The 53,617-nt window shown below is 32.6% G+C and overlaps 2 protein-coding genes and 2 long non-coding RNA genes across 4 annotated transcripts; 1 reads left to right on the top strand and 3 right to left on the bottom strand.

Moving 5' to 3' along the window:
• Positions 1-16,034: 16,034 nt before the first annotated feature.
• LOC132735086 (uncharacterized) lies at positions 16,035-20,197 on the bottom strand (the record flags this gene model as incomplete). Its single annotated transcript, XM_060721987.1, has 3 exons — positions 16,035-16,380; positions 17,167-17,296; positions 20,087-20,197. Coding segments are annotated over 3 exons (363 nt in total), but the record flags the coding sequence as incomplete, so codon positions are not given.
• Positions 20,198-21,131: 934 nt separating this feature from the next.
• LOC132735083 (uncharacterized) lies at positions 21,132-24,915 on the bottom strand. Its single transcript, XM_060721986.1, has one exon. The coding sequence runs from the start codon at positions 24,618-24,620 to the stop codon at positions 21,837-21,839; it is 2,784 nt and encodes a 927-aa protein (XP_060577969.1). The 5' UTR covers positions 24,621-24,915; the 3' UTR covers positions 21,132-21,836.
• Positions 24,916-44,978: 20,063 nt separating this feature from the next.
• On the top strand, positions 44,979-46,811 carry LOC132735085 (uncharacterized). Its single transcript, XR_009626403.1, has 2 exons — positions 44,979-45,951; positions 46,568-46,811. It is a non-coding gene; the product is annotated as an uncharacterized LOC132735085 (long non-coding RNA).
• A 1,055-nt stretch (positions 46,812-47,866) lies between these two features.
• Positions 47,867-48,765, bottom strand: LOC132735084 (uncharacterized). Its single transcript, XR_009626402.1, has 2 exons — positions 48,417-48,765; positions 47,867-48,117 (listed from the first exon to the last, which is right to left on the bottom strand). It is a non-coding gene; the product is annotated as an uncharacterized LOC132735084 (long non-coding RNA).
• Between the last annotated feature and the right edge of the window lie 4,852 nt (positions 48,766-53,617).

Below are 53,617 nucleotides of genomic sequence, written 5' to 3'. Positions count from 1 at the left end.
CTTAAAAAAGCAAAAATACGGTTTCCGATCAATAACTAAAGAAACCTTAAGGCCTAGGAACTTCAAACTTGGTATGGTGATTGGTCCATGATCAGTAGAAATGACCCCTATTGATTTTGGGGTCAAATGGGTCAAAGGTCAATGTCACATTGACCTTGTAGGTTAGGTAAAAACGTTTCCAATCAATAACTAAAGAACTTAAAGGGCCTAGGAACTTCAAACTTGGTATGGTGATTGGTTATGACCAATCAGATGAAACCCCTATTGATTTTGGGGTTAAGGGTATTAGTCAAAGTTTAAGGTCACATTACCTTGTAGGTAAAAACGGTTTCCGATCAATAATGAAAAACCCTTAGGGCCTAGGATCTCAAACTTGAGATGGTGATTGTTATGATCAGTAGATGACCCCCTATTGATTTTTGGGGTCAAGGGGTCAAAGGTCAAGGGTCACATTGACCTTGTAGGTAAAAACGGTTTTTTCTGATCAATTTACTAAAAACGCCTAGGCCTAGGAACTTCAAACTTTGTATGATATTGGTCGTGCCAGAGCAGATGACCCCTATTGAGTTTTTGGGTCAAGGGGTCAAAGTTCAATGGACCAGTAGATTTTACTTTTATAACCCTTATTAATTGTTTGATCACCTGGGTCCAGAAGTCATGCATAATAACCTTATCACATGACTAATTTTGGCTGCTGATAGGGGGGCATATACATGTTTTCAAAACATAAATCTTGTTTATATTATTGTTTTAATGTCGATTTAATAACTGTACTGGAAATAAAACAATTTCAAATGTCATAGATGCAATATGGTCTACGAAATAAATGTGGTCTCAAAGACTACTAAACAATGGATAATTAGCCGAGAACATTTTTGGCAGCCTTTCTGTTTTATGTGACATAAATCAATTCAACTTAAAAGATGATTCTGATTTCGTTATTTTTCGTTTGTATAACATTTTAAATTGTGTCTTAGTTACGAAAATTATCTTGACATTTTACCACGTAAATTTAGAATGTATTTTTGTCGATTAAGACTATCTGTTCATCCTCTCAAAATACAAACAGGAAGGTATGCCACTAATAACATTTCCTCGTGAACAAAGATACTGTCAGTGCTGTAATGTTTTGGATATAGAGGATGAGTATCATTTCATATGTGTGTGTTCAAGTTTTGGAGATTTACGTAAAAAATATATAAAAAGTTACTATTATAACAGACCATCTATGTTTCAAAATTTACTGAATTATTGTGTATTAAAAATAAAAAAAAGTATTAATAAATGTTTGCAAATATATCAAAGAAGCTTTAAAGCTAAGAAATACAATTTTGAACTCTCAATTGTAGTTTATCCTCTCATGAATTTGATGCTTGTAATTGTTATGTTTATATTTATTATAATGACTCGCCATACATATATTTATGTGATTATGTTGTATATATTATTCAATTCATGTTAACAAGACGATGTACTTTGTATAAGTCTACAAAAATAAAATTTCTGTTCTGTTCTGTTCTGTTCTGTATACTATTTTATGTATGTGTTTAAGCTTTTAAACCCTCTTAATCGGCATATATCGGCTCGCTCAAATTAATTTGTAAACAAACATAAGCTTAATTGCCGCATTGTTTTGAAATCTGAATACATTGTCAGATAATTAAAGGATTATTTCGGCGTCAATTAAATATTTCTACAACAATCCTAAGGTGATGGTCTTGTTTAAATTAAAGGTAATACAAATGTTTTACATATGCGTTCTTTAATCAATTATTGTAAATCAATTTTCGTATGAACACATGTTTTTGCAATACTTTGTTTAAATATTTGACATATATCATAATATATGAACTATATATTTATATATAAATATTAATTGACATATAATTATGTTTATGAGTAATTCAATAATTATTTCAACATATAAATTTTACTTTCTTGTTAATGTACTCCTGTAATAATGTTACTTTGATAAATTAAAAATCCGCGATGGGGGCCTTAACTTCATATTACTTGTATTAAGAAACATTATTAAATTATTGTCATTGTCAAATTATTAAAACAAAAGGAAAAAGTTTGTAAAAATGATTACTAAAAAATCATCGTTATAATCATACTGTGGCGAATCGTTATTACTCTGTGGCGAATCGTTATGTGGCGAATCGTTAGTGTGGCGAATCGTTACTAATTCTTGATTAGTCCCCTACTGGCATTAGGTTTACCGTCTGATCGTGTGTCTGCCCGTCCAATATTGCAATATGGATAGATGCCAGTATTGGGATATGCTCATCATTTCAAGCTCAAATATATACAGGGAGTTATGATGTTGAGAGCTGTAATAATTCCACCCTGCGTTGTTGACTGCATCAAGATTTCTGATTTAAATAAAAGTTTTGGCAAAGGAAAATCTTTTTCAGTATTACTCTTTTTATCTTTTAAGGTTTTTATTTCAAACTTTAAATATATGTTTGTGATCATCAACCACATGTGTGACAAGGTTCACAATTCTAACACCATTTTTATCAGAATTACCCCTTGAACTTTTTTCATGAAAAATGTTGTTTTTTTTTAGAACTTCTTTATTTCTTATTTTACCTACTTCAAACTTGAAATATATGTTTCTTACCATCACCAACATCATATGTGGCAAGTGTTCATCATTCTAGCCTACTTTTCTGTAGGCGACCCCACCCTCGCCCGGTGTGCCTAAAATACGTAAAGTGGCGTAAAGCGGCGAAAAATAATTGTGATTTTGTGCCATATATGAAAACTCAGGGCTGGGAATCAAAACTGCGTCGTATCCTACAAAATGTAAACAAACGCCGCCATCTTGGAACGAAAAACGTATGTTTTTGTTTATAACTCTTTTTGTTGGAAAATGACTGAAAAAAGATATATGTATTAAACACGCTACACTATTTTCCGCTTCGTTCGGTATATATTGCTTGCACAACTATTTTGTAAAACAAAAGTTATAGCGAACTTGCAACTCGAAGCGAGGCTGAATGTTTATGAAAATGTGTGGATACGACGCAGTTCATATTGCTTTATCTATCGTTTTTTTCCTTCAAATCAATTATATATTTGTTTTCAGAGTTCACCATAAAACTTCGAAATATAATTTGCATCATTTACTAAATTTTTATTAAAAAGAGATGTTTTTTTTAAGAAAATAATGATTTTTACGAAATGATACGACGCATTTGAAAAATAAAATATGAACGACGCAGTTGTATTTTTTGCAAGTCTTTTCAAACAGGGGATAATTTTGGCAATATATTTCTATTTTATGGAATAATCACTTGCGCTAGATAAAAACCCAGGATCATTTGCGTTGTAAAGCAACTGTTCTGTTGATTAATTTAGAATACAATGTGTCATGTCCAATATAACATTTAATTTGAAAGTTTACATTGCGGAAGCTACCTTTCTGTTAAATATGAACATGTTACCTTATTGATCATACTATCGTGAAATAATTTTCTTATATTTCCTGTATGTTCAATATTATCCTTAATTTTTTTTTCGCAAAAAAAATGTAAAAGAAATCTATTAACTTAAATTCATTTTGGCTAGCTACGCTCTAAGTTAACTGTGGTTCTGCATGTTCTGGGTAATGGACTGCTTTTTTGTTGGTTTCTTTTCAACTTTCACTCTACACATTAGCTTTACTAGGGCGAGGACCTCAGGTGCGCCTTTGTGGATAATTTCGAGGCAAAATGTTGTACCTGCAGAGAACCGTCGACATTTTGAAACTAGCTTTGATAGGTTTTCCACACAAAAGAATAAAAAGTCCCCTGGTGGTTTTTCGAATTCATAGCAGTTCAGTTCAAAGTGATTTGAATTCAGTAAACATAAACAGCTCGCCTCGGTCGGACACATCTGTCTGATTTGTTTTTTCAACAAAATTTGTTAACGTCAGCTGTACAATAAGCAGCTTTTTTTTATTAACTTCTGACGTGAAGTTTTAAGATTATAAATATTTGAAATAATTATAAAGAGAATAAAATTTAAATTTCTTATTTCGGTATTAATAGCAGAGAAATTTTTTCAATGTAAACAAGGGGATATCCTCTGTGAAGTCGGTTCTTTCTGAAAAACTTTTGTTTCAGTTTTCAGGCAATTCATTATCAAAATAAAAATCACACTTTCGTATGAAGGTATGTTAAGATGTCATGTCTCTAGTCTGTTGAATATTCGATACGATAATCTGACATTTTCTGTTCAATATTGTGAAAAACTTAATAATTCTTCAAATACTGTTGAAAGATCATGTCTGCTATACAGGGCTGGGAATTCAAAACTGCGTCGTATCCTACAAAATGTAAACATGTTTTTGTTTATAACTCTTTTTTGTTGGAATGAACTGAAAACAAGATATATGTATTAACACGCTACACTATTTTCCGCTTCGTTCCGGTATATGTTTGCTTGCACAAACTATTTTGTAAAACAAAAGTTATAGCGAACTTGCAACTCGAAAGCGAGGGCAGAATTTTTATGGAAAAAATGTGTGGATACGACGCAGTTCATATTGCTTTATCTGTCGTTTTTTCCTTCAAAAATCAATTATATATTTGTTTCAGAGTTCACCATAAATTTAAAATATAATTTTTGCATCATTTACTAAAATTTTATTAAAAGAGATGTTTATTTTCTAAGAAAATAATGATTTTTTTTTTACGAAATGATATCGACGCAGTTGAAAAAAAATATGATACGACGCAGTTGTATTTTTGGGGCAGTCTTTTCAACAGGATAATTTGGCAATAATTTCTATTTTATGGAATAATCACTTGCGCTAGATAAAACCCAGATCATTTGCGGTGTGTAAAGCAATGTTCTTTTGTTTTTGATTATTTAGAATACAATGTGTCATGTCCAATATAACATTTAATTTGAAAGTTTACATTGCGGAAGCTACTGTTGTATTTTCATTGCTTGTTCATGCCACATTTGAACATATTGGTCAATAATTTATAATAAATAATTTATATGAGTTCTGAGAGAATTATCAGCTATAAGTCTATATTTATTCATTTTTTTTGTTGTCAAAAAATTAAATACCATAAGACATTGATTAATTAAAATATGTTTTTATATTAATAAGAACAATTAGAAGTGTGAAAGAATTTGTTAAACACTGCTTAATTAATCAGTTAATAAGCACCTTTGTAAGTGTGTTACTTATACTTCACTGTTTGTGCGATCATTTTCTTATAGTTTGATGTTGTTTTTTCTTATATGGATATGGATAAATAAATTGTGTCTAGTGCCTGTGAACTAGTGATGGTGCATGTTTATATTTTTTTTTCTGGTGCACAGAGGGGGCTATATCCTGGATTAGACCCCGGGGTCTAAACCAGGAGTATATATATGGTTCATTCCGTTTTCTTTAGTGTTTTATGTACAAGTTTTAGACCTGAAAAATACCACAGGAGCTTGAAATTCTATCAATAATCGCTCAAAAGTCCGATCTAAAAAAAAATCCATACCTATATATAAAAAAACACTTATACGGGGAAGTCAAAGACCGGGCCCGCGAAGCGGGTCCGGGCTTTGGCTTGCCCGGCTATAGACTACACGTGAATATTTAAAAGAAAATCAAATAAAAAACAATTAAAAAATATATAGAATTCTATACCTATCAATGAAATTTTCAGTGTCAGTTCTAGTCGGGCGCCGCCATTTACAATGTATGTCAATGATAATAGGCGGGGTATTCCGATAACGGAACAAATCTCAACTTTTCGGATTAGTAATAATCGTCGAGTGTTCCGAGTGAAAACGGAAGCGGTGTATGTAATATCGAATGACACCTTTAAAACGGAAAGAATGAAAGGATTTTTTTAACGACTTCCCGTTCATAGGCTTTGCCTAATTTCATATTACGGGGAAGTCAAAGACCGGGCCCCGCGAAGCGGGTCCGGGCTTTGGCTTGCCCGGCTATAGACTACACGTGTATATTTAAAAGAAAATCAAACTAAAAAACATTTCAAAAATATATAGAATTCTATACCTATCAATGAAATTTTCAGTGTCAGTTCTACTCGGGCGCTGCCATTTACAATGTAACTCAATGAAAAAGGCGTGGTATTCCGATAACGGAACAAATCTCAACTTTTCGGATAAATAATAAACGTCGAGTGTTCCGAGTGAAAACGGAAGCGGTGCATGTAATACCGAATGACAATTTTAAAACGGAAAGAATGAAAGGAATTTTTTAACGACTTCCCCGTTCATAGGCTTTGCCTAATTTCATATTATATAGGTATGGATTTTTTTTTTAGATCGGACTTTTGAGCGATTATTGATAGAATTTCAAGCTCCTGTGAAAATACATAGGAGTCTAATCCAGGAGATTGCCCACAGAGGAGCATCCGAGTTCTCGAATGAATACTCATATAGATCTATATCTATTGTATAATTGATGTATAATTCATGTTAAAGACCTGCTTTTAATACCGGACTCATGTTTTCTTGCGCTTTTTCTTGTTCATGATTTAAATTTAAATCTTTTTTTGGCTTGCAGCCACGGCTGCAAGCCATTTCATTTGGAAAACCTGTTCCGGTTAGGTGGTTTTCTGCTTACATTTATAAGTGCATAATTGAACGGGAAACCAGCTGAAATCGTGCCAATCGCAACTTTTCGGCCTTTTCCGTCACTCTTCGGATTAATGATAATAGCCGATGTACTTCCGATGGCAATCGTGACAATTCGGGCGATTCCGTCATACTGCGGAATCAGACGAAGTAATATTACGGAAATCTAAGCTATTTTAGTTTCTTCGGTAATCCCAGTTTGTTTATATAAATAGGATTCGTATTTTTACTTGATTTATTGATTTAAACCGTAATAAATTATAAACGAAATTGTTCCGTTTCAATTCTTTTTCAAGACGCAAAAGTTAGTTTCTTTTATAATTGTTTTTTGTCTGTATTAGTTTTACACAATAGAGGATGTTGACTGTAGTAGTATTCCGTCTTCAAAGGGTGGTCCAAATCACACAGTGCATGATCGAGTTATATTTAGATCTACTGAACTTGGTGAGGTAATCTAAAAATAGCCCATGCATATCATTAACCTTACCACGTGATGATTTATAGATAGCGCATCGTATCTGGGAACATGCTTATTAATTAAATGAAATGTGCACACTTGTTTCCTTTCAGTATGATAGATCTTCACGTTAGTATTTTTACGATTGATTATTTTCTTTATTAGTTTTATACAATAGAGAATAGATTTCAAATCGTTTTGACAAAAATATTCGTTTTTACAAAAATAAAAACAAATAAATATGTTGGGATGAAGGCACAACTGTGCAAGCCTTTCCTTTTAAAAGGAAACTTTATTTCATTTCTTTCAACGCATATAACAAACAGCTGAGAGAACTCCGCCATCTTTGTTTACATCAATAATTTAAATCGGTGCTTCGCCGGGCCGTATAACAATTTGGTGTATTCCTACACTTACATACGAGGTCAATCTCCGAACTTGACGGAGATTGCCGAGTTGTTACGATTGGCTTTACTGGTGAAGGAAGACCACAGCGGTGAGGGGCAAGTGGTTTGAAGTCGATTAAATATATTTAATTAATTGATTGTATTGTGTAAGACGATGTATTTTATACAAGTCTGAAAATAAAGTTTCTGTTCTGTTCTGTTAGTGCGGAAATAAAAAACTTTTTCAAATAAATACAGAATCTTTCATGAACATAAATACAACAATTTACAATAAATTACACATATAATATGGATATGCACATGTGATACAAAAATTCTCATATTTTTTTTATCATAACGATTTTCTTAACGCAAACTTGGTAATATGACTTCTCATCAAGTGCAATTACGATTACTCAAAATATAAGATAATACTATGTTCAAATGTGATATTAGAAAATATTGATAATTGATACACAGTCTCTTTGAATATATAAAATAAACATGTAGGTATGTGGTGTTTAAAACTCTACACACTATAGATAGTCAAACTACGAATATATAGTGACCAAACGTACTTGACCTGCAAAAGGGAATGCAGCTTCTCATACATTTTGCATTCATTCTTTTTTCAAACTAGACATATTAAGCAAGAATTTCATAGATTTCAATTAATTTTTGCTATTAAAATATTTTACTTAATGATGAGCATAGTATATCTTTAATATAGCTATAATTCTATGAATTGAAAGAATGTTGTCAAAAATGCTCATTAAATTAATTATTATTTCCTTTACTTTGTTTACCTTTTATAATTTTAAACATCCATTTTCAGAATACCATTCATATGCCAATAAGATGTTCAGTTACATTGTTTATGTTATATTGATATGATACATATGCGTATTAGCTTCACTTGTGTATTTGTTTTATGTGGTCATTTCCTTGTTCAATGTTCTATTTTCAAAGATGCTAACAATTTTTGTTTCCCTATTAGTTATATTGGAAATACTCAATTGTCGGGATAATGTTAATTATTCTATAAACATCTATATAACACTTTTCCGTTAGACATTCCAGAATACATTAGAAAAATACAGTAGAATCCCTACTAAAGACCACCTCGGAATTAAGACCACCCCGCTTTTAAGACCAGTTTTTAAAAGAACGGAATTTTCTGTTCTTTATGTCAATGGTTACATGATCCAGAATTAAGACCACCTCACTTATCCACTTTTAAGACCACCAAATTCAGTCCCAATTCATTATTTTGTTCTTTATTTGACCTCACTATTGAGACCACTGATATTAAAATAAACACCTTCCTAGATCTTAGATGTGTTGTTATGTTATTATTATCTGCTTGATTGCTCTTAGGCATGACCCTTGATTACACAAGGTGTCAAAAAACTGTTATTTATGGATATTTCATGAAAAAGGTGAGAAAGTTAATTTCAGAGTGGTTTAATGTTGCTTAATGCACATTTATTTGTGAAGAAATAATGTCTCACATGATATATGAATTATGTATCATACATAATTAATATTGAAATCAGAGCAAAGAAAATTTGATATTAAAAAATTTCTTCAGAAATATGTTTTCTTCTCATCAGATGTAACATTATAACATACTTTCATATTGTATTTGCAGGTTAAGATACATATTGTTTGTTCATACAAAATGACTAAAATAGGCCCTAGTCATAACGTGTGTAAGCAATGATAACAATATCCACAATTAAGACCACCCCGTAATTATGACCACTTTGGTCCAGTCCCGATGGTGGTCTTAATTGAGGGTTTTTACTGTAGTCATTTTTTGAAATTATCTACAAGTATATCACGAATCAATATTATACAGTTTATGGTATTGGTAAATAACCTTTTTTAACCTTCCCTTTTTATTCCTATTTGGTTTGAAGATTCTTAAAAAAATTGTGATAATTTTATGCTGATATGACAATAATTTTAATTTCGAAATTAACAAATAAACCATACAAACACGAACATTGCAAAAAATATAGCACACTTTTTATTTTGTGCATTTAAAGAGCGTCTTTGTAAAATTTATTGTATTATCTAAAGATATATACTTATATTACTTATTTGTGACATGCTTTGAATTTGTGTTATGTTGTACACTGTAATTGTATCTTACATGCCTTATAATAAATGTTACTATTAAACATGCATACATATTTTTGTATGTGACTTAATCTTATGTAGTGAAACATGTGACAAGCTAGTTGTAATCTTAGCAATAAGCTGTTAATATATAGTAACATGTTGAATCACCATAGGTCTATATTGTCGGTCTTTAGTTTCGAAATTTTCGGAAGGCTGAGCGATTACGTCAAAATACAGTCATGTTTCATAATTATCTTGAAAGACTTTAACTTTCGATCTGTTTTCGTCAACATGCCCCAGAATAAATCATTATATGAATTTAAGTCCTTACATACGCTCTGCATGGCTTTAGATAATGTTATTAAATAAAAAAATTGTAATAGCTGCACATAATATTTCCCGATACTAGTTGGGCAGACGTTTCACGCATAGATATTCAATTTTGCCAGGGAAGGGAAACGATTTGTACAAAAATAGTATATTCACACTTGCAGAGTTCTCTCCCTAAATACATTTCTGATTATTATGCACACTGATTTTGTTATATATATATATAGTATAAATGCTATCAAATATATATTATTCTAATGTGATTGGCATTCCTCAGGCAGAGAACTTCTCAGTTCAAAATATATATGTATAAATGTATGTACTTCTAGGTTATGAAATCCTGTGTCTCACTTTGCACTGTAAATCGACTATGAATTTGTTGATACTATTTTATTGTTGAATAAAAGTTATGTTATGTCAAGTTATATTATGTTATGTTATGTATAACTGAGATAAAAATGAAAACATTTCCCCTTTTGTTCCCTTCTTTTTTTTTATTTATTTATACATTTTAGGAACATAGCATGATACAAAATATAAAATCATACAGTTAAGAGATAACATATATAAATCATATATATAAAATGAGATCATAAAACAGCATGAAAGAGCACACTTTTGTCATAAAAAATAAAATAAAAGGTACTGTGCACCTATGGATAGCCCATTAAGCTAAATGCTTATTTCCAATGGGGTCCATAGAAATAAATAAAAAACGTAATTTTAACCCTCACCCCCCCCCCCCCCCCCCCCTAAAATGAAACAAACAAAAACAACAAGATAAAAAACTAACCTAACTAACTTTGGTCAAAATTCTGGTTGAAAAAGGAAATATATTTATAAAAGTATGCCCTTTTTAAAATAAGCCTAGTATTACTATCACAGAAATATTTGATCACAGTGCCTAACACATTAGTTGTACACAATATTTCTTCTGAAAGACTTTTATAACTTTCTAGTAGGTACTTTTTAACAGATTTTTTGTATTGCACAAAATTATTAATGGATTTTATATATTCTGGCAGATCATTCCAGTCTTTAATTCCATTATAATAAAAGGTCTGTTTCATCACAGAATTACACTGGGGGACAATAAAATTAAAATTGCTTGATCTAGTATTGTAAAATCTTGCATCAGCACAACATCTAAAGTCGGCTCTAAGGTATGATGGACTCTTTTTGTAAAAAATTTTATACATATGATTGAGTCTTAACTGTTTGACTCTGTTTTCTACATTTAACCAATTTAATTTTTCAAACTCACACACTGTTACAGAAGTTCTGTGCGTTAAGTTTTGGACAAATCTTAATACCTTATTCTGAGTAATTTGTAACTTTCTTTTCAAATGTTTTGATAAACCTTCATACCAAGAGGAACAAGAGTAGTCAAAATGACACTGAATCAGGGCTGAACATAAAAGCTGTTTTGTTTTAGTATCTAAAAGTCTGCTCTGCCTGTATAAAAATTTGAGCTTGGCATTCACTTTAGAAATAATGTTATTAACAATAGTTTCCCCAGATAAATCACTATTGATATATAGACCAAGATACTTGACTAAATTAGTACCCTTTATGCTATGACCATTACATGTAACAGTAAATTGTTCTTGCTTTCGTAATTTTCTTTTAGGGCCAAACAGCATACATTCTGTCTTACCAAGGTGGAGTGACAGCTTATTGTCTACGAGCCATTCTGAACAGCTTTCTAGGGCTGTCCCAAGTTTTTCTGAGATGAAATTCGGGTCTTTATGTGAGAATAAAATAGTGCTGTCATCTGCATACAGTATTAACTTGCAATCATTATCAATACTTAAAATCATATCATTTACGTAGCACAGAAAAAAGCAACGGCCTAGAATACTACCTTGGGGGACGCCACACGTCACACTGTTTGATTTAGAGTAAGTATTTCCTATATTAACAATTTGTGAACGTTCTGAAAGATATGATCTGAACCAGGAAATAGACTGAACACCCATTAATTCTAACTTTCTACTAAGAATATCATGGTCTACGGTGTCAAACGCCTTTTGCAAGTCAAGCATCACCATACCTGTGTATAGCCCTTTACTAGTATTAATTCTTATAACATCTTGTAAGTGAATAAGACAGATATCTGTAGAATAACACCTTCTAAAACCAGACTGGTGTTCATACAGTAAATTATTGGAAACCAAAAATGTTTCAAGTTGAACATAAGCAGCTTTCTCTAAAAAATTTGAAACTACACTTAAAACACTGACAGGCCTATAATTACCAACTTCTAGAACACTATTCTTCTTGTAAAGTGGTTTTACTCTAGCCAACTTCATCTTTACCTTCAGAAAAAGATAGATTAACAATGTAAGTAATTGGTATTTTCAAAACACTAGAACCATCCTTCAAAAATCGGGCAGGAATACCATCTAATCCTGTCCTTTTACTAACATTTAAGTTGCATAGTTCCTTAAAAACAAAATTAAACCTTCAATGCCGTGTCCTGGAATATCCCTGTCTCCCCTACTTTTTATTGTTTTTGATGAGAGTTCAGTATGTAAAAAGATTCCTTTAATCCAAGTGATTACCCATTATTATTTATTTTTAATAATTAAACGTTTCTTTTACCGAAATAAACACTTTATATTTACTTTACGCCACTTTACGCCACTTTACTCCCCTTTACGCCACTTTACATATTTTAGGCACACGACCCCCACCTTTGATTAATGGTACAAGCGTCTAGCGACCACGAAGACACAACCTTCACCTTCACCTGTTCACATCTGACAGTAAGTTTGTTACAACAAAATTGATACTTTTCTGTTCAAGAATTTAGTAGAACACAATATAAATACCACTTAATATAAATACCACTTAAGGAATATATATCCCAGTGAATTTTTTTTTCCAAGATGTGCAGGGATCTCGAATCATAATGAAACGAAATGTTCGGCCACGCACTGCCGCAGACACTGACTTTGCCTTTGGGTGTGGAGCTCAAAACGCCTTTAAAATCGAAATTAAATGTATATTTGTCAATCACAGGTATTTTGACTTATCTGTCCATATCCCAGCCGTCAAAGGGTTTATCAATTTACTAATTTAACTGAAAGTGGGTGGGGTACATGATATTAAGTTTTTATGCAACAATGCCTTAATTTCTACAGTAAAACATTATTCACTACAATAAACAATAATAACTATACAATTGGTAGTAAAATTGAAGAAATAAATCAATGAAAACACTATGAAAACATAAAAATTCTAACCTTCAACAGTTCAAAACATTTGTTTGTTGTGATATCAAAGTTTCTGTTTGCAAATAATTCCTTATTTATTTTTTACAAAAGATAAAGTCCACTGCTTGTTTTATGAAGTCTTGAAAAAATTTCAAAATAAATCCATTGCAAAAGATGACAAGAGCACCGCTAGGCGGAGCATTATATGCCCGAAAGTGTTTTTTTTTTTTAGTAAAGATGAAGCATTTGTAAGACAGGGGACTAAAATAAAGTATTACCTCCTTCAAATAACAATCCTCCTTTGAAGTTTCAATATTGTGGTCCAAATGGAACTTAAAGTTATGCCCCAGAAACTGTTTTCAATTCTAAGGTAACCTTGACCTTTGACCTTGTGACCCTAAAATCATTAGGGGTCTTTTACCCAATATGGACAATCATACTATGAAGTTTAAACACAGTAGGCCAAATGATACTTAAGTTATATTCCGAAAACTGTTTTCAGTTTTAAGGTAATAGTGACCTTGACCTTGTGACCCAAAAATCAATAGGGGTCTTCTACCCAATATGGACAATCATCCTATAAAGTTTGAATATTGTGGGCCAAATGGAACTAAAGTTATGCTCAAGAAACTGTTCTCAATTTCTAAGTTAAAGTGACCTTGACCTTTGACCTTGTGACCCCAAAATCAATAGGTGTCTTCTACCCAATATGGACAATCATCCTATGAAGTTTGAACACTGTGGGCCAAATAGAACTTAAGTTATGCTCCGGAAACTGTTTTCAGTTCTAAGGTCATAGTGACCTTGACCCTTGACCCCAAAATCTATAGGGGTCTTCTACCAAATATGGACAATCATCCTATGAAGTTTGAACACTGTAGGACAAATGGAACTTAAATTATGCTCCGGAAACTGTTTTCAGTTTTAAGGTCATAGTGACCTTGACCTTTGACCTTGTGACCCCAAAATCAATAGGGGTCTTCTACCCAATATGGACAATCATCCTATGAAGTTTGAACACTGTAGGCCAAATGGAACTTAAGTTATGCTCCGGAAACTGTTTTCAGTTTTAAGGTCATCTTGACCTTTGACCTTATGACCCCAAAATCAATAGGGGTCTTCTACCCAATATGGACAATCATCCTGTGAAGTTTGAATATTGTGGGCCAAATGGAACTTAAGTTATGCTCTGGAAACCAAATTGCTAACGGACGGACGGACAGACGGACGGACGGACGCCAGGGGGTATAACATAATATGTCCGAAATTCTTTCGGGCATATAATAAAATGATATTTTTTTCCATCAATTAAATGACATTTCTTATAAAAAACATTTGTTTACAAAGTAGTTCTCATTCAAAGTATGGTGTACAAGCTATGCCATAATTAAGTTTGATCAAAGTTACCTCCCTTTTTTAATTTCAATAACTGGCAATTTCAATTAATCTTATTGTCTTGAACACTAATGACTATAAAATCTTAAGAACTTTAAAATAAAAAATATATATGTAACTTTCATACAGTTAAATAAAGAAAATAAGGAATATTAGACCGATTGATATTGTTTACATGTTTAATTAATCTTTAATAAGAATATTTTTTTAAACATTTTCATACAAATGTTAAAGAAATTGTTATCCTATGCAAACTGATACTTTAATCAAGAAAGAGTGAAAATATATACATGTGCATTTAACATTTCCTTGTACATATTAATCATAAATATAAATCAATATATTTTGGTACCTGTCTTGTAACTATAACTGCTGTACTGAAATTCTCAAATGTAGCAAATTGATCTGGACAGAAAGAAACTGCCTGCTATCAGTCAAAGGTGCTTTCTTCTTTTCACAGGATATAACTCAATTCTGCTCTGAAGTATGTCTTGCACACATTTCAATCCTCTTTAATTTTTAAAACAATGATGTATGTATAACACTTCTTAACTGGTTATAACACTTACACAATGACTTTTTAGCACTTTGATATTAATATCACTACATTAATCTTCTTGAAAGCACAACATTTCATGAATTTGAATTCAATGAATACACAGCCTGTTCCCTTTGATCCTAAATAACAATCTCCTCATCAGTAGGCAACAGTCAACTTGATGTAATATTGAACTTTCACAATTTCTTCAACATCAAACAATTTTTTGATATCTGTCATACTTTGAAGTTAAATATCAAATAACATAATGTTATAAAAAATGACAAATGTTGAGACACAAATATGTGGCCAACCTGTAAAAAGAAGAAAAAAATTTCTTTACTATTTACTGTCATGCATACATAATATATGTAATTAAATTTATAACATAATGACATAAATATGAATTTGTTTATTTACTGGGCAGTGTTGAATTCATATGACAAATTTCTAGCTTTAATGATGGACGAAGACAAAAAGTGCCCATTTGTATATTCATTCATGGTGAACATGGCACCTGAAAACAACGTCTATCCCCTTAGTTATTGAATTGCTTTCTTTAACATAAAATAATTTAGTCCATGTCAGAATAAAACTCAAAGCTTTTATTTTATTGTAATGGAAGGTTTTAAAGGTTATAGAAGCACTCATTAATTTCATTACAATGCCAATCACATATTTGTGAATGTTAAAAAGTTTAAAAATGGCTATATATTCACAATGTTAAAATGTAACATTCAACCTTATCATATACATAATTGCTAACATTGCTATCATATATAAATATATTAATATATAACATACAAACAGATACAATATGGACAATATATGATAGATGCTTTTAATCATGATCAACGGAATTTTATCATAATTTATCAATATGTGAAGATTTTCATGAATTATGAAAGTTAAATATTATTTTAATTTAAAAAATAACATAGTTAACATGTAATTAATTTTACTTTTAATGGCACATTTATCATAAAGAACCTTAAGTTGACAAGAATTTGGTGTTTAATCATTTAGTTAAATAACAATATGTTTTCAATGTCATGGTTTATCAACAAATAGTATGTGCCACTAGATCAGCACTTACTTGTTAACAAACTATTTCCTTATTAATACAACATTTTTATGCCTAAAGTTAAATGGGGCTACAACTACCAGTGTGTTTGATTATAAAAACAAGCAACTGATACTCACTCTATATGTCTAAAAACTTTAATGAACCTTCCTGCAAATCAGCAGTCAAACCATCCACTTCGTGGGCAGTTTCTTCACCATTATACAACACCTCATATACAGCTGTCGGATCTCCATCTTTACCTATTTAAAAATTTACCATAATCATCATTTTAAGAGCATTGGTAAACAATGGATTATTTTCTATGAATGCTTAAAATATTGACAAAAAATATATAGAAATGAAAAAATTGGCATTTTGAAATATTTATGTAAGATGGGCCTTTATCCCTTTTATAATAAGGACATTTAAAGGCCATATTCCAAAAGAGAATTGTTTGCCCCCCCCCCCCCCCAAAAAAAAAATATTAAAAAATTACATGAATTTTTGTCTTGCCAAATTGAAAAATAACTGAATAATAATGCCAAAAATTTTGTACGTGGTAAAGTATAATCAACCTTTATAACAAAATATGTTATTAAAGAAAAAATTGAATTGTTATTGACTACAATTAGTATCTACATTTATATAATCATTTAATTCTATTTAATATATAATGAAATATCAAATCATTTATCTCACAGTTTCAAACAACATCCATTTTAAATTATTTCATTCTTTTTTTGTTATGTATGAAACTAAATACTCTCAACATAATAATTTATTGAAATACCTTCAATAACATACATATTTACTTTAAAATATTTCATTTTATCAAATAATGTTGATTGTTTTCAATGTAATATACATGTATAACAATCATGATTTTTACTCATACTTTTCATAAAAAATATGCATTTACAATTATGCATAAAAAACGAAACATGCCTATTGTTTTCATTTCAATGTACTCAATCAATTGAATGTTGGATTTAAAAAATATGAAAAGAATGAACACAAATCACCTCAAGTGAGAATGAATAAATTACCTGATAATACATCTAAAACTGTACCACGGTACCACTTTTCTTTCTTCTTCTTATCATCAACAATCCATTTATGAAGGATTTCTCTTCCCAGGAATTTGGTTCGGCTTGACCTTTTTTTCAAAGGCGGAGGCTAATGAAAATGTAATATTGGTAATTATGACAGTTGAACACATAAGAGGAAATATCAATAATTAACAAGCATTTGATAGTATTGCGGGCAATACAGTAGTCCCCTACCGGTCCCTCAAAAAGTTCTTTAATTGTCATACACTCCTGTGTATTGCCATTTATAATGAATTTGACGATGAAGTCTGTATTTGAAAATATCGACCACAAAACATAATAAAATAAGTTTGTCTATATCACAGTAATGTGTTAAGTTTCCATGCTTAGTAAGGAAATTAAGTTTATACAACCTTGTCATATTATTACGATGTGGGATTTTAAAGTAAATCCTATAAGGAATGAAGAAGTTGGAGTGAAAAAACCAGTTTCTCGAAAAAAATCTAAGTTCAAGGGGGACATAATTCTGGAAATAGTCTTGCTAGAGTATTTAACCTTCTCAAAAATGTCGAGTGATAATAAGAAACATATATATGAAGTTTGAAGTAGATACATTAGGAAATAAAGAAGTTATTTAAAAAAGACAACATTTTTTCCCCTAAAAAATCTAAGTTCAAGGGAGGTAATATTGATATTTTTTGTGCTAGAGTTATAAACCTTGTCACATATGATGTGGTTGATGACCAGGAACTTATATTTAAAGTTTGAAGTAAACACCTTAAGAAATAAAGAACATATAGTGAAAAAGCTGAAAATTTAAATCAGAAATCTTGAAATTCAGGCTATTTGTTGCCATAGCAACCAGAATTTTCAACATAGGAAGAAAAGAAAAAGACGTGCATAATCTCCAGACTGCCATCTACCCATATTTCAAGTTTCATAAAAATATTTTCAGTACTTTTTGAGTTATCACTGGATCCAGTTTATGTGTTAAATTTGCCATATTTTCAGACTATTTGTTGCCATAGCAACCAGAATTTTCAACATAGGAAGAAAAAAAAAAGACGTGCATAATCTCCATACTGCCATCTATCCATATATCAAGTTTCATAAAAATATTTTCAGTACTTTTTGCGTTATCGCGGGATCCAGTTTTGTGGACGGACGGACTGACGGACGGACAGACAGACGGACAGACGGACGGAGGGTAAACCTAAAGTCCCCTCCGGTTAAACCGGTAGGGGACTAACAAGCAATTATCATAGTATTGCAAGCAATCCATAAGTCCCCTACCGGTAAGAGCCAAAGCAACATTCTGAAGGGCCATTCACTTAGGTTCCTATTTTAAGTAAATTTGTTGAAAAGTTCTTTAAAAGTGATCGCAGGAAACAGTTTTTATGTACAGACAGACGGACTGAAGGACACTCTAAAGTTATTTTTTAAACATCCCTGTTATCAAAATATAACATTTTTAAAATCCTATCATGATTGAAGAAGTTGGAGTAAAAATTACCAATTTCTCAAAAAAAAGTCTAAGTTCAAAAGGGGCATAATTCTGGAAATAGTCTTGCTAGAGTATTGAACACTCACAAATGTTGAGTGACAATAAGAAACATTTATATGAAGTTTGAAGTAGATACATTCAGAAAAAGAAGTTATTAAAAAAAACAATGTTTTTTTCATGAAAATTTTAAGTTCAAGGGAGGTAATTCTGATAAATTTTGTACTAGAGTTGTAAACCTTGTCACATATGATGTGGTTGATGACAAGCAACTTATATTTAAAGTTTGAAGAAAATACCTTAAGAAATAAAGAACTTAAAGTGAAAAAACTTAAAAACTAGAATAAGAAATCTTGAAATTCAGTCTATATGTTGCCATAGCAACCAGAATTTTCAACATAGGAAGATAAGAAAAGGATGTGCATAATTTCCATACTGCCATCTACCCATATGTCAAGTTTCATAAACATATTTTCAGTACTTTTTGTGTTATCACTGGATCCAGGTTATGTGTAAAATTTGCCATATTTTCAGTCTATTTGTTGCCATAGCAACCGGAATTTTCAACATAGGAAGAAAAGAAAAAGACGTGCATAATCTCCATACTGCCATCTATCCATATATCAAGTTTCATAAAAATATTTTCAGTACTTTTTGCGTTATCGCGGGATCCAGTTAATGTGTAAAATTTGTCATATTTTCAGTCTATTTGTTGCCATAGCAACCAGAATTTGCAACATAGGAAGAAAAGAAAAAGACGTGCATAATCTCCATACTGCCATCTATCCATATACCAAGTTTCATAAAAATATTTTCAGTACTTTTTGCGTTATCGCGGGATCCAGTTTTGTGGACGGACAGACGGAAGGACAGACTGACGGACGGACGGACAGACAGACGGACAGAGGGTAAACCTAAAGTCCCCTCCGGTAAACCGGTAGGGGACTAATTACAGCTTCCAACTATATAAATTGTTTTACTGCTCTCACAGCTTATTATTTAAAGAAAGGCTGAATAATGATAGATTTTGGAAATGGAATGCATTAATATAAATTTATTTTTATGACATAAATATTGTTGAAGTTTGAAAATATTAAATATGAAGTTGGCTCCTTCCTCATAAAGATTCATCATATGTTGACTTATAGAACTGAAACACCTCAATGATCAAGCAACGTTATAATGACAGTCTGTCAGAAATCTCCCATATGTTTAAACTTTACACATGATGGCTTGAAAAACATACTGTGCTCATCCATAATATCTAAAATATGTTTTAATTTCAATTAAAAAAAGTATAATAAATATTTTTTCAGATTGAAAAAAATGAACAACATTTAAAGATCTCTGTTAAGAGAGTACAACATCATGTTGCAATACAATACTTTATTTTGGTTTTAAACAACAACAAATTACCTGTGTAACTTTCTGCTTCTGTTGACCTGATGGCCCTGCAGTATCTTGGGAAAATGTTGAATAATTTGTCACACAAGACTGAGTATCACATTGAACTGAACAACTACTTAAATTTGGCAGTGATTCTGTTAGAATTTTTTCTGGTGCTTTCAAGGACTGATCTGTGTACTGAAATACATGTATATAAATTAAGTTTTATGTTATAATGTTTCACACTTCTCACTTCCCCTCGGAGCGTGCACGTCGCTGAGGCACAGGGCATCGGCAGAAGATTTACAACTTGGCTGGTAGACAACTTAAATTTTGCCTTCAACCGTGGGCGGTAACTACGGAACTCCTACTTCGTCACTTCTGCGGACCAGCTGCCGATGTCCTGACTAATGCCGAGGGGAGTGGCCCTACAAAGTAGGCTGAGACGCCGAGGATGGTGTACTAGGGTGCGTGAGCCCCTAGTACAGATAGACGGCTTGTAAGGCAGGCCTATAGCTGGCACCAACAGCCCTTTTCAGGGCTAAACACCTTTCCTATTGTCACAGGTTACTGTACATTTAGGTTCTCATTGACCACCGTACAGTGACCTACTTTTCGGCTCAAAATTCATATCTTTGGCTAATACTCCGTGGAAATTGCATGGAGGTAAATTATCACCATTTTGTGCTTCAAAATTAACTCTTTAAGGACATGACTGGTGACATGTCCGGGGTCCGTACTCGACAGGGCAAGCTGCATTTTGTGCCCGAAAGGGCGGATGGACCCTCATTAAGCTTTAACTACATACACATAATGTTTCACATTGGTTCATATATTTAAATTAGAAACCTAATATATATATTTGTATGTTATGAATTGTAACATACGTTCATAAAATTAATGAATAATAGTATGCTCAATTTTATTGTAAAATTTAAATGACAATATACATTTAAATGACAATATTCAACCTTTCACCTTAAGGTATTAGGACCCTAATGGGCACTATCAAGAACTAAAGAATTGACATCATAGGTCAGATGTATACCTTAAAGTACACCTGTATATAAAAATTTAAACAAAGTTTACCGTACGGAAATCAAGTTATGTCCACTTTTCTGAACTCAAGCTAGGATGTTATGAGGGCCCTTTTTTAGAAATGAGGAACCTTTAAATAATCTGCAATAACATTCTAATGAAAAATGTTTTCCCCTTAATTTTTGGTAAGAAACAAATAGTACCATTCAGCTAACAATCCACATAAGCAAAATTATGGTTCCTACTTAAAATTTATGAAATCTGTATAAAAATGTTACCCTACCCCACCCATTTTTACCACATGTCTTACCATTTTTCTACTTAGGGAGCCTAATTAAAAAAAATCTTAAAATTTACCCAAATGAGCGCCTGTTTTCAAAGTTTCCCTAAATTTTTAAAAAAGTATATTGGTTGATCTTGTAAAATATTAAATACTTTTACCGTCTAGTTTTGATTATATTACACTTTGAAAATATCAGGTACCATATTTATCACTAGATTTAGCATAATTTAGCCAATAAATACCTATATAAATTAAAAATTCAATATTAAACACTTTTTTCTTTCCATATGGGACATGAGAGATACATAAATAATGTTAAAAGAAAAAAAAGAAAGAAAAAAAAAAGTTGAACCTTCTGGGGATTGAACCCATGGCCCTCATTTTCAATGTAGTTAACAGTAATTCTAGCCTATTTGAATACTCTTCAAAGCGGAGGTAATGCATTAGGGTGCTAATACCTTAATTAATATTACAGTATGACAATTTAATTTTTTTATTTATTTTTTTTAAACATTTGGAACATCTTATGAATCTTACTGGTATTAAACCTACCCATGGTTTTTCAGGTTGCCTAATGCCAGTGTATGTTCCATATCTTGGAAGTGATAATTCCGGAAGAATAAATTTCATGTAAAAACATTTTAATTTTGGAACCATTTTCAATGTCCATAAGTTTTTATCTCTTTTAATCCTTTCAATATATAAATCATATGGGTTGGTCCTCCTTATAACAAAATCACACCATTCAATTTCAAATATGTTCAGTTGGCCTTGAATTTGAAAGTAATACTCATGTTCTCTTTTTAGTTGTACCTTGTTGTTTGACTGTTGAAGGCAAAAATTTTGTACTTTCCCTATGGCCTGTTTTATCATGTATGAATTTGTCTGTAGCAAATTTTTAATTTCTAAAAGTCCAGTGTCACTTTTGGTTTGAACAATTCCATCTGTTGATGCTGCTAAATATGGATGACTCTTACATATTTTTAATCCAGTTTTACTAACTTCTACATTTCCCTTTTGGTTTTTGTATTCAATTATTGTATTTTGCTCTTGTGTCAAACCTCTAATAGTGTGTATGTTACCTTGGAATTTACTGTACAGCATATTTTTTACCAGAGCTGAGGAGACGTTTGTTGATCTTCTGGCCATGACTTTTCCAAAGTTTGAACTTGTCAATCTTATATTCCTTTCTTTTCTCCATGTATCACTTAAAGACTGATCAATTGTATTATTTTGAATATTTAAAATGTCTGTATCTGAAATTTTAACCTGACTTTTTAAGAAATTATCACATAGTTCTTTTAATTTGGACTGGGAAACATCTGGTGAATCGTCTAAATTACTTCCATAATGAAGTTTAGCTTTCTTTGAATTGTTCACTGCTATGTCTTCTAGTTTTCTTTTTCTTCTTACATTTTTACTATCAGGTTTTGCCTTGTATTTAGATGAAGCATTCAAAAGTTGTGCTTGTCGTCTAACACCGCTTAAAAAAAAAACTCCAGCAGGTTCCTTAGTTACATGGTTGAAAGTGATGGGTGACCATTCAACTCCTATATTTTTCCTCAACGCACCCCCGTAGCATCGTGCATTCCAAGAACCACGGGAACATCTATTTATTACTTTTCCCCCATCAAACTTTGCTCTAATAGCCATCCAACTTTCACATAAATTTATGGTGAAATTTCCTATAAGTCTATGACTTTTATCTGCTATTCTGTTTAAAAAAAATTGAACATCTTTAACCAGTTCTTTCAGTTCGGATTTTTGACATTTATTTTTTGATGCATGTCTTGAACTTTCCATTTCTTTTTCAGATGGTAACTTCCAGTACTCATACTGGCTTTCAAAAATGTCATCAAATGATTCATTGTCAAAGTTCAATTCATTATCATTATCATCACCATCATTATCCATTGTATGTTTTACTTTTTTTTTGCAAAAGTCACTGCATCGGTCATGAAAACCAAGGACATGGTAAACTGAATTAATGATATCTTTTCTCAGTTGCTTTACATTTTGATCTTTGGACCTCATGCGTATAGCACATCTTACGGCTGTTGTTAATCTTAATCTGTTAATTTTTGTTAATTTCCCTTTGCCTTTATAATGGGGTTTTTCAATAACAAGCTTTTCTAGATTTGACCGCAAACATTTGCAAGTATGATTAGCACACTCAAGTTTTTCAATTGATGTTCCCCAAACTGGCACTTTTTCCTGCAGTTGTGGGAACACAGAGCTGTCTCCATCAGCAATTATTTTTGTGTACCTTACTCCATGAGATGTTTCTGCTTGCAAGAAACCATTTAAAATAATGTCAGCTTCCATTGCCTGAGAGCTTTCACTCCAATTTTTATAACAATTGTGTGATTTAGGTTCAACTGTCTTATTTTTGGCCTGCTTGCAAATAACACAGTGCTTATTTCTTACACCAATATAAAGCAATTTTTTGGTTTCAGCTCCAAAAATGACACCAACTCCACCATAAGCATTGTATGTGTGTTTGTATGTCCGCTTTGACCACCCACCATCACATATAACAGTGATAGCTGGAATACCATCATGAAAATTACCTTTCTCAATAGCTATTCTCCTCTCCTCAGCTCCGGCCTTTCCCATTTCTTCCTTTAAAGCATCCTCCCACCATTTTCCAATTTGATCTTCCAGAGAAGAAAACATATTTGAAGTCAACTGGGGTATGTTCATTGTTGAAAGTTGTTCCCGTATGTCAGTTGCTCCACCACCACTAGCCATAGTTCCCCATACTGCCCTTACATTTATATCATATTGACCGTTTCCTTGTTTTTGGCTTGTATTTAAGCAGAATTCTTGTTTACAGCCTTCACAAATAGCTAGTAGGATACTAAATAATCCACTTTTACATTTCTCAGATCTAAGAATGATTGGGGGTTTGCCATTTGCAGCCAATGCTCTTGCTTTTTCACATATGCAACTATGGGTCGATATAACTGCGACATGGTCTTTTAAGTTCTCTAAATTTATTATTCTGTATCCAGATAGAGGTTTTTTGTTTAGAAATAGTTTAAACTTTAGGGAGGTGCTTCCAAGAGACAGTAACTTTGAATGTTTGTCTCGGACGATTGGAATTCTCCGTACAATAAATTTAGTGACTATATTGTTACTTCCAGTCCCTGACTTTTGTCTGACAAGTTGGTATGGTTTATATGCGGAAAGTCCGTGCGGGGCCAAAGGCCCCGCGAGGGCTGTAGCGCTCTTAGATAACATGTATGACGCGTATCAATTCAAAAGAAATCAAATTAAAAGTTAATGAAAAATTCAAAAAAATATATATCCCAAACCTAATGAGCTGCGAAAAAATCCTTAGTTAGCGGGCGCCGCCATTTTCAAATCTATGTTGTAAAACGCTTGACAAGCGCCTCTTGTAAAACGCTTAACAAGCGCCTCAATGGCTGATTATTTGGACTGGTTTAAATGCGGTACAAGTCAACCCGGCCCCAAGTCAACCCGGCCTCAAAATTGGTCAACCCGGCCCCAAAATTGGTCAATCCGGCCCCACGATATTTTTATTTGGTCAACCCGGCCCCAAAATTGGTCAGTGCAGCCCCAAAATTGGTCATTCCGGCCCCAATATATATATTTTTCAAAGAAAACTATTTTCGTCATTTTGTTGTATGATGGAATAAAAATGATTTATTATTAATTTAAGATTATTAACTATAGAATAATAGTAAAAAAAAGTGTCGGTAAATTTAATTGCGCCGATTAAGTCTTTAATACGCAATATTGATGATGAAGTATATATAGAATTTCGAGTTAAAAGGTTTGTATAAATTTATATAGTTTCCAACAATATTTTTTCAATTCATTTGAATGTTTTTATTGAATACGTTCATCATTATAATTATTATTTGTTTCGTTTTTTATTAACTTATTTTCAAAGAATATATATGTGATGAACATTGTAGGGGTGTGTCAGGAACATTGTTGAACTATATAATATACAATTTGCTTGTTTGTTGATATTGATAGTTGATATTGATACTTTTTATATAAAATAAATAATAAAAGATATCATCATTGAACTTTTGTTTTTGTTGTTAATTTCTATCTTATTTCTTGATAAGTGTTTACATTTTCAAGCAAAATAAATAATTAAAAAAAAATGGGGCCGGGTTGACCAGAAATGAAATTGGTTTGGGGCCGGGTTGACCAATTTGGGGCCGGGGTGACTTGGGGCCGGGTTGACTTGGGGCCGGGTTGACTGTAATTCGTTTAAATGTTATGAACAGCGGGCGCTTTTTGATTTTCATTCCGAAAAGCGTGTAAACTACACAGATTTTTTATCATTAAACGGCCCAGTCTTATAAAAAGTCGTCTGCTTTTTTTATCGCTGTCGTCTCAACAGGCTGAACGGTACTATTTTGGCATAATTACATTTTCCTATTTAAAGTCATAGAATTATATTTACTTTTGCATATTTGGACTACCACAAATTTTACATGTTTCCTTTTGTACATTTAAATATATTTTAACATTTTTATTCACTTACTTATGCAAGTTTATGCAATAACTTGAGCTAGTCCTACTGGACTATACTGTATACAACTACAAGTTTTAAATATATCTAAGTCAAATTCTAAGCATATGATTTCAATTGATTTTCCTGAAAAAAAAAATTCATATAAATATTATAGACCTTACCAGATCTTATGCATTATTTTCACATGTAATATGTCTACATTCAGGAAGCATACTGGTAAATAACTATGTCTATATTCAACGAGCATAATTATTGTCTGGACAACAAAATTGTAGGGAATCAATTCCAAGAACTTCAAACAAAAAATGTTAAACATTCAAATGAAATATACCAAGAAAACAATTATTGTACAGAAGTAAATAATGATTCACAGGCTTCTACACAGGTATATTTACTCTCTCCAAATCAATCTGAGCATTTACATATGCAGGATGATAATTACAATGACCATAATTATTGTCTGAACAACAATGTTGTAGAAAATCAATTTCAAGAACTTCAAACAAAAAATGTTAAACATTCAAATGAAATATACCAAGAACACAATTATTGTACAGAAGTAAATTATGATTCACAGGCTTCGACACAGGTATATTTACTCTCTCCAAATCAATCTGAGCATTTACATATGCAGGATGATAATTACAATGACCATAATTATTGTCTGAACAACACTGTTGTAGAAAATCAATTTCAAGAACTTCAAACAAAAATTGTTAAACATTCAAATGAAATACATCAAGAACACAATTATTGTACAGCAGTAAATATTGAATCTGATTCACATGATACTACAACTGATGGTTCAAAAAACATTGAAAATGTTGTAACAGCAAATTTTTCACAGAAATGCCCATCATCAGCCTTGCATGAAAAGCACATTGTAGAAACTAAACCAATAAAAGCAAATGATTCTTTCAAGCTAGCTAACTTATCAAATTATAATGGAGAATACAGTTTTCTAACTATTAATGGTGTAAATTACAAGAAATGGGCTGTACCACATGATGGTAGCTGTTTTTTTCATACTTTAAGTCTTGGGTTACATGGTGATTTCTCTAAAAGTAATTACTATAGAAACCTATTATGTTCACACATTGTTACACACTGGGATGAATTTTGAAGACCTTGCAACACTTTTCACATGATTAAATTGGACATAAAATTCAAAAAAATACCAAGAAATATATGATAAAACAGCAATGGGTGAGCTGGGAACAGTATGTGAATTAAAAGTTGCTTGTGACTTACTAAAACTTAACATACATACATTCCTGAAAGGAATCCGCTTTGATAGAGATAGCAGAACATTTTAAAACTCACTTACACATGAAACATTACAGTTCATCAAATGTGTCAGATACAACAATTACTTTATTGCTGTCAAATCAACATTTCTCCTTATTAACTGAACAACCATTAAATACATCACTACTAGAGGACAATGTGCCGAGTTCTAGCACAAAAAAATTAAACAAAAATTACAGTGGTGCTAAAAGAAAAAGAAATACTAATCAAAACAAAACTAGCAAAAGGAAAAAATTCTTGCCAATTAAGCGCATGAAATCATCCACTTTTACAAATGATTCTAAATTGAATAACAGTAAAGATTTTGATATGTCTATCAAATGTAGAAAATTAGGAATTAATTTTGAAGAGCCTATAAACACAGAAACAAATTATGAGGCAACTCTCAGACGGCAAAGAAATTCTGCACATGTAAAATCCGCTGAAAAAAAATATAATGTTATAACTGATGAACTACCAAACCCACCCCCATGCTCAAATGACACACATTTCAATAAAGTCATGGATTGTATCCGTACATTTGAGTTAGAACAAATGTCTTATACTATAGGACATTGTTCAACATGCCATGAACGTAGGTTACAAATGAGAATGGCCTCAGAATCTCTTTGTCAACGTTGTCATTCTGACAAAAATAGTATTAAAATGTTTTCTGACAAAAATTTAATGAAACCCTTTTGCAAGTACCTTCAGAATTTACAAAATCTTACTCTTGTTGAGCAACAACTTATATGCAGAATAAAGCTCCTGTTATGCACGTTCACATGCTTAAACATGGTGGGTATTGCTTGCTAAATTCACTCGCGTTACTTTCCCACAAGATGTTAACGAACCTGCAAAATATTCTTCCTCAATTACCAAAAGAATTAAAAATGATTTGTGTTCGAAGAATATGAGCAAACAACACAAGTAAAAAATTCAATGTACGTCGACTTGCAGTGCTCAATGCACTAAAATGGTTGAAAAAAAATAACAAAGCATATTCCAATATCACCATAAGTCAAGAAAGAATTGAGCAGTTACCTGAAAATGCACCAATACAAATAGACACAATAGAAGCTAAAGTTTCAAACATTAATGACATCAGTGACCAAGTTCCAGCTCCAGACCAAACAAATCCTGGAGATGTTAATGGTGAAACAATCTCAAGTATTTCACTACCTGATCAAAAAATAGATATAAAAGATAAAGTGAAAAACGTCATTGAAGAATTAAGTACTTGGTGAAAATCATGTAAATGAAAAACGGAAAAAAATATGTATTCCATGGCCGACACGTGATAACATTTCCTTTGTCTGAATTTACTACAATGCCATTTTTTTTACACTTTGGCTTTTCCATGTCTTTTCCCTTATGGTCATGGAGACTATCACATTAATCGCCCTAGGACCTGTACATCAATGTCAGAATGGGCAGAACATCAAATGTGGTATGAAGATGGTCGTTTTGCTCAACACCAGTTTTTCAAATTTATTGTTCACAACATTATAATGCGTAAACGCACATTAGAGCAAAGTAGCTATATTGTTAAACAGCAACTTGGTGAGGAGCAAATATCACTCTCTGATTCTTAAAGAACAAATTAAAAATGGAGACAACCTCTTATTGCCAAAAAAATTCTTTACTTTGGCGCTTCCTTACGAGGAACATCCCAGTATTGGGCACAAAGAAACAAAGAGTTTAAGGTCACTTATACAATTTCAGATCAATGAAGGTAATGGCCTTCCCATCATTCTTTACAACAGGCAGTTGTGCTGAATACCATTTTCAAAGCTTTAAGAAGATTGTTACATCTCTATACAAAAGAAAACTTCAGGCATTTGTTTGACCTAGATAACAGGGAATAACTTATTTTCAGCCTTACAAAAAAACACACATATTGTTGGTCACTACTTTGATTTAAGAACACAATCTTACTTCAACACAGTTATGCAACCTGCTTTTGGAGTTGATGCTTTTTGGTATCGCCAGGAATTCGCCAAATCTCGAGGTATGATCCATTGGCATGGTTTATGCTGGCGTACTGATCGACAACCTCATGATCTAATCTTCAAAGCAATTGAAAGAGGTTTGTCTGATGATCAAACAGCAGAAGAACTTTCAAATTGGGCAAAATCGATTTTCGGCTTAACAGCAAACCATCCTGCAGGTAAGGATGAAAATGGATTGCCAAACAAAGACTTATGGCCACCACCTGAAGGTACAGCACCAGCTCCACCTGAAGAAAAGAACCCTCTGCTGAAACTCTTGATGGATGTTAGTGAATCACAAGAAACACTGTTAGAAGACCATTTACTACTTTGCAATAGAATAAATATTCACAGGTGCTCTCAATATTGTCTTAAACCCAATAAAAATAATCTTGTTTGCAGAATGGAGTTTGGTACTGACAAAAAACCAGGTAAAATCTTAAGAAACTCACCAGGTATTGTTTATGACAAAAATCACTCTTTAAGGTTAGAAATGCCCAGAGATCACCCTATGCTGGTTCAACATTCAAAATTTCATACCCAAGGTTGGAGAGCTAATGGAGATATATCACTCATTTTATCAAAGAGTTCACCTGAAAATCCATCAGTTAATGAAATAATTGCCACTGAAAAGTATATCACTGGTTATGCTTGTAAAGGTAACCAGCCAACAGGGGCTGTTGTAGATCTATTCAATGATATAGCTCATTCAGCAGATGAAAATACAGGTGCTACAACAAAGTCAGTTTGCACAAAGCTTCTGATGAATACAGTCAAACGAGATATAGAGACTTCATTTGAATTAGTTGGTCTTCCTCTTTACAGATGTAGTCATAAGTTTCAAACTGTAAGTTTCACTGGATCAAGAGTTCTAGAACGAACAGGTAAAACCATTACTAAAGAAACACCTTTGGATAAATATTTAAACAGACATGAAGATGAAAAATGTTCATGGTATAAATATATATGTAAACAAGGTAAAGTACCTGTCATTAATGGCAGTTCTGTACGAGCAACATGGCCACTGCAAGAAGATTTCTGCAGATCAATGCTTTTATTGCATACACCAAATTGGCGAAAACTTGAAGACATAAAGCAGAATAATCAAACTTGGGAACAATTGATGTCTGACTTCTTAAAATCAGATGACTGTCCAAATTTTGTCAAAGCAGACATTGAAAGAGCAAAAACAAATTATTCAGAAGATGAACATGATATTGACGAAAATGATCAACAAGATGAAGGTGACACAATTGAACAACCTGAATGGGCACAACTATTAGAACCGCACAAAGAATATACTGACCCGAATGATTTTACTTTTGATGATGGTGGCCCTGACTATAACTGGGGAAGTACTTCTACGGAATATCCACAGGGATTTGGTCTCAAGTTTCTGGAAACTCTTGAACAAGATACACCATCTAATGACAATCAACTCTTTACTGACATCAAACTTCAGTCCATGAATAAAGAACAGAAATTTACTTTTAATTTGGTCATGGACAAATTAATTAAATATAAGGAAGATCCTTCAATACTTCAGCCTTTAAGACTGATAGTTACAGGTACAGCTGGTTCTGGTAAATCATTTTTAATAAAATGCATGGTAAATGCCATTCAAACACTATTTAACAATAGTAAAGCTGTTCAAGTTTTATGTCCAACTGGAAGCAGTGCAAATCTGATAGCAGGTAAAACTTAACATAGCTTTTTTTATGTGCCAACAGGTTATGCAGCAACAAAAGAAATGAGACCTCCAAATGGAGTTAAAGCTGAAACAATACAAGAGAATTGTAAAAGTTTAGTTGCGATTATTGTTGATGAAAGATCACTTATTGGTTCTACAACATTAGGATGGATGGAATTTATGTGTCGCTTTGGAATGAATAACCCATCATTATCTTGGGGAGGTCTTCCAGTTGTAATTTTTCTAGGAGATGATGTACAACTTCCTCCTGTCTGTGACACACCTGTATATACTACTAATACCAAAACCTCTGCTGCAATACATGGTTCATGAGTATGGAAAGAGTTTATATATGCTGCAGAATTGAAAACTATCATACGTCAAAATAATGATCAACAACAGTTAAAAGATGTTTTGATGAGCCTTAGAGAATACAAAGTTACTAAAGAGCAAACAGCTTGGCTTCAGCAATTTCAATGGAATAATCTTATATCCAAGTATGGTCAGAGTTTCATGTCAGATTTGATAGAAAATGGTTTATTTGTTTTTCCAACACATAGTGCGGAATTACAACACAATCTACAGCAACTTTTAAAAGCAAACATTCAAGCCCCTGTTGCCAAAATGTTTGCAATAAATAAAGGTCCACATGCAAAAGGAACACCATGTGATAAAGCAAGTGGTCTTATGAATTGTCTTTACTTATGCAGGGGATCAAAAGTTATGCTTACATGCAACTTATGTGTCAAGTATGGCTTATTCAATGGATCAACAGGAGTGGTCACAGACATCATTTACCTAGATGGTAGGCATCCAAAAGATTCTTTGCCAGATGTAATTATGGTTAAATTTCATAAATATACAGGGTCACCTTTCATAACTCAGGAACCAAAGATAGTACCAATAGTTCCAATTGAACGAATGGTTGAATGCCGTTGCCATGGCTGTAAACGCCAACAAGTTCCACTAAGACTTGGCTGGGGAACAACAATACATAGATGTCAAGGGTTAACAATAGGAGCTGGAGAGACAAGTAGATATATTGTAATTGATCCTGGCACAAAAACCTTTGAATCTAAAACTCCTGGAGCCTTATTTGTGGCTCTTTCTAGAGCAAAATCTTCTGGAGGAACTCATGAATATCCGGATTTTGCATGGCACCCTAGTGTTCTTGTGAATGAAGATCGTATTTTTCACATTGTAAATACACCTACAACAAAAGCCAGGAAAAGGGAAGTGGAAAGAATAACTGAATTAGCAAAACAGACAAAAACAATCTTTGCAAACTTAAATAAAGAAACCGTGTTTACAAAAGTAATGACAAAACTAGAGAATTTAGAGACTAACAAACATTTGATAATAACAGAAGAATAGTGATTTTCGGTGGGTGGTATGTCAACCACTAACTGATACACTTTCACAAATATAAATATCACATAAAATAAACTTACAATTATATCTCCACCAACACATTCATCACATTCAATTATTTTTCAATTAAACAACTGTTTCTTACAAGCATATCGACAAAACTAGATAATTTAAAAGGGACTAATAACAGAACAAAATTGATTTTTCGGTGCGTGGTATGTCAACCACTAACTGATACACTTTCACAAATATAAATATCACATAAAATAAACTTACAATTATATCTCCACCAACACATTCATCACATTCAATTATTTTTCAATTAAACAACTGTTTCTTACAAACATAACGTCAAAACTCATCATTTAAAAGGGACTTATTACAGAAGAATAGTGATTTTTCGGTGGGTGGTATGTCAACCACTAACTGATACACTTTCACAAATATAAATATCACATAAAATAAACTTACAATCGCATATGTACTTTCACAAATACAATCCATTATTCATGTATTTTTCTAAATCTACATTAACCATGTTTTCATCATTTCATTTACATCTTCATCTCAACATTTTTTGTCATAATGATTTTTTTAACAGGGTTCGACACTAACGGGGTTCCGGGATTCCGAGGATCCCAAAAAGTCGGGAGGAATCCCTGTGATTCCTAGCTGGGGATTCCGTTGGGATCCCTGAAAAATTGCTGTGTAAATTTTTGAAATTTTCTGAATTAATGTCATTGAATCACAAATATTCAAGAAAAGTGGTTCAAGAAAGAAAAGAAAAACCCCGCCGGTAAAATCTACACTCTTGAATTATGTACGCTAGTTTTTCTTTGTGCAGTGACTGCTATCAACTCATTTGCGATATAAAATGACAAAAATGTTTTGACTGAAGAAACATTCTTGTATACAGTAATTTTATATCATGCATTGACTTCATAAAATAGAGTTGTGAAAATTCAAAAAAAGAAATGTAATTATCGTATAATTATTACACAAGCGATGTGTACTTCAAATTTGTGTTGATCGGCAATGCCGGCGGTAGCTACTGTACAGTTATCAAGTGTTTGTTGTTTGTTTTTTTATTGCCAAAATTCGCACTTGTGACCATTGTAAATTTTCGTCAAAATTGTGAAAAAAAGATAACTGGTGTATTTTTTCTCCCTACAGTAGACTACAGCAAAAGTATAATTAATAAACAAAATAAAAAGAATCCATACTTTTAAGTTTAAAATCCTTTTTGAAACTCACAGCCTTCAATGCTAAATTAAAAAACATTGTCTAACTAAAGTCTAAGTTCAATCAAGGTCACGCATTATTTACCGACAAGAAATACAAAAAAATCCTTACGCGTTACGTGAAACATACAGCAAATGACGAAATATACAGCAAATGACGTATATTTCATCTGACAGTGCTTTTAGCCAATCAGTGTTGTTAGCTACATGACTGCTTGTATGGGGTGAGTGCCTTTGATGTGACAGGTGTCAAAACTTACAAAAAAATCAATACACAGGGAGGAAAGGGATCGGACATTTCAGTGTAAAAATTGAGAACAATAAATTTGGATATTGCCCATCCTGTCAGGGACTTGGAGCACTTTCACAAATATAAATATCACATAAAATAAACTTACAATCGCATATGTACTTTCACAAATACAATCCATTATTCATGTATTTTTCTAAATCTACATTAACCATGTTTTCATCATTTCATTTACATCTTCATCTCAACATTTTTTGTCATAATGATTTTTTTAACAGGGTTCGACACTAACGGGGTCCCGGGATTCCGAGGATCCCAAAAAGTCGGGAGGAATCCCTGTGATTCCTAGCTGGGGATTCCGTTGGGATCCCTGAAAAATTGCTGTGTAAATTTTTGAAATTTTCTGAATTAATGTCATTGAATCACAAATATTCAAGAAAAGTGGTTCAAGAAAGAAAAGAAAAACCCCGCCGGTAAAATCTACACTCTTGAATTATGTACGCTAGTTTTTCTTTGTGCAGTGACTGCTATCAACTCATTTGCGATATAAAATGACAAAAATGTTTTGACTGAAGAAACATTCTTGTATACAGTAATTTTATATCATGCATTGACTTCATAAAATAGAGTTGTGAAAATTCAAAAAAGAAATGTAATTATCGTATAATTATTACACAAGCGATGTGTACTTCAAATTTGTGTTGATCGGCAATGCCGGCGGTAGCTACTGTACAGTTATCCAGTGTTTGTTGTTTGTTTTTTTATTGCCAAAATTCGGCACTTGTGACCATTGTAAATTTTCGTCAAAATTGTGAAAAAAAGATAACTGGTGTATTTTTTCTCCCTACAGTAGACTACAGCAAAAGTATAATTAATAAACAAAATAAAAAGAATCCATACTTTTAAGTTTAAAATCCTTTTTGAAACTCACAGCCTTCAATGCTAAATTAAAAAACATTGTCTAACTAAAGTCTAAGTTCAATCAAGGTCACGCATTATTTACCGACAAGAAATACAAAAAATCCTTACGCGTTACGTGAAACATACAGCAAATGACGAAATATACAGCAAATGACGTATATTTCATCTGACAGTGCTTTTAGCCAATCAGTGTTGTTAGCTACATGACTGCTTGTATGGGGTGAGTGCCTTTGATGTGACAGGTGTCAAAACTTACAAAAAAATCAATACACAGGGAGGAAAGGGATCGGACATTTCAGTGTAAAAATTGAGAACAATAAATTTGGATATTGCCCATCCTGTCAGGGACTTGGAGCACTTTCACAAATATAAATATCACATAAAATAAACTTACAATCGCATATGTACTTTCACAAATACAATCCATTATTCATGTATTTTTCTAAATCTACATTAACCATGTTTTTCATCATTTCATTTACATCTTCATCTCAACATTTTTTGTCATAATGATTTTTTTAACAGGGTTCGACACTAACGGGGTCCCGGGATTCCGAGGATCCCAAAAAGTCGGGAGGAATCCCTGTGATTCCTAGCTGGGGATTCCGTTGGGATCCCTGAAAAATTGCTGTGTAAATTTTTGAAATTTTCTGAATTAATGTCATTGAATCACAAATATTCAAGAAAAGTGGTTCAAGAAAGAAAAGAAAAACCCCGCCGGTAAAATCTACACTCTTGAATTATGTACGCTAGTTTTTCTTTGTGCAGAGACTGCTATCAACTCATTTGCGATATAAAATGACAAAAATGTTTTGACTGAAGAAACATTCTTGTATACAGTAATTTTATATCATGCATTGACTTCATAAAATAGAGTTGTGAAAATTCAAAAAAGAAATGTAATTATCGTATAATTATTACACAAGCGATGTGTACTTCAAATTTGTGTTGATCGGCAATGCCGGCGGTAGCTACTGTACAGTTATCCAGTGTTTGTTGTTTGTTTTTTTATTGCCAAAATTCGGCACTTGTGACCATTGTAAATTTTCGTCAAAATTGTGAAAAAAAAGATAACTGGTGTATTTTTTTCTCCCTACAGTAGACTACAGCAAAAGTATAATTAATAAACAAAATAAAAAGAATCCATACTTTTAAGTTTAAAATCCTTTTGAAAACTCACAGCCTTCAATGCTAAATTAAAAAACATTGTCTAACTAAAGTCTAAGTTCAATCAAGGTCACGCATTATTTACCGACAAGAAATACAAAAAAATCCTTACGCGTTACGTGAAACATACAGCAAATGACGAAATATACAGCAAATGACGTATATTTCATCTGACAGTGCTTTTAGCCAATCAGTGTTGTTAGCTACATGACTGCTTGTATGGGGTGAGTGCCTTTGATGTGACAGGTGTCAAAACTTACAAAAAAATCAATACACAGGGAGGAAAGGGATCGGACATTTCAGTGTAAAAATTGAGAACAATAAATTTGGATATTGCCCATCCTGTCAGGGACTTGGAGCACTTTCACAAATATAAATATCACATAAAATAAACTTACAATCGCATATGTACTTTCACAAATACAATCCATTATTCATGTATTTTTCTAAATCTACATTAACCATGTTTTCATCATTTCATTTACATCTTCATCTCAACATTTTTTGTCATAATGATTTTTTTAACAGGGTTCGACACTAACGGGGTCCCGGGATTCCGAGGATCCCAAAAAGTCGGGAGGAATCCCTGTGATTCCTAGCTGGGGATTCCGTTGGGATCCCTAAAAAATTGCTGTGTAAATTTTTGAAATTTTCTGAATTAATGTCATTGAATCACAAATATTCAAGAAAAGTGGTTCAAGAAAGAAAAGAAAAACCCCGCCGGTAAAATCTACACTCTTGAATTATGTACGCTAGTTTTTCTTTGTGCAGAGACTGCTATCAACTCATTTGCGATATAAAATGACAAAAATGTTTTGACTGAAGAAACATTCTTGTATACAGTAATTTTATATCATGCATTGACTTCATAAAATAGAGTTGTGAAAATTCAAAAAAGAAATGTAATTATCGTATAATTATTACACAAGCGATGTGTACTTCAAATTTGTGTTGATCGGCAATGCCGGCGGTAGCTACTGTACAGTTATCCAGTGTTTGTTGTTTGTTTTTTTATTGCCAAAATTCGGCACTTGTGACCATTGTAAATTTTCGTCAAAATTGTGAAAAAAAGATAACTGGTGTATTTTTTCTCCTACAGTAGACTACAGCAAAAGTATAATTAATAAACAAAATAAAAAGAATCCATACTTTTAAGTTTAAAATCCTTTTTGAAACTCACAGCCTTCAATGCTAAATTAAAAAACATTGTCTAACTAAAGTCTAAGTTCAATCAAGGTCACGCATTATTTACCGACAAGAAATACAAAAAATCCTTACGCGTTACGTGAAACATACAGCAAATGACGAAATATACAGCAAATGACGTATATTTCATCTGACAGTGCTTTTAGCCAATCAGTGTTGTTAGCTACATGACTGCTTGTATGGGGTGAGTGCCTTTGATGTGACAGGTGCCAAAACTTACAAAAAAATCAATACACAGGGAGGAAAGGGATCGGACATTTCAGTGTAAAAATTGAGAACAATAAATTTGGATATTGCCCATCCTGTCAGGGACTTGGAGCAACTTATCATTTTTAACAAGGGTGCCATAGTCACAAAATACGCCCGTTTACGAAAAAGCTTTAGATGGAGATGGGGGCATTATGGATAAGTGTTATCTAGCAAGCAAGTTTTTATTCTTGGCACTGTGTTGTTAAATGAACCTTAAAACAAATCAATAGGGAAGATATGCACAGAATGTGTGACCTTGACCTTGGTCGCAGGGACCTGAATTTTATGCACGGCACTCAGCCTCACAATGATGAATATTTGTGCCAAATTATATTGAAATCCCTTTATGCATGTAGAAGTTTTGCTCCAGACAAGTGTTTTTCTATGAGCTCCAACTGTGACCTTCACCTTTGACCTAGAGACTTGGTTTATGTGCAGGGCACTACGTCTCATGGTGGTGAACAATTCTATAAAAGTAACATTAAAATTCCTCCATGCATGTAGAAAATATGCTCCGGACAACATCTGGATATTTAATCATCTCCAGTAACCTTGACCTTGCAAATATTAACCTAAATTAAATGTGTAACACCTGTAGTCATGATAGTTACCATTTGTGCTACAATCCATCAATAAATGATGACTAAATGGTCCCTATAACCATCTTCAAATTTTTATCTGAACTTTGACCTCTATGTGTAACCTTGACTTTGGTCGCAGGGATCTGAATTTTGCATGCGACACTCAGCCTCACAATGGTGAACATTTGTGCCAAGTTATATTGAAAACCCCCTATGAATGTAGAAGTTTTGCTCCGGACAAGCGTTTTTCAATGAGCTCTAAGTGTGACCTTGACCTTTGACCTGGAGACCTGGATCATGCATGGAGCAATACATATCATGGTGGTGAACATTTCCATAAAGTATTATAAAAGTTCTTCCATACACGTAGGAGATATGCTCCAGACAAAATCTGGATATTTCACCATCTTTAGTGACCTTGACCTTGCATATATTGACCTAAAGTACACGTGTCACAGCCGTAGTCATTATAAACACCATTTGTGTTACAATCCCTCAATAAATGATGATTAAATCGTCCCTATACACATCTTCATATTTTTATCTTTTTTTAAACAGGCGTATAAAAAGTACATGTAATTTAATAACTAAAAAATTCTGATTTAAGATTTTATTCTAGGGAAATACATTTCATTACAATTCTTAATCTTTGAATGAGCTGAACTGATATTTACTTGAAAATTAAAATATAATTAAATTTCTATGAGAAAGTATTTACATTTGATAAGGTAATTACTGTATGATCTTTATGAACAAATACCAAGTCTACAGAACACCATAGTTATCACAGTTAAGAATCTTGACCAATGAATGAAACATGTGTAAATAAATGTTACATTCTTTAGAACATACTCAAGTCCAAGAAAGAGGATTATTTCATGCCCTTTGATTAAATTCTATTTTTAGAATTGAAAGTGAAAACAGATCAAGGGGAGTAATTGTGTAAGTCATTTATGAACAAAGTAATAACTTTGTTGTCTCCCTTTGATTAAATTCTATTTACAAAATCTGGATATTTCATCATCTTTAGTGACCTTGACCTTGTATATATTGACCTAAATTATATGTATCACAGCCATAGTCTTGATAATGACCATTTGTGTTACAATCCCTCAATAAATGATGACTAAATGGTCCATATACACATCTTCATATTTTTATCTGAACTTTGACCTCTATGTGTGACCTTGACCTTGGCCAAAAGGACCTGAATCTTGCACGCGACACTCCGCTCACAATGGTGAACATTTGTGCCAAGTAATATTGAAATCCCTCTATACATGTGGAAGTTTTGCTCCGGACAAGCATTTTTCAATGAGCTCTAAGTGTGACCTTGACCTTTGACCTAGAGACCTGGTTCATGTGCACGACACTGCTCCTCATAGTGGTGAACATTTATATGAAGTTTCATTAAAATCCCTCCATACATGTAGGAGATATGCTCCGGACAAAATTGGACGCCGCCGCCCGCCCGACCGCCCCGCCCGCCGCCAGGGGCGTTCCCATAATACGTCCCGTTTTTTAAACGGGCGTATAAAAATGAAATCATTTAAAGGTACCGTACTTGTAATGCAAACAAAACTGTTTCTTGATATTTTTATTAGCTTAAGTAAAAGATTATCAAAATATTTAATTTACAACAATCTATGGGATTTTTCCTTTTAAACACAAAAATGTAAAATGAAATCAAATATTTTTTTAAAGTGATTATAATTAAGAATTTCCTTAAAAATGACATGAAAGTAAATAATTATAGACAGTTATCTATACCAGACCTTTCTGGAATATGGAGCCTGATCATTACCTGTAACTTTTTAAAGATCTACATATGATAAGTGGGCTCTATTTCAGTGAACCCTAGGCTATCTGGGAAAATGTTTCCCCAGTTCCTATTTAACTTCAAAAATTCAAACCACCTTGTCAAGTCACATGCATTATACCTTCATTTAGATACAGAAACTGGTTCACAATTATCAACTCCAGGGAGAAAACGGGTTTTAGCAAGCTATTTTCAAATCGAACTCTTGTTCAGTGAGCTTAATGTTATTCTGTTTCCATGTTCATGTAAAAATATATTATGTTTTAATTTATCTTAGCAGTCCAAATATATACTTTGAAACGCTTTTAAAACTTTAAATAGCATTATTTCCAAAGAGCTCATAAACTAGAAACTACATTTTCTGCATCTGAAACAAGACAATATATCCTGTATGTAGTCTCAAAAATGAAAAGAATTTGAAATCGAATTGCTGCAATCCCTTGTTATTCTTCACCTCCATATTTTACTATTTTGATCTGAGGAATCCCTGACATTTAGGAGGAATCCCTGAATTAAATCTCAGGGATTCCTATGGGATCCCTGGTAAAAACAGTTAGTGTCGAACCCTGTTTAATTGATGACATGTTTATTATTTCTATGTTTCTTTTCAAAATATTCCATGACATTGAATGTCATCATGATATTTCACCACTGATTAAAAGTATCTGTCTAGATTTAGAATTTAACACCATGAATAGCTACAAAACTGTATATCAACAATTTATTTAGACACTAATAAAAAGAATTTAAAGTCTTAAACACCTACCAGCACCCATATGTTGCTCATTTTGAATATTTTCAATGTATTTTTTTCTTACTAGCATGCTTTTATTACTTAATCACATGTATATATATGTAATTCAAACACTCATGTTATTCATATTGCATATTTACTTTTATGGTTATTAACCTAAATTTTATCATCAAATATTCACATTTGTAATCAATACTTTTAACATTAATTGATCACAGTTCTTGGAATTGGTTTAAAGTTTGTCAAATTTTCTTTAAATATTGTCATATAAATACATTTTAATATATTTATACTATGTAGTTTTTTTCACATGAAAAACTTTTTCTGTTTTGTTCTTTTCACAGATGAATCATCTGATATTTGCAACTGATTCAAGAGGGCGTGGCCTTGATAAATTTATTTCTTCTTCACAACGTTTTAGTTCTTATGAACTTCATACAATAATAATACCAGGTGCAAAACATTCAACATTAGCAAATGCTGTTCAAACTAAAATTGATAGAATTAGAGAAAGAAATTGTATTGTAAAAATAAATTGCATAATTGCTGCAGGCATTTGCGACTTTACAACAAAAATTGCACATGAAGCTGGAACTGAAATTTGTTATACAAAAGATGACCACGATATCTTGACTTTTAAAAATGAAATATCAGATTCTGTCTTATATAAAAAAATGTATGACAATATTATCAAATACAAAATGGCTCATATTCCACCAGCATATTCTGAATTTAACCTTTCTAAAGGAAAACTAAAATATTCCATATATGAAACATCTGAAACAGAAGCACAACAAACATACCTTGAAAATGTAATAGAAGCAATAAATACCTACATTTCAGATCTTAACAGAATTTATAAATGTCATTCTGTAAGGTGGGACAGAGACCTTTTGTGTTGTAAAACTAAAAAGAGAGGTAGAAATGGTGAATTTAAAAAGAAAACAAAAGTTATATCATATAAAAATTTGTATGATGTTGTTCATGCAGATGAACATCTAAAGAGAAAATGGTTTACATTTCTTTGTCATTCTGTAGAAAATGATTTAACTGATTGTTACGAAAATGACTCCGATACTGAAAGATCTTGGGACTTTAAACGATAAAAAATATTCCTGTTACACATTAGTTAAATACATGCATCTTAAGGGCAATCATCAAAATTTCAATTTAAATTTGCTTACATAAGTGAATGTCTTTTAATGTTAATAAATGTTCTGTAGTGTGGGACATGTCAGTCTCTAACCAACAGAAACATTTAATTAAAAAGTATAAATCTATCGTTATTAAATACCAGCTATATTTAAATACCAGCTATATTTAATAATTATATATAAATTATAATTTAAATGACAATTGCAATTTTCTTATTACAATTTTTATCAATGCTAATAAGATTCACTATTACCATTACATTGTGTTACATAATGTAAATATTCAAAATATATATTTGTTTACAATATATTTACATGTTTTTGTTGTTGTTTTTTTTCTTTGTTTTTTTTTAAATGTTGATAAATGTTCTGTAGTGTGGGACATGTCAGTCTCTAACCACCAGAAACATTTCTTAAACAAAAAAGTATAATTCAATTTTCAAGGTTTATTATCTTTAAAACCAGAATATTTAAAAAATGAAACAAAAAATCTAATGAAATTCCCTTCTTCATCACTGATTGTTATCATTTTTTTTGCAACATTCATGAGTATTTTAAGTACTATATATATGCCAAAATATGCCAACAAATTATGCTGTGAAGATGGACTTTAGCAATGAATAAGACAATGGAAAAGGTAATATTTAAAAAAAAAAACTGAAACACTGATATTATTATTTAATCAATTATTTAAGATATTTTGTTAATTGATTTCTTTCAAAAACACTTGATGTATTATAAAATCACATAATTTGATCAGTACCACAATATAAACAAATTGATTTTATTTCAATTTTATGTTTTTTATTTTTTTGTATACTGTAAATTATTAATTTAATTATTCTTCAGATCAGAATGAGAAGTTCAGCACACCAGTACGCACACCAGTACGGACCAATTCAACAGATAATTTTGTTCAGAGGTAATGTCAATATTATCAATATAATTCAGATAGATAATTTCTTTGATACTGCATAATTTACATGAAGATGTACATGACTTTCCGCGCCATAGGTAGCACCTAATTTCATATTATTTATGATCTTTAGGTTCATTTCTAAACATAAATATTTTCTCCTGTCTTTTCAAAAGGAAAGCTTTCTCCTTTTTTTTAGCATAACAGCTGTTTCTCCCACAAGGCTGCCCAAACAACCTTTTTCTTACTTTATTACTGTCCTTTTGATAAATACCCATAACTTACACCACAATATTATAGATAGCAATATGAAATGTCTTTCACAGGGTTGATATAAGTTTTTTTTCTTGAAAAATACTCGGTAAAAAGATAACATGGACTTTACTTTCCACCATACTTGTTTACATTGTTCTACTTGATTACATTTTAATTCATTCATGTCTAATGTTTACCATTTTGTTTACAGCCATACTGATCATGTTCATTTTCAGGCTTTTACTTTCTCTCACACCTTTTACTAACACACCGACGCGCACAATTTCCTGCCTATAACACTCGCGAGAGGGGTTGGCAGTACTCAGAGATAGATAGATAGATAGACTATCCTTACCTGTTGAAATCGCTTGCCGATTTCACTAAATCATTAAATACATATTAAAAAGGATCTTAAAAGGTTTAAAACTGCAGCAAAACTTACCTCGATTGTTTATAGTGTAGGCTGCAAAACGGTATAAATTAATCAAAACATCAGATTGGCAGCATGGGAAAATTTACAGGAAGTAACCAAAGGACATCCACCGACCGGCGACAAATATACACTGAAAAAATAGTCCAAAAATAATTAAAAAAAAATTATGTACTAATTTTATGTCAGTTAAATGAACATTTTTGAGACTTTATTACAGATTGTTTTAGTACTGCCATATCTATTTTTAAAAATTCAACATTTTTTTTATCAATGTATATGGATGAGTTACTGTTCTTGACATTCGCGGAGTAATCTACAGTAAATTGCCTCGATGAATGAGAAAAATTATAGTATTCATGGGTTACTCAATCAAAATTATTGAAAGTTTTATCGCAATTATGATGTGATCATTGAAGGTATATTACTATTTAGGTAAAGGAATATTTTTTCTTGTATTATGTGTAAAATGATTGTTTATGATAATGTGCTTGCGTCAAAACAAGGAACGCCGAAATGTTTACATTTTGACTGGACGAGAAAAATGGCGTCTTTCTAAGTTTTTAAAGAACGACCATGTAATTTTGGCTCTTTCTTATTTTGTATTGATTTATTACTCTTTAAATTGCAACACTTTATAGTATGATCAAAGTTTTAACAAACTGTAAGTTCACTTTGCTACGAATTGCATTAGTTGTTTAGTATGGGATCACAACATTTATTGGAATGACAGACTATTCTCTCCCTTACCAGTTCCTCTCCCTGACGGTTCTCTCCCTAACAGTTTCCTCCCCTGACGGTTCTCTCCCAAATTTGAAATATGCAGACAGTTCTCCCCCAATTTTATTTTTATAAGTTATCATTTTAGTTTTGACTTAATCTAATAATATTTCTTAATGAAGTTTATTAAAAGAATGTGTTTGATATTAACTGCATTTTATGTTTTATGTTTATCAGCTGAAAAGTGTTTGTAAATTTAACACCTTTTTTCATTATTTTAATCCTATCAACACCTTTATTTTGAGAGGTACAGATCATTGGACAGTGATTGATATACACCTGTACTTATTGTTAATGTCTAGCTTGTGATGTTCATTCATTTGTTAAATAGTGAATAAGGTGGAAACAAGTAAGTTCCAGAAAATAAATAAACAACAACTGGTATGCAAACACATTCCACATTTACTTTTTTACGAAATTGATTTAAAAACATGTAGTCATTAACTTGAAACAATATATAATACCAAATAACTAATAATATAATACTTATTCATCAACACCTTTTCACAGCTATTTTAATCTAATCAACACCTTGATTCTTAAGTAATGAATTAATAAACACCTCAAATATCACTGACAGCAAACTTAAAGCTTACACATGTGTATTGAACTCCTTTTTTCATTATACAAAAGTTTAGCAATTAAAATTTATTAATCATTTTTTGCCTATAAATTTCATTTTTATTTATTAAAAAAAAATATATTATGATTATCCTAATCAAGTAAATTATTCATTAATTATTTTCAATGACTAAACACATTAAAAAGTATACATTATTACATCTAATTAAAAAATCAGAATAATGAACTAATATCATCATTGATCAATTACTATTATAATTATGTTAAAAAAAAAATTCTAACTCAATTAATATCAGTTGATAATAAAGTTACAAATTTATTAAACATCTAAATACTTCAATAAAATATTTTTTTTCTCTTATATTAATTTTTGATAATAAACTTACAGATTTATTGTTGCTGATGATGCTAACAAAATTGAAACTTGAATTAACAGTGCTCTCCATAAGTTCTAAAGTAGCCAGTGGCCAAATAAAAGTAAACGGTGAAAGTTTAATGCGTTTTAACGTGAGCCGCGCAGCGGCGAGGCGGGGGAGAGTGCGGGAGGGGTTTCCCCTCCCGCTGGGGGGGTACGGGGGGCCTCCCCCGGAAAATTTTGCTTTTAAAGATGCTAAATCCTGCATTTTGGTGCATTCTGGTACATTTTTTAGGTACTGTCTGACCTGGTTTTTTTTATTGGGAAGGTTTGCTCAGACACTGAAATTGAACAGAAAAATCAAATAAATTTTAACTCAGTTTAATGAACATTTTATAGTTAACAACTTAAAACAATCATCAGAGCCTGATTCGAGGCCGGAACCTGAGTCATCCATGGCTAATGCATGAAGGGCATTTTGATAGTCATCTGCTTCAGATACAGCTTTCTGTGTCTCAACCTCAACATTGCATTCAACGTCTTGAGAGGGTTGTGGTAGTGGTTGTCTGTTAAAAGAATTAGAATACATGTAATATAAGTTTCCATACAGCAGCATATTGACTTTATATAAAAATATCAAATATACATAATACAGGAATTGAATTTTAGTAAAGTTGAAATAAGACCAGGCTGCTTAGATTTAAAATATTATTTGTCTTACTATGCATAATATTTTCTAATATTATAATTCTTTTAGTGATCTGTTATGACTTTGGATCTTTTACATGGCTGTGATATTTTAATAAGATTAATTCTATACATTATCTATAGGGTCTATACCGGTATCTTTTATGTTAATTCTAGTATATTTAATGTATTAAAAGGATTGTACAAATATTTTAAAAATGATCTAATACTTTTGCAAAAATAACAATTCTACAATATTATGAAAAAAGGATGGCAATAAGTTTTGAAAGAAATATTTCATATTTTAATTTTTATATTAAAGCCTATAGCTGTACATAGAGATCTACCTGTGTTTTCCTTACTATACTGGTCGGGGACCATCAACCGGACACTTTTTGAACATTTTTCTATACAGATTTAATAATTTCAACCCTAAAGACCTGAAAATTTGACACAGTACAGCTAGGTTCTTCTCCTAACTAACAAACTAGTTTGTTTATTTCTGATTATATTGACACTTTTATCTGAGGCCTGTGGTCGGGGGTATCAAAATAACCTAAATTGCCCACACTACAGTACCATGTGTCCGGACGGATATGTACATGACGTGATTTAATTCAGACAAAAGCTTGGGTGTTTAATTTTTTTATTTTTAACATGATATACAATATATCAGCAGCAAATGCTGAAATTTTGGATATTCTTTTGTTTACTCTGCAAATGATTATAGGTGGTATATGAGGTCACGTATTGCACTCTTGATGCCCCAATCTTCAGCGTCAACATTCTTGAAATAGACACTAACGTATTACCGTTTACGGAAGTTGAAATAAATTTTATTAATCATAAAAGAAACATGCATGTTGATAATAAAGTGACTGATAGATCGTAAACCACTAAACAAAGAAAAAACACTATATTAAGCATTTTCGGGGCCGTCCGGGTTTGATGGTTGTCCGGTTTTGGTGGTCTCCAACCAGTACAGTAGTCATGCATAGATTTTAAACAAGCTACCAACTGGCATAAAGATATTTTTATTCGTGAAATAAATATCAAATCATGTTCAAATCAATTAAAATTATATAGAAAAACATTGTAACAATTTAAATTTCGCTCTAACAATTTAAATTTCGCTCGTACCGAACATTCAATGACGTAGCCTCGTAGGTCAAACTGACATTAAAATATATTACAATTACGCTTTTACTTTGTCAACAAATGATTTAAACCTAGAAAAAAAGGTCATCAAAGTACCCTGTTCTTTTCTCCAAAGCGTATGAAGCGTTTGTTGTCCTCCGATTGTCTTTATTTTCTTCTTCGGAGGGCCTGACATTTTGACAGTTTTGACATTAATTCCCACACCCGTTACGGCATGCGTATCCGTGACATACAATTAACGAAATATCATTGGATAACGTAAACTTACGGAAAGAGACGAGTCGATTTCTGTTACCGCATTGGTTCCGATTGTTAATCCCGAAACGAGACGGAAACAGTAAAAAAAATCCGATCAGTGCGCGCCAATATTATAGGACGATAAAAATAGATGCGCTACCTGTATGCGCATAACATGCTTGGGATTCCACATATTGTTTTTGTTTACGATTCGGCGAACCACCAGGAAAAAAAAGAAAACCACGAGGGATTTTTTGGAGATTTTTTATTTTATGGTTTGGCAAAAGTAGCCGGCGGTAGACTGTGAAGTAGTCGGCGATTTCGCCGACCGCCGGGGCTTATGGAGAGCACTGAATTAAACATCTGAATTACTTCATTGAAGTATTTTTCTCTTTAATTTATATCAATTAATAATAAACCTACCCATTTATTTAACAGCTAAACACTTCAATAAAATCTATTTTTTTCTAATTTATATCAATTGATAATAAACTTACCCATTTATTTATCATCTAAATACTATAATAATAATGTAATTATAAAAATAAGAATGGGGAGGAACTGTCTTCTAATTTGCAAATATGCAGACAGTTCTCCCCCAAAATAGGGAGAGAACCGTCAGGGAGGAAACGTCAGGGGAGGAACTGGTAAGGGAGAGAATAGTCTGACTACCCATTTATTGCATTATTTTTATTGGTTTAGGTGTCATAAGTGTCTTATTACTAGGGTTCCCTCTGGGTCAAAATTAGTTTGCGCCAACAAATTCGCGAATCAGAAAAAGTTGGAGCCAATGGCTCCAAAGTTGGAGCCAATAATTCTGCAAGGGAGACATGACTATCTTTGCTACGATATGCTAGCAGTTATATATCATTATGATTACAAACACATATTTATGATATTTCATTTTATTACAACTGCACATGTTTATTATCTAAATTATAGACATACTATTATGTGGTTTTCAAATTCCATTTAAATAAATACATTATGTACAAATGACAGCATAAATGTAATCAAGAACATCATGTTAAGTTTGTCATGGGAGGTCCTGTTTTCCACTGTATTGCCAGTATAGCAGTTCTTCTCACAGGCTGGACTGAGCCAAGATCTTTCCCAGCTTCTACCCGACAATCTGGTGATCTACATATACAAAATAAAAAAAAAAACATTACTATAAATTGACTTCATCTAAAAATCAATGAGAACAAAATATGAAATAGATGCTAAGTATTTTTAACAATGAAAAATATTGTTAACTTTAATAGGGTTTGCATGTGAATAGACACTTCAGCACTTTACAATCAGATATGAAAATATTAACATTGCAGTTACAGTGGCTTTAGATCAATCATTAGTGAAATTACTCTTTTAATTGTCACCCGATAACGATTTAATATTCAAACTGTAATTATTTTTAATCAGTTGACAAGTCAACTTACCTAAAGTTCAATGTTTGTCAACATCACGGACGATCTTTCACTTCTCTGATCGCTATTAACACTGTTGACCACACATGTAATTATCAGTGCTCCAAGTCAGAGAATGAAAGACGTAAATTGCTCCAATTAACACATTGACACTTTCATCTTCACATGTCCCCGAAGTGTCACACAATTGATGACATAATTGATTATATGGTACCCGATTATACAGTTTGATAAACAAACTAATAGTGCATGACCTTTCACATTTGGGCCGCTTATGTAATTAGCGCGGCCGCTTACGACATTTTAGTGTACTAGTTGTCGGATGATTTTATCTTACGTTGGCGCCAGTTAAATTCGCCAATTAAAGATTTTATGCACCAGAATTAATATTTTGTCGCATTTGGCGCCATTGGCGAGCGACAGCGGGAACCCTGATTACCATATTTATTATATTGGTGATAGCCTCATGCCTTTTATATGTATTCTGATATGGATGTTTTTAAAAGGACCTATCATTTTACATGGTTTCAAATTCTTTTGTTCAAATGTGTGTTTCAGTGAATTCGGTAGACGATAGACCCTTAATTGACAGCAAAGAGACATAATAAACAGTTCCATCACACAAAGTAATTCTCACATGTTTTACTTAACACATGTTGTCACTGTGTGCTCAACAATTTACATCTTTCATAATTTGGCAGTAGGTATTACACACTACCTCTCAAAACGACCTAGTAAATTTACATGAATGAAATCATCGCAGCCTTTGATTTTCTTTCATTAGTGCCGCACTGATAAAGATTAAGGGTTGGCAGAATCATTTAAACTGGATCATTTGAGATGTGGCAAAACCCACAGGTGCTCGTCCAGTCTTGGTGCCAGGGTTCTCGGGGACGCTTATTTCGGCGTCCCGGTACGCATGTTTATTACAGCTGGACGCAAATATTTCAGAGCAAGGATTCCACGTACGCTCAATTTTGCCTGGGGACGCATAAAATTACCGATTGTTTACAACCACAAATACACAAATGCGTCAGCGCGTGTCAGTCTATAGGTAGGCGGTCCTATGCACATCGACCCGTGAAGCGATAAGCCAATCAGCGATAGCGCCTCCGATCATTATCACGCAATAGTTAAACACGCGCTGTACAGTACATGTAATTACCAGATATAACACGAGGTGATAATTTTTATATCTTTGATCAACAGTTGATTGGAAATTAGCAAATTTTACGACAAAAGGATAAAATTATCGACTATTTACGCCGCAAGTTTTAAAAGACTGTTTTTCTCAAATTACAAATGAGTGTAATTTTGAATGATTGTCGAATATTTTTTGGCATTTTCTAGGCACAATTTTGCTTTAGTTTCATTCTTGCAAAAAACTTTCTATAAGAGTATTAAGAATTTAAGATATTGTGCCGAAATGCCAGGACAAAAAAACCAAAATACACATACGCTTTTCTTTGATATTTAGATTCTATCCGAAAATGATCCCGAACATCGGCGATTTCACGTTCGCCAGAAACCCTAAAATTTCGCAAAAATTCTCGTTTCCAAACCAAACATGCGAATGAATTGTTCCTTTATTATTTAATCAACATTAAATCTTTAAATATTGATCTTCAAATTTGCCCCCTTTTGAAGATATTTGCTAAAATAATTGTCGATCGGATGAATCTCTTACACACTGTGTGAAGCTGTACACGATTTTCCTATTCATTCCGCTAAACGCTGCCTATATACATTTACAGTTTTTTTTTTACAAATATAATTTTTTGTCTTTAGAGTGGACTTATTTAACCAGAATAAAATTTGATTTGGTATAAAAAGTGAAAAAAAACAAAAAAACGATTTCCATGTGTTGATGCATTATAATGAAATAATTTCATAATAAATACTAACAACAAAACAATAATTATACTATGTAGTTCAGAGTTTCTTTTGAATAACTATAAACTTTGGAAGTCTCTTGAAGATTCAAAATATCAGCAATGCTATTTTGAGCATTGAATGACTAATCTGTAAACATATTAATTGCGACGCGCTTTTGGACTCCAACTTTTTCAGGGTTGGGAGTCCATGGACTCCATGTTTTAAAGTCCTAGTGAGAACCCTGCTTGGTGCCCATAAATGCATGATGTAAGAGTAGCAAAATTATTATTATTATTATCATATATCACATTTCTATAACTTGTATTGTTACTCCACATTGTGGTTGTTCCACAGCGTGTCCTAGTAAATAGAAAATACATGGTTGATGTCGGGATGGAGAAGGTTTATCCGGTGAGCGAGAAAGTGTATCTTGGAGAGCTTTAGCGAGCCAAGATTCACTTTCGCAGGGAACCGGATAAACCTTCTCCATCCCGACATCAACCATGTATTGATTTATCCTGCTTTTTATCATGTTTTTAGAACAATTAAATGGTTTCATTCTTCTTTTTCCCCGATAAAATAGCATCTATATGCAGTTTTGTTTTGCTGCTAAATATGTGACGTCATCATGTGACATAATGACTGGAGATAGATAAGTTTATCCGGCAAGGCTTTATCCAGCTGATGATATAGACAGTAGCAGGATAAAGCTCCACAGCATTACGGTGACTAGGTGACCTTTTCTTTGTAATGGTATATAGGAAAAAAATAAATTTTTTTTTCATTTTTTTTCTTTCACTTAAAGTGACATAGAAAATACATGGTTGAAGTCGGGATGGAAAAGGTTTATCCGGTGAGCGAGAAAGTGTATCTTGGCGAGCTTTAGCGAGGCAAGATTCACTTTCGCAGCGAACCGGATAAACCTTCTCCAGACCGACATCAACCATGTATTTGATTTATCCTGCTTTTAATAATGTTATTAGAATAATAATATGGCTTCATTCTTCTTTTTCCCCGATAAAATAGCATCTATATGTAGTTTTGTTTTGCTGCTAAACATGTGACGTCATCATATGAAGTAATGACTGGAGATAGATAAGTTTATCCGGCGATATAGACAGTAGCAGGATAAATTATGCTCATATTATCAATGTCAAGTTGAGCTGAATTGACTTTATATTTTAAAAGATTGACTGTTTAAATGATGTTTGACCAACAGATTATATTAGAAAATGTTTAGCCTTAGGAGAAAATTTAAAATCTGCATTAAGTATAAAAAGACTGCCCCACTCTTTTTATAAATTGAACGTTACAGGTAAATTCTAAATGATATTTACTGAAATTTCGCTTGAATCCGGTGGTTATTTATTGTTATTGCGAAGTGAATCATTAAATCAAAAGGAATTATGGTAAATTTAAAAAAAAATATTGTGACTCTCACCTGTTCACCTACTATATACCTTTAGAGTGGCATAATGTCACTTTAACCCAGAACAGTTTTTTTTTTTTAACCTTCAATTTTTTTTATACCCCCGCACAACAAAGTTGTAAGGGGGGTATACTGGAATCAGCTTGTCCGTCTGTCTGGCCGTCCGTCCGTCCGGCCGTCCTTCGGTTTTTTCTTGTCCGCCAAATAACTTAAGATTCCTTTGACCCAGAGTCTTCATATTTGGCATGGAGGTTAGTCATGATTAGTAGATGACCCCTATTGATTTTGAGGTCACTAGGTCAAAGGTCAAGGTCACAGGGGCCTTGACTTCAAAAAGCTTGTCCGCCCAATAACTTAAGATTCCTTTGACCCTTAGTCTTCATATTTGGCATGGAGGTTAGTCATGATTAGTAGATGACCCCTATTGATTTTGAGGTCACTAGGTCCAAGGTCAAGGTCACAGGGGCCTTGACTTCAAAAAGCTTGTCCGCCCAATAACTTAAGATTCCTTTGACCCTTAGTCTTCATATTTGGCATGGAGGTTAGTCATGATTAGTAGATGACCCCTATTGATTTTGAGGTCACCAGGTCAAAGGTCAAGGTCACAGGGGCCTTGACTTCAGAAAGCTTGTCCGCCCAATAACTTAAGATTCCTTTGACCCTTAGTCTTCATATTTGGCATGGAGGTAAGTCATGATTAGTAGATGACCCCTATTGATTTTGAGGTCACTAGGTCAAATGTCAAGGTCAAAGGGGCCTTGACTTCAAAAAGCTTGTCCGCCCAATAACTTAAGATTCCTTTGACCCTTAGTCTTCATATTTGGCATGGAGGTTAGTCATGATTAGTAGATGACCCCTATTGATTTTGAGGTCACCAGGTCAAAGGTCAAGGTCACAGGGGCCTTGACTTCAAAAAGCTTGTCCGCCCAATAACTTAAGATTCCTTTGACCCTTAGTCTTCATATTTGGCATGGAGGTTAGTCATGATTAGTAGATGACCCTATTGATTTTGAGGTCACCAGGTCAAAGGTCAAGGTCACAGGGACTTTGACTTCAAAAACTTTGTCTGCCCAATAACTTTAGATTCCTTTGACCCACAGTGTTCATATTTGACATGGATGTTGATCATGATTAGTAGATGACCCCTTTTGATTTTGAGGTCACTGGGTCAAAGGTCAAGGTCACAGGGACCTTGACAAAAAAAGCTTTTCTTCTCAATTGCTAAAGAATGTCCTGTCCGCAATGTATTGATTTTGACATTATCACATTTGAATCATGTAGACTACATAACTTAGCAATGCACTGGCTTAGTATCCTCAGATTTGGCAGGGAGGTTGTCCTTGAGCTCTAAATGGCCACTGTTGATTCTGACAAAGTGGTATGCGGGGGTATTCACGCCATGATAGTGGCAGTTCTAGTTTAACTTCAATTTTTTTTATATGAGCACCAAGACTGGACAAGCACCTGTGGCAAAACCATGTCTAATTAACCTATTTTTACTAATTTTAGTGAGTCTGTAATTTTTTGTTTCATTTAGGAATTACACAATCGTTGAGGCAAAAATGTGGATTTGATTAATGGTACGCTTCTTGCATTTATTTTCAGTCTTATTCATCTTACGTTAATGTATTTAACTGTCAAGAGGCTTATGCATGAATAGTTGTTGCACGTTTTCAAATAGCTTGTGTTTAAATTATTAGCCAATTATTGTATGACTAAAAGGACAGATATAATTATGCAAACTGAAAATAATGAAATGTGAAAATGTTTTATTTATTTACTTTTGTAGCTCACGACTGTCACAAAGTGACATAATGAGCTTTTGTGATCGCTTTACATCCGGCGTCCATCCGGCATCTGTCTGTCAGTAAATTTTTACTGTAAACGACATCTTTTTCATAAAAAAACC

This window comes from Ruditapes philippinarum, unplaced genomic scaffold (genome assembly GCF_026571515.1).
Source record: "Ruditapes philippinarum isolate M1 unplaced genomic scaffold, ASM2657151v2 ctg6588_1_1_1_1, whole genome shotgun sequence".
In the NCBI taxonomy this organism is placed as follows: domain Eukaryota; kingdom Metazoa; phylum Mollusca; class Bivalvia; order Venerida; family Veneridae; genus Ruditapes; species Ruditapes philippinarum.
Note: the sequence above shows the minus strand (reverse complement) of the source record. Positions and strands in the feature narration are given on the sequence as shown.

Coding starts and splice junctions, on each gene's coding strand:
- LOC132735083 (XM_060721986.1), bottom strand. CDS start 24,620: ATGTTATCTAAGAGCGCTACAGCCCTCGCGGGGCCTTTGGCCCCGCAC.